Consider the following 72,089-nt stretch of genomic DNA (forward strand, 5'->3'; position numbering starts at 1 on the left):
GGGATCTCAACCTTTTGTTGAGGCTGATAAGGGAGTTTTTCCAGTCTTGGGATGTCACCTTATTCCCATCAGTTTCCTTCTTCTGTTGTAGAGTTTGTTTATGGCAGGGGGACCACCAGATTGGCTTCCTTTTTTTGAGAAGAGTGTTTTGGTTCTATTGGGTATGGTGAGATCCATGCATTTGTGTACGTGTTTGTACAGTGCATTGGTGTATGATTCGGCAGTCATGCAACTATTCTCCATTTGCATGGGTGCTGTGAAGTTAGCCACCTCTGTTTTTAGGAGCCCAAAGTTAGCTTTGGAGAAGTTTTTCATGGTTGTCACCTTTGTGGGGTGTGGGGGGTGGGAGGGATACGGATTTCCAAGGTGATTAGTTCGTGGTCTGATCTAACCAGGGAGGAGTTGACTATTGGTGTAGAGCAACAGTTGCCCATGTTAGTAATGACCAGGTCAAGGATGTTGCTACCTCTAGTGGGGATAAGAATGATATGGTCCAGGGCATTGGAATTGATGAATTCCAGGAAGCGTTGGGCAGGTGTATTGGTACATGAGTAGTTTTCCCAGTTAATGGAGGGGTAGTTGAAGTTGCCCAGTATGAGAGTGTTAGGTTGACCCCTAATATTCTCCAGGTAGTTTAGGAACGTGAAGTGTGAGTCTTGGGACATGGTTGGGGATCTATAGCAGGCTACGACTTGAATCGCTGTCTTACCCAATGTTAGCTGCACCTGAAGTATCTCAGATATGTTATGTTGGGCTACCAGTTTGGAGGTGTGTGCATCCTTTCTGAATATGGAAACACCACCGCTTTTGGAGCTTCGGTCCAAGTTCTGGGGCAGAAAGTTGTGGAATGAGTTATAGCCTGGCAGTGCAGGGGTGCTTTCTGCTGCCTTGAACCAGGTCTCTGTTACAGCACAAATGTCGATGTTCTCCATTTTAAGGAGTGCTTCGAATGAGTGCATTTTGAGATTTAGGCTTCTACCGTTGAGCAGCATGCCCCTCAGATTGCATTTGTTTGTAGCTGTTATGGTGGTAATTTGGTCTTTGGAACACTGCCTAAACAAGGCACTATAGGGGGTGGCAAGAGCCTTGGCCAGTATCTGGATGCCCAGGAGTGACAGATGCAGGCCATCTCTGGCAAAGCATCGAGGTCTATCAATCCTGTCATCCCAGGCAGACAGATACTGGATCCCCTTAGAATGACACCAGAAACTTAGACAGTTGTTGAAATCAATCATTTTTTGCTTGTACTGTGGTATCATTCTGGGTGATGCTAGGATGCTGCTCAGGACTAGGGTCATGCCCGCCTGGGCTACATAATCCAAGAGCTCCTCCATGTCTCTTTTCATGTAGTCCAGTGAGGTACATCTCAGGTCATTCACACCCACATGCACAATGACAGAGTCATATTCGTACCTGTTGTTGGGGGACCTGAGCGCATGCATTATGTGGCAGATCCTGGCACCTGACAGGCAGCTGACTGTTACTTTCTCCTTATTCAGCCTAGTGAGTGGGACATCAGTGTGCCTCACTATCGAGTCACCTCTGACTAGTGTGTTGGGCATGCTGTTTTACCTTAGGGGCTTTGTTTGAGTGGCACATTCTTTAGGAGTGTTATGTGTCTTGTTATTAGTGTTGTGTTGTGGTGGTTGAGTGTGTTTCTGCCTTGGAGGTCTCTGCTGTTTGGGTAGATTTTTATTGAGAACCTCTGCAAACATGGGTGTGAGGTTTGTGTTTTTATGTGAAGGCAGTGCTGGTGTGTGTTCTGGAGGGCTATGTGTTCCATGTGGTGTGGTGAAAATGTTGACCTTCTCCTCTTAACCAGCTATTCCAGTCTTGGCTGGAGAGTGCATGGCTTCCAATTTGGATATACAGGTGCATCTCTCGTAAGTCTGAGTTTTGGGAGGTAAGAGGAGAGGGTTGTCAGTGTACATGATGTAGGTGCTACATTGCCTCAGGATGCCTAGGTTCACCAGGTTAATAGGAGAAAGCACAGGGAACTGACCTTTTGACATGCCTGGAGGGGTGGGCATTAATAATAAGTATTGGAGCTGTTTCCTTGTAGAACGTTTAGTACTGGTAGCACTTTAGTGTGCTACAATAATTTCTACAAGAAGTCTGGTAAAGTGCTAAACTAATAAGCTAGTAAAAGTGAAGGAGAGGAGAGAACTGGCAGATCTAAGGGAAAAATTGAAGAGCAGACTTTGGCACCACTCAGAAGCTTACCAACAGTCCTGGATACAGCAAATCTGTATCTGGACTAGACTAGATACAGGAAAGGCGGGAAAAGTGCAAATGCGGGCTTTTAAACCAGAAAGTTGAAAGAGATGGAAAAACTGCCCAAACAACTAATAAACTACAAATTCTGGGCCAGAAACTACTCCTTTTGTGGTAGATAGGCTACCTAGTGCTTACCACTCCCATTGATAAGCTAGAAGGCTTCCCTCCAACACAGAAAGGCTTGGGGGGCTCAGAAGGTTGCCAACAGTCCTGGATACAGCAAATCTGTATCTTGACTAGGCTAGTTACAGGAAAGGTGGGAAATGACCGCAAAAGTGGGCTTTTAAAACTGAAAGTTGAAAGAGATAGAAAAACTGCCCAAATGGCCAATAAACAACAATTATTGCTTTTCTGATATAGATGTATAGCTGGTTTGATATTAATATTAATGTCTGCTTGATTTACAAGTATAACTGGTTTGATATTATTATTAATGCTTGCCTGATATAGAAGTGTAAGAGTGTATTGTCTAATAAAGCTTTGTTTATTATAGTGAAAAGTCTTTGTCTTAATCATTTCTGTCCTGCTAAAAAATGTGTTTAGGCAATACACTCTGTAAGATGTAAACATTTTCAGCACAGATTTTCAAAATGTCATCTGTGAACTACAACCACTAGAACAATGGCACCAAATCTGTGCAATTCTGATCCAAAATGTGATTTATGAAAATAAATGTGAGACAGTTTTTATAAATAGAATTGTGCAAAGGCATACAGCAGTCTGACAGCAGGTTCACTAAAATGACTACCCTGAAATTCTTATACCAAAATTCCACATAATTAAGAGGTTATAACCCTGTATTTGAACAGCTTCTTTTGATCAGGGTCCTCTAAAAGTCTCCAGTCTTGGCCTCAAAATCCCTCTGTATGTGATGCTAACATCCCTAATATTGTTATCTTCCAGCCCTTATCAGCATTTCTCCAGGTAATTCATATCATACTATGCATTTTTAGATTTTTAATACTGTAACATGTTGTCTATACAGCACCACAATCAGCTTTTATCATAATATATGGTGTACATGCAGCACATCAAAATGGCATTTCTGATATCTTGCTATGCTATGCGATGACCCCCTCCGGCATAGAAACCTCACTTCTATACTGAATGGGATGGGCTATTGGACCAGAATAACCCATCTGCATTATTCTGGCTGTTGCCAGGCATTTATAAGATGGTGAAATGAAAGGGCTGTAGTGAGAAAGCCCACATACACAGAATGGTGTTTACAGCCTATTGATTGTCGATCCACTACAGGGGTGCATTACCATTTATGAAAGTGAAGTTATGTCTGAGTACATAACACCACTGAGAAGTTAGCCCACACTTAAAAGCAAGACCTTCCCATTCTGTAGCACAATATCTTTAGTACTTTATATCAGCCTTACTTGACCTCCTACTTAGGTAGCAGATTGGACATTTGTCACCACCTGTTTCCTGAGATAACAAGGCTTCTAACCATTCTCAAATGCATTGATGTATACAACAAAGGGTTTGGTAAAGTTAGGAGCAACTACGACTGCTTCTGAACATAGGACAGTTTTCAGCTGGTTAGAAGCCTCATCTTCTACTACGACCCACATTGTCTAGATGGGAATGTTACCTTTTGTAATGTTTGCCAGAGGCAGAAACTATGGCAACAAAGGTGGAAAAAGATTTTCTATACTAGTCTACTAGTCCTCTGAATGCTTTCTCTTGTTGTTTGGCATTGGACACAGGCAAATTTTTCTCAACATCTATTTTCTGTTTGGGGTCTATTTACCCCTCTCCCAATTTCATGCATTAAATATCTGGCTTTTGTCATACAAAGCTAATGTTGGCAGAAATAACTATAACTCTTGTCTGTCTCAAAGAGTCCAGCAGAGCCTGCACCTTGGATAAATGTGACTCTCAATCTTCTGAACAAAATTGTTATGTCATCAAAGTACACAGCTGAGTATTAAGCATGAGGTTTCAGGACTTTATCCTGGAACACTGAAAAGTGACACAAGTTCTATAAAATGTAAAGGGTAAGTAAGTATTGTGTGAGAAAGATCTCCAGGGGAAGAGAATGATGGCCTTTCTGTGGCTTCAGTGATGAGGGGAATCTACCAGTACCTTCAGGTTAACTCTAGGATGGCCAAAAACGTTCCTCTGCCAGGCTTCTCTGTGAGCTCATGTACTGTGAGGACTAAATATAAATGGCATTCAGTTTTTGGAAATCAAAACAAAATCTTATAGGCTGTTTTGGCTTTGGGACCAACACTATTCGACTGCTACCTTCTGTCTGGGACTCATCAATAATTCTTTATTTAAGTATTTTGTCACTTCTTCACATGTTGCTTTTCTTTGGAACTGTGTATCCTGTATAGTTTTATGTTTACTTTCTCCCTTGGCATAGTTTCATTATGATGGTGAATTTAATCTATTTTACTGGGTAGTTCAGGAAACAAAGTGCTGGATTCAATATTCTCTACACAATTTGGTCACGCTGTGTTTGCGTTGCGGCACAAGAAGCACATGGTAGCACACTCATTTGTATTCAGTAAATGGCCCTTCATGTAGCGAACCAGGTAAACATCATGGCATTCTGATCAGTGCATATGCAGCTGAATTATCTGCTGATCAACCAATCCAAGATGGTGGAGCTATTCAGCAAGCCATAAAGGAATTATATACATTCCATGTAGCCACCTGTTCTGTCATCCAAAATCTTTTGGAATACAGCCACAGAAACTACACTGAAAAAAAATGAATTTTAGGGTCTGCTGCTTCTCTTCTGCATGTGTATGTTCAACAGGCTCAACTGTATGCTGCTGCTGCTGGTAGGCCACAGGCAAGGAGGAGGAGGAGGGTATTTAGACCCCATTTAACTTTTCATGGTCTGCATGAATTGAAAATAGCAGAGTACTACAGGGTTAATGGAGACAGTACAAGAAATCTGCAACCTCTGTCATCCTCACCTGAGATCAAGGGTAAACTGGGGGAACCCATACTGGTGGTGACCAAGGTATGTGTACACTTAGAATTTTAGCTACAGGGACCTTTCAGAGATCCACTGGGGCATTATGCGGGTGTCACAAACATCAGCATCCAGGATTGCACACCATTTCCTGAATGTGTGCTACAGCATGCCAGCAACTACATGTATTTTCCCCATACCCCCGAGGACAGAGCTAGAACTATGCAGGAGCTCTACCCTGTGGCATACTTCCTTGAAGTCTTGGGAGCAGTAGACTGTATCCACATTGAGATCAAATTGCCACCTGGGGAAACAAAAAGGGGTTCCATTCCCTTAACTGCCGGGTCATGTTTAATACTGAAGGAATCATCATGAATGGGTGCACTAGCAACCCTGGGAGTTATCACGACTCCCATATCTGGCACACCTCACAGCTCTACCAGAGGTTTTCCAGGGGTGATGTCCCACAAGGCCATTTACAGGTTATACAGGGTATGCATTGGAACTATTCTGAATGATGCTCATCAGAAATGCACAGACACAGACAGAGGAATACTATAATGAGGCACACTCTCAAACAAGAAACATCATAGAGTGTGTGTTTGGGCTGCTGGAGTCATGGTTTCAGTGCCTAGATACATGGGGGGGGGCCCTACAGTAAGATTCCAGCACTTGTGCCAAAATTATTACATTCTCTGCTATCCTACACAGTATCGTCTTGCAAAAACAGCTACAGAAAGAACACCAAGAAGTAGAAGGGCACATTTTACCACCATGGGCAGGGTCACCAGATCCACATGCAGGTGAGGAATCAGATGGGGAACCCCAAGTTGCTGTGGGTGTAGGTACACATAGGCATGCACAATATGCTCTCACCCTGGCCAACAGACTATGGATAATGCAACTGCTGATCACCTAAGGTGTGTACACCTTCATTCACATAAATAGAATACAACTGATGCCAGGCAATGGTCACAACCTTTACTTTCCCATGTAATGACTGTGTACTGCTAGGATCAGGCAGAATCAGCCCTAGATGACTACAGTTGTAACTGCAGGACTGTCAAGGTAAATGTGGAACCTGTAATAGAAAAATAAGTGTGTAAGAACATAAATGAATGGAAGATAGCTGCATAACTGGTACATGAAATGGATATAAGTAGAATGTGTGAGTTGTCCAGCAATGCTATCAATAGCTGACATAACTGACATCTGAAATATATACTTAGGCAGTTTACCAAATAACCTGACCTATGTAACTGAAATACCCACTATAGAAAACATTCTCACATGTGGAGCAATAAGCATGATTGAAAACAGTTTCCTCACCTTCATGTTCCCTAGCTACACAGTTACCTTTCAATGTTGATTCAGCCCTCTGAGTACTCTGAATATGCAAATGAGGTATGAACTCATTAGAATTGCTGAATGCCAAACTTTTGACTTCACGTGGCAGTGTAGCCTCTGCACCATTGTTAGGTGCTAATGGCTTGCAACTGTGAATGATTACTTGACTAAAGCAAAATACAATAATGCACAGACACAATTCCCTGAAGTGGGAGTGTCAGTGAGGATGCACTTACAAAGTGTGGAACTAACTGCAGTGAGCTTTTAAACAAAACTAAGCACCCCGTGCTTATATTTCCTTGGCATATTAGCACAGTTTCCTGCCTTTATTGAATGCTTTTGTTCACCATCATTTATTTGTATCACACCTTGAAAGAAAAATGAGACAATATGCACTAGAGTTTGCATGTGTGATAGCAAAGATAGATAAGGGAAGGATTTCTAGAATAGAAAGAGAAGGCAGAGCTGCAGTTTTGCAAACATATTCATAAATATTGTGTGATCACTCATTCCACTAAATATATTATCTACACATTTACAATCATCTCAGATTGTCCAACTGTATGAAGTGTTTAATACTGGATATGATATGTGAATTATTTGTATGTGCATGATTTGATTGGTAGTGCAAAGCTGTGTCTGTGGAAAAGACAGATAACCCACAACTGTGTTGTGTAAGTGCAATAGTCTCATGGTTCAAATCTAGAGCTTAATTGTTTTACCTTTGTTTCCTTTTTTTTTGCCTTTACCATGTGTGCAGTGAGTGGCATAGCATGCAAACATGGTACACCGCTTAAGGAAAAAGTGGAAAATTTAATTTCAGTCACCTGATAAAGCGCAAACTTGCTTAGCGACAGTATGTGGTAGTCAGCACTACTGGTGATAATAAGTGCAGAAATTATGTCTGCTAGCTGACTGTATCTGTGGCACAAGGTATAAATACTGTGAACTGCAAAACTGAGAATGCAGGTAAGGCAGGGTTTGAGTCCCACAGCAGATTTTTTTTTACTGAGGAGGCATCATAATGAGTATTTACACAAGTAATATATGTTTCCTGTTTCCTTTTACATTTGTATGTTATTCAACTAGGTGTAAACAGAGTTGAGTACTTAAGGAAAAAAGTGAAAAGTTTAATTTGGTTAGCCTTCCTTTGCACAAACAGGCTCATTGGTGATGCTTGGCCAACAGCACTCTGGATGGTACTGTTTGTGGAAAATATACCTGCTGCCTAGCTTTCTCTGTTGGATCAGGTGCAAGTGCAGTGAATTCATGTTCAAAACACAGGTGAGCCAGAGTTAAAATCCAGCACATTCTACTTTTTATTAAGGGTGTTCCACTGCCATTTTGTACAAAACTTTGATTATAAAGGTAATACTACATACCAATAGCTATGTATAGCAGATTGACAGAAAGGTATCAATACTGCTTGCATACACTTACTTTTGAAGGTATCATATCTCATTAATATCTGACATATGAACCCCAGTTGAATATTTGTCCAAATGGTTTAGCATGACAATGATGATTATGTAATAAAAATGCAGTTGCATACCTCTGATGGACACAATAGTTTACTGTCAATCATCTACACCCCTCCCATAACCCAAATATAACTATAAAACAGAATGTATTGTGAGGTATATATTATAACTCCAAACTCCATTACTAAAGTCATGCAAGTCCATCCATTTCTAGTATATTGTCAGACATTAGTCCTGCATCACATCTGAGAATGCACGAGGCAGGACATTTTAATGTCACACGCATACAGGTCTGATTTAAGTAAAGCACCAGTCAGTCTTTAAGCTGTATATCTGTAATGACCATGGTTAACAAACACTTTTTCTGTGGCAATGAGGAATAATCACTTGTATAGAAATATATGCTTTCTCTTTTACATAGGTTTGAACCCCTCCTTGTACAAATTACTTTTAACAGTGTGCAAGTCCTCACAAAATATGTGCCAAGCCATCCCATTGATCTCTCCAAAGAAATGGCTTAAAAGCCAAGTCATTTGGCATTTCAGTGTTGACCATTGGACAAAGTGAGACCAGGTATAGCATCACACTTTCCAAAAATCTCTGCCAAGTTTCACATCATCATGCTATCTCATAAACATCCTTCCTCTTTGTTTGGCATTGTTTCTCTTTGCTTACCATTGCTCAAATGCAGTTGGCATGGTTGTGTGTGTTTGTGCTCTGGTTGTAAAAAGCAATATCACAATTTGGCAGGAAACCATTGCTGCTGTTGTTGGAGGACCTTTGTAGACACTGCAAGAGATGGGAAGGATGGTGATAACTTCCGTGCACAGAGGTGGAGTGTGGAGGAGTCAAAAATCTTTGTTGCACTCCTTGTGACGTGCTACAGCTGGAGGCTGCTGCAGGGGACTATACTAGGTCTCAGTACAAGGCTGAGGCATGGAACAGCTTAGCCAAGGATGTCTATAGTGCGACTGGCATGCCACTCACTGGGGAGCAGCATAGGCCCCACTACAGTGACCTTAACAGTTGCAAGCTAGCACAACTTGACTAGTGGCTGGATGAGTTTCAAACTGCTAACAGCTCCCAATCATGTAAGTATACAGACCAAGTAACTTGAAATGATATGCAATGGTGTAGATAGCCAAGACTGGTATGCAGAATGCTTTCAGGTCTCTTTTTCTCTCATTATTTATTTTACAGCTGCAGAGGAGATTACAGCAAACAGGGAGGTACATGCTGAGAGATTGGCTCGACTCAGAGAGGCAAGGGATATTTCTGCAGCACAACTGACCCTGATTGTAATAAATATTTTGATTCCACATTACAAAGACATGCATCTAGAGCATTTCTCCCCAGGCCTCTGCTGAACATTGGCTTTGTTCCAAGTCAGACTTTCCTGGTAAACAAATGTTAAATAAATGAATAAATAATAGCCTGGACTTCTGAGAAGTAGATGCCAAACAGGAGAGGACCCAGGACCGATCCCTGTGGGACTCCACTCATGACTGGTTGGCAGTCTGACTTGAAGTCTGCTACTTTCACACTGTGGATTCTATCTGAGAGCTAGTTTGCAACCCACCTAGTGATATAGGGGTTGATGCCTAGTTTGGTGAGTTTATCAATAATTCCCGAGTGGGGAATGGTATCAAAGACCTTGGCCAGATCGAGGTAGGCTGTATGAACTGCCTTGCCCTCATCCACAACTCTGGTGACTGACTCAAAGAAGTCAACCAGGTTGAGCAGGCATGATTTACCTTTCACAAAACCAAATTGCGTGGGGTCTAGAGTTTGGAGATTCCCTATATCCTTGTTAATTAGGTCCATGATGATGCACTCCATCAACTTACATATCAGACTCATCAGGTTGTTCTTCTTTTGGCTTTTCCCAGTTAGGGGTCGCCTCAGTGGAACTCCGGTCCGCTGATGATTGGCAGTAGATTTTTACAGTGCCGAGGTGCCAGCCCGATGCCCAACCTTCAACAAAAGCACGCCCATTCACGCATGTCTTTCGAATGTCACTCGACCGCGGGGAGGACATGCAGACTCCACACAGAAGGTGCTCCAGCTGAGAATCGAATGGGAGAACCTCTTGCTGTGAGGCGACAATGCTACCGCTGCATCACCATGGCTTAGCCTTACATATCAGACTCATCAGGCTAATGGGACGATAATTCCCAGGATCTGTAGTTACTCCCCCTTTATGGAGAGGGATGACTGTAGCAGTGCGCCATTCAGTAGGGACAAAGCCAGAGGTGAGGCTGTGATTGAACACAGCACACAGATGTGGTGCCAGTTCACTTTATCCAAACACATGTGATACATAATGCAGTCATCCCTGTGATAGGAGAATGGCAATCATGCACAATGTGCAGAAAATCACGGATTTGGAAACATGCCTTATTAAGGTAACAGCATATAGCACATTGTCCCATTTCATCATAACACAGGAAAAGCCTTACTATTTCTCCTAGGAAAACCACATTTCATCCAGTGGCATCATTTATTATTTTGATTATTTTATTTGCCATTTGTTAACCAGGTTAGTCTGGCTGGGCAGGTGCCCTTTTTCAGCAGACACTCGAGGAGAAAAGCTCCAGAAAACAATGTTTACAGTAAGTTATAAAAGTGATTAACAGGTGTATACAAGAGAGAGAATACAGATATAAACAGAGACATTAACAAAAATCATGAAACAAAAATCAATAAAAATATAATATATATTGTGATAAAACATTTGTACAAGCTGCCTTTAGTAACCTTAAAATAACACTATGTGCAAATCTAGTTATATGGTAGGAGAAAGAGGGAAAGGGGAAAGGGAGGACTAGAAGATAGGCAGGTCCCACTTTTAGTATGGAGTCAAGTCCTGGAAAAATAGTGGGGTGGCACGGTAAGAGCAGGAGAGACATAAGTGGCAGTTGTAGGATGCAATAAAAAGTCTTACGAAAGTCATCATTATCCAATTAAGCATTTCTGTGTGAAAAAAATTTGCAGCTATTCTTCAGATAGGAATCCCTAGTTATACATGTGCACAGCAGATAGCTGGGTGACAGCATTGTTACCTACATGCACATTCTCAGTCATACTGACACAAGTGAATCTAAGGAATAGTGGCTGGATTTGAACTGACTACCTAAGATCACAAGGTACAGAACACTGGCTGAATTTCACATGCCACACTAGATTTTGGTTACCATTGTGTCACTGCATGTTTGAATGGTGATGTTTTTCTAAAAAGGAAAGATGGTGGTTGAAGAATACAGTAGCAATAGACATCCCATATACATTAGAAGCCTTCTCCATACAACACGATGGATGAAAATACAGCCACAGTAGTTAGTCATTGCCTGGATTCAAACTACCTACCTTTTTAGGTCACACTATTTGGAGAGCACAGTATCAACAAACAGTGCCTTGGGATAAGTCATACTACATGTGTGATGCAGTTCATTTTTGAAAGCATGATGTAACCATTTTTTGGATACATTATTATGTTTTAAACACAATTATTTAATTATCACTTGTGACATAGGCAAACTTACATTTATATAAAAGCAATCAAATCATATTATGAAATTTAAATGTACAAATATTGTAGGATATATAACAATATATGTGATGTATAATCTAACCAACATTGCATAAATTATTCAATTCATACCTTGTCTTAAGCCTTATTCCTCTTCCAAAACATTTTTCTACGTGTATTTTTCTCACAATTTCCATTTTTCTATGTAATTTACTCCTACCCCATAATGTAACCATTGTATTTCCAAAACTGGATCTTGCTTGGGGGTAATAGAAATTTATAGTGTAGCTGCCTGCCAGTGAAAATATATCTCTTAAGTGAATGTTTACATAAGTGGTGTCAGAGAATCAGTTGTACATGACATTACACACAGTCACATTATTTAAGCCATGTTGTATTTGAACCCCCTACCTATCTAGTTACAGAACATAGAGAACATAGCATTAACTACAAGCACTATAGGAGAAGTCTGACTTTTGTAGTGAGAGAGTGCACTTATGAAAGGATGACCTCAGCAGTATGTTGCAGAGAAGATGTTTGCTGCAAAAGTGGGATAAGGGGATGGGGAGTCGTCTCCCAGGTTAAATTCTTCCTCTGAGTGGTAGTAGACACAGCACATCTGTTCAGAAAGCTATATGTACCTGACATTGAAGCCACACAGACAAGTTCACCACTGTGAGATTTGAACTTCCTACCTATCTAGTTACACACTTTAAAGAGCACAGGATTTGCCACATGTTCCAGAAGAGAGGTCTGACTTTTATAGTGAGAGATTGCACTTTTGGCAGGATGGCCTCATCAGTATGTTGCAGAGAAGATGTTTGTGGTAAAAGTGGGATAAAATGCAGAGGGACCTGTGTCTAAAGTTAAAGTTCACTACTGAGTGGAAGAGGACACAACACTTCTGTTGTTGAGTCTTTACTTCCCTGATTGTAGCACCACACTCACACAGAAGTTCACCACTGTCAGATTCAAACTAGCTTCCTAACTAGTTATGTCATCTACAGTACACAGTGAGAATTGCAAGTGCCACAGTAGAAGCCTGATTCTTAAGGGGAAAGAGTGCACTTTTGACAGGATGACCTCATCAATGTAGTGCAGAGAGATGTTTGCATTAAAAGTATGATAAAGTGCAGAGGGAACTTTATCTGAAGTTAAAGTTTTTTCCTGAGTGGAAGAGGACACAGCACATCTGTTGTTGAGTCTTTACTTACCTAACATTGGCAACACACACACACACGCACACACACACACACACACACACACACACACACACACACACACACACACACACACACACACACACACACACACACGCACACACACACACACACACACACACACACACACACACACACACACACACACACACACACACACACACACACACAATTTCACCCCTGTCAGATTTCAATGACCTATCTAACTTGCTACATAATCTAGTAAACTCAGTATGAATTGCTAGTTCCATAGGAGAAGTTTGACTTTAATGATGGGAAAATGAACATTTGTAAGTATTAAAACTTCACTGTTTGGAACATCAGCTACCTTGCATCACATATTTTGGGACAAATGCATGCTAATGGACAGGCCAATGTAACATCTATAAACTGTCATTCATGTACATTACATTACTGTCAGTAACATGTATCTGTTTCACAGTATGGCATGTCAATGACAATCACAGTTGTAAAACAGTAGATTGTCAAGCAAGCATTCATGACAGTTCATACCAGGATGATTTCATGCAAATAGTAAAAATGTATTATATCACTGTCAGTTGTCCTGGCTCATGCATGCATAATGAGTACTGACTGTACAAACTGACACTTTTTTAATATGAAAGACAGTGTACGTCTGACTAATAGTGACAGATTATGCATGAAGAGGTTACACACCATTGTAACAAAGTTGCAAGTGTAATGGTGGGGTGCAGCCATACATTAACAGACTGAACTAATTGAGACACCATTACTCATAAATCCAGATACCTTGGTTTCAACATTCCATTGACACACACAGAAGTTGTACAGCCTACTCACATAATTCTTTGTTGTAACTTTTTTTAACTCACTCAATGAACAATTTACCTAACAATTTCTGAAACTGGAACATCCAGCATGATGTATATTCAACTCTTCAGCCTGTTCAAGAGAAGATTAGCCTTACTGTACATAGCTAAGCACAGTAGTGCAAAGGGCAACAGAGTAATGTGGCCAAAGGCAAAACTTCACAAGATTTTACCAAGAGCTGTATACTTCAAATTCCTCTAAGGTAGTATAGGTGTGGCTCAGGGCCAGGCATTCTGTACAGAGTGATGACACAGTGGGTAGAGAGACAGAGAGGGGGAAGTGGGGGCAGGGACCAAGGAGATTATGATAGAAGCAGGATAACAGAGGCTCGAAGCAATATGTAGACAACAGCTACACATGAAACACTGTAATAAAAAACAGTCCATAACATATGTCTAGATTAGAACCCATTAAATTATGCAAAAAGCAGTCTATATATCTGAGCATTGTCTCCACACATCACCAATGGACTCATAATTCACAACTTTAAACAACACAAATGAAGGGACAGTAACAACTTACTGCAGCAGAAGAGGTGAACATAAAGAGAGAGCTAGGCAGAGAAACAGCAACAGTTTTGTTTATGGTACATTTAGGACCATTTTATGGTGTGTTACTCTCAGGTGTTTCCTCATTATTACTCTGTCATGCTCTGTACAGTAAAATTCTTACTATAGGGAGTAAGAAAGGGTAGGAGAGTAACACGTAAGCAGGATGGGGGTGTTTACTAAGTCTCCCTGATGGGGATGGAATATTTTTGTAAATGCTTTCTTGTTGCACTATTCAAGCGATATGTTAATGAAATCTTGTAAGTGGAGATCCATACAGATGTCTGCACTTAAACATCTGACAAGAATCTAAAGTGTTATGAAATAATAATTTGACATACAGCTGTAATCGAACCCATTATAATATGCAAAAGAATCATCCTACAGTCAGGGGAATTATCTCAACACAACACATAGGAACTTCTACTTCATTACATCAAGCAGCCTAAGAACTGCTAAGAGTAACTGTTTCAAAGCATGGCCTTTACTCAGCCTTTACCCTGGATTCATATTGCACAGCAGATTTATGCACATTTGGGCAAAGTGAATGTTGCTAGTATGGCTGAAATTAATATCTTCAGCTTTTGCCATAGGAAATTAAGCACCATTCACCATAACTCAGCAATGGTGCAGGATGCCAACCTCCGCAAATCCTGACGACAAAAAGTGAAGGGTTTTGATGGGCCATTTCTGGCCATGTGTGTTGTGTATGATTCTATTTTTTGACCAGGTTAAACATGTAAAAAAAAGGTTGATAGGATAATGGTGAAAATGGGAAGCAAGCAGAGGGTAGGACACAGGGGGAAAAAAACTTTGCCGAATGGTGGTGGGAAACCACCATAGCTATCCACTTTTTTACAACATTAAAGTAGAACATCACGGATGGGTGACAACAACAGACTAATGTTGTATAGCCAATTGGACCAAAACAAATTTGCCAAGATGATACAAGGGCAAAGTGGAGAGCTATGTGGGGCATAATTTGTTTGTGGTAGAGGTGGCCAGTTTTTTTTTTTTTTGGACAAAGGAATGGTGGGGAAGGTGATTAGGAATGAGGGTGTCAGGTAGATAGGGTAGGTTAGGTAGCAGGTGCAGACATAAAGGACATACAAGATAGACAAGGATGGTGATGGACACAAAAGATTGGGGAACACCATAACTGGGGATGGGTAGGGTACCTTGGAAGTGCATCCATGTTCAAGTAAGAATTTAATCCTCACCTTCATAATTGTCAGCACTGTCTCCTTGGTCAGTTCCAGATGTGGTCTCGTTTTAGCAATGCAGTGCAGGATCTTTTCAATCCTGCTGATTCAGCAACTGTATGCCCTCCACTAGTCCTGTCAGCTCCTGATGGGTGACAAAATCATCCTATCCACTGCTACCATCCCTGGAAGGTACTACTGCACCAGCAGTTGAGGCAGAGCTACCTGATGCTGGTAAAGCAGGTAGGGCAGGAATTGTGGAGGCAACATTGATAGATTCTGACCCAGATATTCTGGGTGTTTGTTTTTCCTATGGTGGTGATACAGCATCCAGCTGTGGAGGTATGGAGGGCCAAACTGCAGTGGTCAGTCTAGCTCCCTGTGTTGATGGTCATTCATTCTGTTTTCAGCAGAAATGTATTTAAAAAAAAAAAAAATATATATATATATATATATATATATATATATATAACAAGACAGAGAGAGAGAAAGAAGGTAGGGGAGACAAAAAAGAATGCATTAGATCAATGGGCTGTGACATTATTTTATTATTTAAATACATAAACCAACATGAGAAAATAATAAGTAACCTTGGCCACATCCAGATATGATGGGAAGGCATTAATGTGTCATACAGTCAATCAATCACAAACATGATATGACAAATAGAATAATATATTTGACTATGCCATATCAGAAATACGCTTTCAAAGTTAATAAATGCATTTGCAAAAACTGAATTGCTAATGTTATGCAGTACTGCAATTAACATCTCATAAATACTATCCTATAAAAATATCTAATATCTGTGTCTGGGTATTGAACCCACACACAATTCAGCCGATTTACTCATTGTCAAATGAAATCACCAAGAGCTATGCATCAGGAATGTATGTTTGATATAAAAGTTAAGGTATGCCTCATCAAGATGATCTAGAATGATGGACTGAAAATACCTCTCTGCCTTGCATTCAGGCCTGATGCATACTTGCTCCATGCCTCTCTGAGGTGAGTTATCCCCCCCATGCACATCTTAGTTTTCTGCTATTTCTGCTGTAGCTGTGCAGTAGAGAAAAGAAAAAAATATATGAAAGCATAATAAATAACTGTGTCAGCTAGCTAATTAATTCCATATCATAGACAGGTGATGAGCCAGTATACTTACACAAGTGAGAGGTGTTTGCAGTTTTAAATTCATCCTCCCATTAGCTCAGGAGGTCCCACTTGCACCTCTTCATGTCAGTGTAATGATGACAACATCACTGCTAAGTGATTGGATGCAAATTACACTGGAGACAGCTTTGTTCAAGCTATTCCAAGCCTCAGCCTTATACTGAGACCCGGTATAATCCCCTTGCAGCAACCTCCAGCTGTAGCACTTCATGAGGAGTTCCACAAAAATCCTGGATTTCTCAGCACCCCACATTTGTGCTTTAAAGGAAACACAATAGCTACTTTTGACAGTCATGTCTGCAGAGAAGTTAAACTAGAAATATATGTCTGAATTGGTGCCCAGTTCATACCTCAGATGTACCAACTTGTGTATAAAGACTCACAGCCTTGCCATCTGCATTTTTACAAGTGAAAGCACAGCAATGGCTTGGCAGACACACTGGCACTGATTACATCAAAAACACAGAGGGTGTGAAATATGGCAGTGAGGTTTGGCTACTTGCGGTGCTGAAACTAATGGCATATGTTCCAGTGTTAAACAATAAAATGCTTTACAATATTTGCTATGATCATGGTTGGTTGGAGGGGAAAATGGCATGACTTGTAACATATTGATCTTTTGGGAGTTACATGCTGGTAAGCCTGAGTAGTGCCACCTAGGAATTGAACCTATGAGAGAATTAAAAAAAAAGAATAAAATGCTAAACTTTCCTTATTAACTGTCAGCACTACAGGAGAACTTACTTCTTAACATGGTAATTGGAGATATAGTAATGTAAGAATGACTGAAGGTATACTCCAGAGATGCTTGTATGTCTGTGACTTTAGTTAGTTATGAGACTGCATTTCTATATAAAGGGCAGTATTTGTGTTTGTAAATAGACTTCAGATGCATGCAGTTACATAACCTGAATAATACATGGTGGGTTAGGTTACATACATACTTCACAAGAGATACTGTCATAAACACACATGTGATAACTCATAGCAATTATAACAAAAATATTGTGCACATCATAGCTATGCATATGCATTCTACATTAAATGTCATCATTGTCATGTTTAATATAATTTACACACATTATATTGGTTTTCTATAGCAAACTTTAATAATACATCTGTTGCTATAAATATATTTTGATACTTGGATGTATTGTTACATTCTTAATCAAAATATTGTGACAAAAGGCATTCTAAACCCCTCTGTAGAGGTACCTGTAAACTGGATTTGAACCTTGCATGAGCTGTCCTTTTTTAAACTCACTCCTCTTACATCTTGTGTCACAGCGAAAATTACCTGACAGGTACATTTTCTTCATTTGAATATTATCCAGAGTGCTGACTGATGCACACCAGTTCCAGGCTCATTTGCACTACAGAAGGCATTCCCAAATTAAATTTTCCTTTTTCCCTTAGGAAGTGAAACATGTTTGCACAGCTCAGCAGTGTGCAAATGCAAAAGCCATCATAAAAATTAAAAAAAAATTGTCAAGAGAAATAAAGCTGAAAGGAAATTTAATTCAAAGAAAGGGCATATCTAGCAATGACCAGAGCAAGAAGTGCATTACAGTGACACATTTATCTTCTGTCACATCTCCTTGTCACATCAGAACTTTAGTTGCTAGAAAACATTATCAGGCCTTTAGGTGATGCAACTGCATTTAGTTATTTATTTATTGACATTTGTTTATTGGGAAAGTCAAGCCCGGCCAAAAATGTATACATTTTCGGTGGAGGCCCTCAGAGAACAGTTCCAATACTATACAAAAAAAATACAATGACCATTATTTCAGAATATTACATAAGATATACAATTACAAATAACATAATATGATTGAAAACAATATAAAAGAAAAATATAATGTAAAAGAAAACTGACTGAGATACATGCTTATTGCTGCAGATTTACATTAAAATAATTCAAATAAGTATTAATGACAGGTCACATGGTCTTAATGAGAGACCTAGATTTGTACAGTACGTGGAATGGACAAGGACAGGCATTTATATTGAAGAGATAGATCTCTATCATACAGGGCTATGCCACTCAAGACATCTGCACTTCATAAACTGCCATAAAGTGAAATTGAGAATGATGTGATCATTCAGGGACTATGTCACCATGGATTATTCCTGTTAGAGACAGGCAGAGGTGACAAGTCCTCCCATGACCATATCTGGGAGCAGATGGACAATGATGTGAATGCTGGTTTAAGGTCATGGGCATACATATTCCAATATAAGACACAGGGCCAGTGGTATGATCACATAGTCCAGATGTCAGGCAGCTGCAGTTGCTCGGAAACATATGGCTATGGGGTGTGGTCCTGCTACCCAACTACCACTGACTTAAACAGAGGAGTTCCTTTCCTCTGTTAGAGATCCAGACAGCTCAGCACAGGGTTCACACAGATGCTGATGTTGGGGCTGATATCAAAGACAATCCAAGTGTGTCTACTATATGACATACTTTATATGTTGTATGTATATGTAGAAAAGCCAGAGGGAAGGGTGGGGCAGAAGAGACACTTAGGGAGATAGAGAAGGTGGGAAGAAGTGGAGGTGAGGTGGGGATTAAGTCAACTGAACAGTGAAGTTATGTATGAGATGTGTCTTATTCTACAGCTGTAAAAGGAATTGCTCTCCGTTTCTTTTGTCATTTGCTTTCTCATGCTTATCATCTGTGTTTCAGCTTCCTTTCTTATATGTAGGCACATCAGGTTCTCTTTTTGCTCAGCCACCTGCACATAGTAAGCACACCTTCCATTTTTTTATTAATGTATGAAAGGTATATGTATGTTTTCATTGCATTAGTATCTCTTAATTTGTTTCACATAACATTGGTTTAACATTGTTTATTCTGTTTCTCTCTTTGTTGTGTTGATTACGTCTCATCACTGGTGATCTTACCAGTGGCACTGTGGAACTCCTACCTTCTGATGTCACAGTATCGGGAGCCTCTGATGATGACAGTGGTTATGACCGCATACAGTCTGTGGGTGCAGAGGGTCAGTCTGACATTGTAGTTGTGTCTCTAACATCTTCTGCCCCTGTTTCCAACACAGAAAGTATACCTATGCATACCCATGACACAGAGACTTCAGACATAGAACAGGTTGAGGGGGACACAGTTGATCAGGGTAGTGTGGTTACTCCAGCTGCAGAACTGATTGATTCTTCCCATAACCATTATGATGGTGAGGTGCAGTTGCTCAGAGGTGACCTGTTGTCCATGTTTCTCCTGATGCTGGTGTGTCGTATGTATCATACAACATATGTTTAGGGCATCACAGAGGAACAGGCATACTCCACCAGGGCCTCAGAAGAGATAGTGTGAGTGTGAAGAATGGATGGAGATAGGCGAAGGCTGCCAGCCTAGTCAAATAGAATTTAATACATAATTCTGTCATTTGTATAAATAAATGTAAAATACAGGCGTGTGTTTTTAAATGAAAGAAAAACACTAAAATGTGAACTTCAAGATTGTTACAACATTGCCCCCTTGCTGTAAACAAAAATTAAGTCAAGCCTTTCAAATGTGTCTTTTGAAATTGAAATGATTTTATGACATTCTTTGATCTTTAAAGTTGGTTCCGGTCAGGCTGACTGAAGACATTCTGTCTATTGTGTTAACTAAGGACTAATTGCTAGAGTGTATATGTGAAATGCCTTTTAGTGCTGTATTCTCCTGTGCAGGTGTTAGCTTGCTAAATAATGTAAATGGAGTTTCTATTAGCCTGGGAACTCAGAGCAGGTGTCAAGATGATGCAATATGAATACTGGGAAAACCTAAGTGTCAAAAATGATGTAATCTGGGGAGGACCCAGAGACATGTTTGTTAGTGATGTTTTATAAACTGTGTCTCACAAGAGACAAAGAGCATTTTGATCTTGATATCCAACTTACCAGCACTCTGCTTATGCTCACATGTAAATTTTTAGCACTGTGATTTCTTGTAGGAATAGTTAAAGCTAGTAAAGATGAATTAGGTATTTTGCTTTGAAATCAGACCTGTCCTACTGTATCATTTTAAGTTTCTGTGTGATCTGTGAACTCTTAGATATCTCTGTGGTGTAGTAGTTTTGTCTTGTGTTTTAATTATTTATTATTATTTATTTATTTATTTTACATTTGTTGACCGGGCTAGTCTAGCTGGATATATGTCCATTTTCAGTAGAGGCCCGGGGAGAAAAGCTTCACATAGAAGACATACACAAACAGTACATTAAACATTAATTACAATAATCTTGTTAGACAATAACATGTATTCCATGGTAACAAAAACTTTTTTTTTTTTTTTTTACTATGAGAAGAGAGACAAGGATTTAGAAGTATGTGGTAGACACCCAAAGCAAAGTGATGAGCAGGAATAAGAGAACAAAGTACTTAAAAATGGGATTGGAAGAATTAGCTGTAGGGTAGTAACTTGTTGATAAGACAGTAAGATGGCCAATTCAGTTGTTCTTAGTTACAGTAAGTCAGCTTAAATGGTTGTGGCCTTAAAGTTGAAGAAAGAGAGATGTAAAAAAGATGTTGGGCAAGACTAACAGTGAGAGATACTCTAGTCAGGGTTAGTACAGGGACATAGCCAGTGGGTTGTAAGGTATGATTTAAGTTTATTTTTAAATAGTGAAGTTGAAGAAAGAGATGTAAGTTCACCAGGAAGTAGGTTCCAGCTTTTGCCTACAGTGTTAGCGAAGAGGGATTCTCCTGCTTTATTGTTAGATTTTTGAGTAGTGACAAGTAGTTTGTTTGCAGAGCGTAGGTTTGTAAGATTTTTATATGGGCAGATTAGACTTCCGAGAATTGGTGTGTTACTTGGATGATACAGGGTTTTATGGGTAATAGTTAGTTGGTGAAGTAGAATTTGGTTCTGCAGTTCCAGCCAACTCAGTTGTTTCAGATTTTGGCAGTGGTGGGATCTAACAGGGGAGCCAGTAGCAAATCTGGCAATGTTGTTATAGGAGATTGCCAGCTTGTTGAGGTTGCTTTTTGATAGATTTGTGTATATAGGGGATGCATAAAAGAGTGTTGAGATGAGGTGGGTGTGGGCAATAGAAGTTCTGGCTATGGGAGTAAGGAAAGGTTTAATTCTATAGAGGGAGCCTAGTTTTTGGTTAACTGATTTTATTGTGGTGTTAATATGAGTATCAAAGTTAAGGCTGTGGTCAATTGTCACTCCTAAGAGTTTTGTGGTAGTGTCAGGGGATATAACTGTACTATTTTTAGATTTAATAGTGAAGTAAAGTGGGGGGGGGACTTGAGTGTGGGAGTAAACAGTAGAAGTTTAGTATTTTTGGGGTTAAGGATGAGGCAATGCTGTAAAAAACAATCCTCAACAAGTTCAAAGACATTTTAGGTGAGTGACTGCAGTTCAGATGGTTCAGTAGCTGAGGAGATTAAGGTAGAGTCATCTCCGTATTGAATGGATACAGCATGTGGGATACTAGTAGACAGATTGTTTATAAAGATAGAGAATAGAAGAGGGCCCAGAATAGAACCTTGGGGTACACCAAGAGAGACAGGAAGGTGGGAAGTTAGGCTGTTGTCCCAGAGTACTGCCTGTTGCCTGTTGTCTAAGTAGGACTTGAACCAATATTTTTAATACCTTCTACCTGTGGCTGGTTTGTGTAGAGATAAATTATGCTTTAGAGTACATTATATATTTATAGAGTTTACTGTCTAAGCCCTTCCCATAAGCCTTAGACAGAATAGTCACATTACCATTGGATATTAATATTGCGCAGTAATAACTGGACACCCTTTTAAGAGCCTTTTAGTGGCTGATATTATTAACTGGGTGGTGGCAGTAATTATTACCATATAGTCTGGGTAAAGGGGCACAGCTGGAGAATCTGTGTCAGCCTTTCCCAGGAGTGTCTGTAAAGTGTATAAATACTTATCTCAAAGTGTGTGTGTGTTCTGTCAGCTACTAGGCAGGAACACAAAGCACTGGTTGGACAGAGAGGGTACTGGAGGTTTTAGCTTGCCCAGTTAGGCTGAGACCTGGACCCTATAGCTGTGCCAGTGGGGAGTCTTATTGGGGATCTGGTGAGCAAGGGAGCAGCCAGCCCCAGACTGACTGTGATCTTTGCGTGCACTTAAGGGAAATTGTACTTTACTGTGTGTATTAGTTATCCTTTCCGTTTCTAGGAGACAACCTCCCTGGTGTTAGTGGTGAGGATTGAGGCTCCTTGATTGCTGGGCCAGGGCACGGTCATCACAGTGAGTACTAAACATTGTGCAGTCTAAGGTGTGGAACTGCCTGAACTGTGTGGGTGACTCTTTCGACAAGATGAATGAGACACACTGGATTGGGCAGTGTCTATAATAGAACATCTACAGGGGGAGGGTCAGCATCCATATGGCTGGAGAGTTGCTACATTGTCCACTGTTAGCTGACATGGCCATGCAAAATCCTACTCCCCAATGGCACTACTTCCACTACTCCATCCATGATTGCAGTGTCCAAACCCAGATGTGGTAGGTCAAGTGGTCATGGTCCAAGATGTAGTTTTGACCAGAGTTCATTCAGCCAACATCACTCACATTCAGCTAGCACCCTAAATTCTAGCCAGAGCCATGGAACTAGCAGTGCAGCCCCTGGCAGAGGTAGGTATCGTGGTCGGAGGTTAACAATGCTGAACTGACTAGTCTACTATGCAGGGCTCATACCTGTCTGAGATACTAGAATGAAGTGCTAGCACAGTGTTTGATTGTGCTCATGTAGACGAACACACATTCAACAAATACTTGACCAAACCACTTCAAACACACACACACACACACACACACACACACACACACACACACACACACACACACACACACACACACACACACACAAACACACACAAACACGCATACACAGTCACTACTTATCCAGGCAGTACTGTTGATTGCTATAAATATCTTGCTACTGGCTATGAAAACTGGATACTTAAGGAATAATCTGTTGTTTTATTTGCATACACTCACTTTTTTGGTGTCAGGTTTGAACTCCTATACCCCCACCATACCTCTGAACCTCTTCGAGCAAAAAATCTGGAGAAAGCCTAAAATGATGGGCCCAAAAATAGGGATAAATTTTAAATATTGCACTTATAAACTTAGAAAGTTGATAGAATAAAAGGTTTTGCATTAGCATGAATTTTCTGAAGGATGTGGAATCTTAAAGTCAAATGTCTGTCATTGTTAATGATTTCAATCCTCAGCTATTTGCCAGGAAAGTACAGATTTTAGGAGGAACAAACCAAACATATGAGTTAAAAATCTGGGCATTCTGCGAAAATCTGTAAAGTTGGGAGGTATGACCCCCCCCCCCCCCCACACTCTGTGCATGTGATGATACCTGTGCCCTTCCCTTTGCATATTTCTTTGTGAGTTTGGTTTGCATATACGTTTGATGCGTAGAGTAGATAGTTAATGTTTGCTTACTCAGAAAATTCCTTTAATATAAATATATTTCAGAAGAAATGTTTTTATTCATCATTCATAATTAGTTGTGATTGTTTATGTAATTGTTGACCCTCACTGTATTTTTGTTAGTATTCTTAGTAATGCAGTCAAAGTTCTTATTTAAGTATTAGTTATTGATGTACTTGTGCAAATGATGTTACCATTCTGCTGTTCACTACTTTATGCACAGCGTTCAACTGAAATGCTTGATGCACATTATTATGCCAACATCATAGCTATAAATATTGCCAACATCAGTCATAAGCTATTACTGATATTACTGTACACCTGAGACATATTCCACCTTAGGGGCATATAATAATTTGCATATGACAGTAATCAGTTTTATAACTCTTGTCTTTTTCATATAGGTTTCAGACTTACCTTGTTAGTACTGCATCTAAAAGATGTTTCCTTGAGGGTACTGCATCTAAAAGATGTTTCCTTGAGCGATGTCTCTGTGTGATGCTAACAGAACACAACCATTACATGGTTAAGTAAAGGCTGTGCAGTTTTGCAGGCATCGATTTTAATATTTGTATGTGCTTAGGCTTATAGGTTTTCACTTAGGTAGTCAGTGTGTGTGTGTGCTATCATTTGCCTCTTAACCAGAGCCATTGCATATTGTGCATGCCTATGTCTGCTGGCAACATCTGAGGTTGATGGTTCTCCCTTAGACACCTCGTCTGTATCTACTGGAACTGCTGGCCTTGCCTGTGGTCCTGGTAAATGAGGGGTTTGACCCTAGTTGCCCTTGTTGCAGCTGTTTCCTAAGAATGACATTGTGCAACATGGAACATTCTGTAAGTATTTCAGCAGAGGTTGCTGGGTTATACTGCAGGACATCTCCTGAAGTACAGACATTAGAACCTTGATTTGAGGAAGCCAAATGCACATTCTATGATATTCCTAGTTTGAGCATGGACATCACTGTAACCCTGCTCAGTGTGGATGTGTGGGTTTCTTATGGATGGCATGAGCCAAAGTTCCATTGCATAATCCCCCACTAGATTGTGTTTACCTCACAGGTTTGCCATTTGTGTGAGTTTTGTGAGTCATGAAAATTGTCTGTGTTACCTGCACACACACACTGTAGATGATGCATTGGGTATTGAAGACAACCTGACAGTTTAAAGAGTGATATATTTTCCTCTTAATTACCTCCTTCCCTGTTCATTGGGTGGGGCTTTTATTTCTATGTATGTGCAATCTATGCCCCCCACAACTTTGGGAAGTGTATTATTGCAAAAAAATTCTTGCATGGTTCTTGCCCCCACATCGGTGTGCATGGAAAACATATATGTTTCCTTACATGTTGCAGGATTGCATTTAGAAACTGATATAATATTCTAGAAGCTGAGGCCTGTGACACCTCTCATAGATCCCTTGTGGGTCTCTGGAAAGTACCTGTAGCTGGTATACATAAAGGTATTCATACCTTTGTTTCCAATGGGATGGGTTTTTCATAATTCTTCTGGGGCCTCAGGTGAGGGAGGCAGAGGTTATATATTTTTTCTAGTGTTTCCTTGTCCATTGCTCTACAATTTCTGTGTCAAGCAGTTCACTGAAAGTCAAACACCTTTCTTTTTCTTCTTCTTCTTGGCCAAAGCCTGGCAGCAGCAGCAGCAGTACCTTAAATTAAAGCCTATTGCACATACAGATTAATGATGACAGCAGCAACCTCTCACCTTTTTTCTAAGTGCAATCATGGATGTAGTGCAAATCATTTTAGATTTTAGGACAAATGGCTATACTGAGTATGCACAATTTCTTTACAGGTTCCGGAATAAGTCTGCCATGTTGGATTGGTTTATTATCATGTAATTCTGCTACTTATGCTTTCATTACCATATTCTTGTGTGCTGTGTACTGCACTGTGTACATGATAAGTGTACTTAGTTGTAGCTGTTCATGAATCCGGCCCAATGTTTCTAAGTAAAAAAACAATTATAATTTGAGTTCTTTAAATAATCCTAAGCAAAATAATACAGTGGAGAACAGACAGTATGATGGGGGTAAGGCTATGGTTCTGATAGGCTAATAGCCCAGCCAACTGATTGGAGGGGAGGCCAAGTCCTTAAATGGAATATGAGTCACAGACTAGCTAATAGTCTGGCCAGCTGATTGGTGGGGAGGGCAAGTCTCTAATCAGAATATGAGTCATGGATTTGTTTGGCTGCTATTTACCTCCATTTCCTTGTTAAGGAAAAAAAAAACTCATTCACAACATTATTATAAAAAGCAAACAAAAATACTTCCCATTTTAAAAGTCTTCTTACAGAAAATTTTTAGCTATTGAAATCCTTTTTGCACATTTGTTGTACCAACTTATATGTTAGAGTCATTATACACAATAAATCAAGGGTGCTTGTTTTTATGAGGTGTCCAATGTTATCTATCTGCATGATAAAGATATACAAAATTAAACTGAAGTGAATAAAAACAATAAAATAAGGGTGCTGCAAGCATGTTCTTTTGTAGGGTGCCTGCTTTTCAAATGCAGGTTGCATGAGGTGGTGTTAGATTTCACATTTTAGTGAATAAATATAAGACCATTTTCCAATATTTCTAGTTTTATCCTAATGACTGGCTTCTTGCTGTGATTCCAGATCTTAGTCCAGACTTTATTTGGTGTCCTTTTTTGTAGTATTCCAGAATGTTCTTAATGTCCATTATTCCTTGCTTGTTCCTGTCTCATTGTGGCTGGGGGGGTTGTAAGGTCTGTTTTTTTTTTTTTTTTTTTTTTTGTTATTCCCCCCATATCCCTGAGGGGGCTGCATTCTGTTGAACCACTCCAGGCAATGTTGGTTTATGAGTGATGGCATTCACTCACTACAGTTTTTTAACTTGATAGATAATTGTATTTTGATTTTATGGATTGTTATAGATTTCCTTTCTACTGTTCTAGTACGGGTATTCTGAAGAAGCTTTGGTTCAGGAGCGAACATATTTACTTTATTCTTACTTTTCCAGGAATGTCCTAAAACAGGTGAAATCTAACACCAACTCATGCCAACCCCATTTGAAAAGCAGGACCCCTACAAAGAACAACATTGGCAGCAACTCCATTATAAGCCACTTAGATGGATAATGACACGTGTACTGTATGGATCTTTCAATTAGTTAAATTCATCCTTGTAAAATAGGCACCTTTATTTTACTGTTTGTATTCACTCCACTTTAATTTCAAATATATGCATCACATAAATAGAGAAGACTAGACATCATGTAAAGGCAGGCAACCTTGATTTACTGTTTATGTTGACTCTAATGCAAACATCGATCCCACAAACTTGCAAAAATAAAGGATTTTCAATGGATAGAAATTTTCTGTAAAAAAGTCATTTAAAACTGGAAACTTTTTTTTTTTGTTTATTTTAATAACATTGTGGATGGGTCTTTTTCCTTGACAAGGAGATAGAGGTGAATAATTGCCTAACCAATCTGTGACTCTTATTCTGATTAGGAACTTGGCCTCCACTCCAATCAGCTGGCCAGATTTTAGCGATTCTGTGATTCATATTCCATTTAGAGACTTGGCATTCCCTCCAGTCAGCTGGCTGGACTATTATCCAATTAGGAATTATAGCCTTACCCCCAATCATATGGGCTGTTCTCCTCCACATCACTTTGTTTAGTGTTATTTAAACAACTTGACTTTGAATGTTATTTCCTTAAGAAACATTGTATTTGATGAAGTCTGATTGATGAAAGAGCTCATTACCTTGAAAAAACCTGACACTTTAAAGCTCAAAGGATTACTTCATGTTTTCATTTCTTGATTTTGAGAATGTGTACATTCTACTCTGGCCCGCTGTTGCCGCAAAATGCATAGAGTAATACAACAGTGGATTACTTAGAATAAAATGGCTTTTCCTTTTCTTTTTACTTTGTCCTGAGGAAAATCAGCCACTTCAACAGGTTTGGGGAGCTTATAGCAGGGTCTGTTCTACAAGAGGTAGCCTACATTTGTTTATATAGCATCTGTCAGGTACCACACACTGACTATATAACTATTTGGCTTTTTCCATTGCAGATCTAGTAAATGCTTCATCTCTCAGATGCCTAGAAAACTTCACCACCATCGGTTCATTGTTAGTAATTAAAAGTTCACCAGTCTTGTCTATCACCTCTTTATAGAACATTACCTTATGTGGTAATTAATTTTCTTTGATTTCTTTTGGCATTGGGGCAAATTATGTCTTTAAACAAGTGCCATCTTTGACAGTTTGCTCTTAGAAGAAAACCTTTGAACTATGCCATCTTTCATTACTAAACATCTTATTAGTTATTTCACGTCTCCAACAAAATTAATTTCAGAAGATACAACTAGAGAAGCTTGAATGTCTGTTGCTCTACAGCATTAAATTCAGAATGTTAGCCTTTAGCAGGTGCATGGTGTCCAACTGATCTAGTCATATTTATTTGGGTCAGTGTGTCTTCTTTTGCCTTCTTATCAACCAAACCAATTTTGAGAAACATGGTTTATCACTGTAGATTTCCCTCGGCAAATCTACTTTGGGATATATACTGTATTTCAAAATGGTGCTTTCTTGCTTGGGGTTCTTGGCATCTTGAAGCCTGCTTGTGAACCATATTGTTATTCACTATGGTGCTCTCTTGCTCTGCTTTCTTGGTTACTTAACCTTGTTTAAGAAATGCACAGATTTTCACTGTGGTGCTACTTCCCATGTTAGTAACTTGTTTTCTTAACAGACTGCAGATGTTTACAATATGTTTACCTCTGAGTTGACACTTGACCTTCAAGGCTTTTTTGTTGCATTTTCAAGTGTTTGATTTTCATAATCATACTCAAACTGTTTTATTACTAGAGATGCAAAATTAACACTTTAGTTGAGATGCCCTCAGAAGCTGTACTGTATACATCTGGTACTATGGTGTCCTGCATTGCAAAAACATCTTGCTGTGGCAAAAAATATACACATGCTCTCTTGGGACTTTTTCTCTGTTTCAAATGATGAGAAAGATCTTAAAAAGGCAAGTCTAAGTGCTTTGCTTCTCTGCACACTCTCAGTTAATGGGGGGAATTTTGGAAGGTGTGGTTTTCTGTTCCAAGAAACAATCCTATGTAGAGCTATGAAACCAGCTTCTTCTGCAGTCTTAACTTTGTCTGCATATCACCCTGTTCACTGATTACTTTCAAGGTATCATATGTATCAGTCTTCAGCTCTGGTATCTGTTTGCTCTGTTTACCTGTAGCATTACATTTCTCGTTTTCCTTTACCTTCAAGGGGATAACGTTGCCATCTGCTTAACATCATAGTTTTCAGATTCTTTAGAATTAATGCTACCGTTAACATGCTCCTCGTTTCCTGGTTCTGTAACTGCAGTAGAGTTGGAAACACTATGATCAATATCATATTGCAGGTTTTTCATTCCCCCTCTGGTCACCAGCATTGTACTGCACGTTATCCAACCACATTTGGAGTTCATTTCCTTTCTTCATAGCATCAGCTTTTTCATTCCTAGCCTTAGTATATAGAATCTTGGCAGGAAGTTTATCCTTCAAAGCAGATTCTCCTCTTCTCTTCACATTTTCTTAGCTCACCATTAATTTCTGATTTCTTTCCCTTCAGGTAAGATGCACATTTGCTCTGTAGCAGGAATTCTCCTTTTTCTTTTATTACTGACTTTCTCTGAAACTGTGAACTTTCCAGTTTTCTTATTAACCTCACCCTAAGAATTTGGCCTACCACTGTCTCTACGTTTTATGGTATTTCCTTCTTTATACCTGTCTAGTCTGTGCTGGTGTTATTTCTGTACTCAGAATACACTATGCTGGTGAAGTTCCTGGGAGCCTGAACCTGCTGCTTCATTATTCATTCTTCCTGTTTTTTAAAAGGCTTCATAATGGGTATGGGTCACGTCTTCTATACGTTTACCCAAAACTCAAATTCACCATACTAGAGAATACCAATGCAACTTTAACTCCTGTCAGAATAAGCATCATTTATGGATCCAGTCCATCATATACCTGGCTTATATGTTTAGTGCCTGCTGGACACTTACTGTGTATATATATATATATATATATATATATATATATATATATATATATATATATATATATATATATATATGTATACACACACACACACACACACACACACACACACACACACACACACACACACACACACACACACACACACACAAATGGCATGGGGAATTGACTTTGCACAATGCACAAATGCGAGTCTTATCACAGCAGAATAAAAGACTTTTACACAGTTAATCCCTCAGACCAATCAGGTAAAAACCCAATAAGGCTTCTACCAGAAGTTTCCAACTTGGATGGACTGCATTCCTTGGAAATAAGTTCAATAACCCTGAAATGTTCAACAAAATACAGACAAAAGTGCACAACACAAAATGTTTGCGTAACTACTAACATATTATAATACACTACTGTCTTCTCATACTGCATTCTTACAGAAAGGCCCCCAAATGAAGAATCAGCAAGCTGCAATTAATATCCAAAGTTATAGGATCAAGGGTTCGCAGATTTATAGAAGGTTACTATGCTAATGGCCATAGGACCTTTACCAGGCTAGCCATGTTATACCCATGTTGCCACAGGCCATTTTCCTTTTGCCTAGACTTCTGAAAAATAGACTCTAAATACTAAAGGGTCCAGCATAAATCTATAAACCCATGTAGTAGTAACATAAACACTCAAGAAGTAACTAATAAATGAAAACTATAATGTGCTGTGGGGTTAAATCCCACAAAGACTGCTTTAGTAATTTCCCATGTATGCACAACCACCAAAATGAAACAGTTCCCCTAATGACCATCCCCTCAGTAGCCTGTCCAGGTATGCACAAAAAGCAAATTGCATCAAAATGAATAATTTCCCCAAGATTCCCTTAAGCAGTTTGTCCATGTATGCAAAAACACCAAAATGAAACATTTTCCCGAATGACCTGTTCAATAGCCTGTCCATGTATGCACGAAAGGAGCAAATGGCATCAAAATGAATCAGTTCCCCATTACTTTTCCATGTATGCACATGCACAAAATTAAATCATTTCCCCCCGACAACCTTTTCAGTAGTCTGTTTGTATGCATAGTAAGCACAAAATTGCATCAAAATGAATAATTTCCCCCAAGGATCCCTTGCGTACTTTGTCCATGCATGCACAAGAACAAAAATTAAACATTTTCTCCAATGACCCTTCAGTCAGGTTTGGCCATGTATGCAGAAGCACCAAAATGAAACATTTCCCCTAACAACCTTCTCAGAAATCTGTCCATGTATGCACAAGCACCACCAAATGACATCGAAATGAATAATTTCCCTGTAGGTTCCCTTAATTAATTTTCCATATATGCACAAGCACAAAAATAAAACATTTTCCCCAACGACTTCTTCAGTAGTGTGTTTATATGCATAAGTCAGCACCTAATTACATCAAAATTAATCACTTCCTCCAAGGATCCCGTACTTTGTCCATGTATGCACACGCACAAAAATTAAACATTTTCCCCAATGACCCCTTCAGTACTTTTCTATGTATGCCCAAGCACAGAAATGAAAAAGGTTTCCCCCAACGACCTCTTCACTGCCTTAGACCCAAAACCCTCACCCAGTACCATTCCTGCCCAGTTACCAAAGTCCAAACAAAAAAATAGAACTTAAAGTTGATAAAATACTGGCTGCAGATGCTCAACTGCCTGCAAGAAGACAGTAATATATTTAGCATACCACCACCATGGCACTGACAGCAATGGACTTCAATTCTTATAAGTTGTAACTTCAGTTCAAACTCTTTTACTCTTCTTCAACAAGAAAGAAAGAAACAACAAACTTCAATCACTCTTAGTTGATTGAGGAGTGGAAGGAAGTCTGGCCAGCACATGATTATGTAGCAAGCAGAAGCAGAGAAAAAGTGTGGAAGCCCATAAGGTCACAGAAAGAGCGCAACAGCTTAAACTGACAATTTTTACACCTGTGACCTGCCGCTGAACCCTGACCAGACTGGACTATTAAGTTAGTCAGGCAAGGGAGAGGCAGACCAATGCACCTGCTTAGTGCAGTCAGGTGCTTGCAGTTGCAGTATAGCCCAGTCCCCAGAATTTGAAGTTGAACCCCCCCCCCACACACACACACAAGTGGAAGTTAGTGGAGCCTCGAGGAAGCCAAGGAGCAGCAGAGGCAGAGCACAACAGTGCGAGCTATCGGATCCTAATCTGAGTTTAATAAAGAATAGAAATTGCCACCGTTTTGACTTGACTAAAGTAGAAATTCTAGGACTGTGGGCACTGGGTTACACTGCTCATTTATTCATGCAGCTGCCATGGTTGTGCCTCATATTTTTCTCCTGCCCCGAGTAAGCATACCTCCCAACTCTTTTTGTCTTTTCAGCTTTTCCTGGTTAGGGGTCGCCACAGTGGAACTCTGGTCTGCTAATGATTGGCAGTAGATTTTTTTATGGTGCCGAGTTGCCAGCCCGATGCCCAACCTTCAGCGAAGGCACACCCATTCACACATGTCTTTCAGAGGCCATTTGACCATGGGGAGGACATGCAGACTCCACACAACTAACATTTAAAAATCATAGCAGAGGGTCTGAAAGAGGAGGCATTCTTATTTTTCTTAACAGAAGGCCATTATATACAAGGGCCTATATAGTTAGTGGTAGTAAATCCTTGTATAATTATTAATTTACATACCTAATAAATAAAGACACTTCCTATTGTGAAAAATACTTAAGTACACTCCTCTTTTTAACCCTCTGCTGTGATTTTTAAAGGTCAGTACCATGACTTTTGAAGCTCAGGTGTTGAGAAAGAGGTGCAGAATGTGTTCTGTTAGCTTGTTAAAGTGAATTACAATGATATTTTAAAATTGTCAATAATTTGGGGTCTTTGTCTCCTCTTATTTTTGGCTTTGCCCCTGATTCTTTAGCAAAGAGGATGAAACCTATACCAATAGCAGTTTTTTGAATATCAGTCAGTCTATCCATTTACACTATCTAGCATGTTCAGTTGCCAGCTGACTCCAAATAAAAAAAATCAATTTATTTTAGTAGAATAGCAGCACACATCTCAACTGTCCAGATATTTATAGAATGTCCAGATTTTTACCTCATATTTTGGTCTACTCTTCATAAAATGTATGAAGACTGAAGTCAATTCAGTGATAGACGCTTGAGTTTCAGACTTCATATCCTCCAGAAAATGCATGCAAACTCAAAATGTTTTATTCTAATAACTTCCTAAGTTTATAGGATCAATATTTAAAATCTGTCCCTGTTTTGGACCATTGTCACCCCCCCCCATTATTTTAGGCTTTGTCCAGATTTCTTGCTCAAATGTTGAGAGGTATGAGCAGTGTAGCAATGGAGATGTTACGGTGTAATTGAGTGAGATCGGGGAACACAAGGGTTATGGGAGTTTCTCATTTTCCTTACCCGTTGTGTGATATCAGAATACCCCCCACACAGACACACATGCACACACACGCACACACACACACACACACACACACACACACACACACACACACACACACACACACACACACACACACACACACACACACACATAAACACAGACGCAAGCACTCATGCACTTTGACAGGCATACTGTAAGGACACTATTAACTGTCTTGGGCCACCACGACTAGCAACGGTCACCTTTTGATCATTTCTTACAAACAGTGAAAATAAATTCAACAGCATTTTTACAGTCCACAAAGTCTTACCCATCATAAGGTATATAATGTTCCAAAGTGATTTTCTTTTTCATAATTTTAACGCACATAAACTTCTTTTTAGCACTTTTGATTTAAGTGTGCTATTATTGTCACTTTGTACGTAAAACACTGTTAATATACCACTGCCTATAGCAACTGATAGTGCACAGGTTTATATGTGCAAAAACAAAAAAATACAAATACATATCTGTAGTGCATTGCAAATGTTTCAGTATGTGATATCAGCCTATGGGTTTGCTTGTGTATTAGTGCGTGTCAGCTGAACGGAGATCGCACTATTGTGGGGATTGGGAAATGTATCCTTTCCTTCACTGTAGTGCGATCTTAGAATTTGTATATATAAGTTGGATGGATGCAAAAGTGTGGGGGGGGGCGCCCCATTCTCCTCACTCTATGGTTCCAGCTCCCATGGTGCTCACCTTTCCCTTGGTTTCCTTGGTAGCTTCCCCTGTATGAAGAACTTCAACCTATGCATTTGCCTTTCTTTTAGTGCCACTGTTCTTACCTTTTTTAGTTTATTGGGGATATTAAGATTATACCAGTATATCCTCTAGCGCCAACATTTATTCCATTACTCAAATGTACTGCTACAGAGCCTGCTTCTGCAAATTAGATGACTACCACAAACACTTTCGAGCCCACTTTTAAATCTATTTGTAATAGTGCTTATTTTCTGATTCAGTTTACAATCAGGACTGCTCCAAAATAGCTTTGCATCACGAGCTGCTTTCTTTAATTCCGAAGTAATGGTTTGCTAAAGTGAACTCTTTTACAGATTCTGCACTGCCTTCAAAGTTCAGTTTCATAAAGCTCTACATTTGTCTATTTACCAATCACTTTATTGAAAAAAGTTGCTCAAAGATGGGGAGGGCAAACACTAGAATTTAAGAGGCATTCATTTGCTGTTTGATAACTGGGTTAATGGACTGATCGATAGTAACCCATTTCAGATACTACCTGAAAGAGACAGTAATACAGGGATTATAACAAGTGTAGAGTAGCTGCCCACAGACAATATAAATCAAATATTTCAATGGTATATGTTAATAACTAATGTATTAGAAAACAGTAATAAATGATGTTTCCCAATGTAAACAACAAATTTGCAAAAGTAGTTAGTAGTTTAGTGCCATGATATAGCGAGCTACAGCAATGCTTAATACAAACGTATCACACCATTAGGGTGATTTTATCATTAAGTTTTAGAAATGGCCTAGATATCTGGAAAAAAACAGTTTTTATTGAATTCATTAAAATATAGCTAGTTTGTAGCAGATTAAAATGATAGGGAGATAGGGGAAGGGCTTGCAAACTCATTTTCATCTTAAAAGAGTAATGAGTTTTATTTTAAATTCTTTAATGGATTCATGTTTCCTAACATTAACATCCAGGGACAAGGTGGTCATAACATCCCTGTATTCTTCCCTTATAAGACCCATTACTGAGTACAATGCCCCTTTCGGCATATACCTCACAAAGCACATGAAGCAGCTGGAGAGACCACAGAGGTTCCTCACCAGGAGAATCCAGGGCCTCAAACATCTACCCTACACAATAGGCTAAAGGCCCTGTCTCTCTACTCAGTCTCCTACAGAATCCTCAGAGGTAACCTCTATCTGGCATACAAAGCAATCTCAAACCTTGATGAGGGTGTTGCATATCTGCAGGTCAAGCTTCACTTGAGTAACCTGCACGTGCGACCTCAACCTGGTCTGTGACATCGATAGGACTTGTTGGCAGGACAGATTTGTGTCCCAGAGACTCTCTCTTCTGTGGAATAGACTCCCACTCCAAGTCAAGCAGAGTACCTGATTAACCCTTTTTAAGTGCAACCTAGATAACTAGATGGGGAACAGAAAATACACCCATGGGAGTCTACATGTGTCTCTGCTGGATAGGGGCATTGGGTGCTGACTTGTCGGAACATGGACTAAATGCTTGGCTAGGCTTGTAAGTGCCTCAGGGCCAATAGCCTAGTAACTTCCTATGATCCTATGAACAGGAAAGACATCCTAGTTATTTTTAGGTCCAAGAATTGATAAGGCATGGTCAGTTGACGTAAGTAAGTTAGAAACTATCTGGAGTACCGCAGCCATGTCATATTTGGGCCTAAGGAACTAAGATGATATTTTAGGGTACAGCCTCAGGAAAGTGGAGGAGATAATCTTAAATATAAGTGTTACTAGAGGAAGTTAAAACATGCTTTAACAGGGAGACAGACAGTTCTATAGATGGTGTAGCAGTGATGCTTATATCTAGGGATAACAAAACAATGAATCCTGTAATAAAGGATCTAAAGATCATTCTGATTTTTGTTGCAGACATTAGCTGTAAGAGTAGGATCATATTTTGAGTTTTGTTAGTTCTGAGTTTGAACTGCTCAGTATAACCTCAGATGGTATAAAGTCTAGAAAAAGACCTAGACACCTAATATTTTAGTAAGGGACAAGTTAAATGTGCTTATCATGAAAGGAAAGAAAGTTCTTGCTGGATTGTAATGATCGTAAGTAGACTGAAGTACCAAAAACAACATTCCCTTTTTTATTTAGAACAAAATGTTTCATTATAAAGCCAGTTCAAAATGCATTTAAGGTCTTTTGTAGGTATAGATTAAAAGAAGAGAAAGATAAGAAAAATCTAAATATGACAGGATCGTCACCATACAGAATGATATTAGAAGAACTAGGAACAGAACTGAAAAAGTTATACATATCCAGAAGAGAACAGGTCTTAGGACTAAGCCCTGAGACGTACAAGATCTTATTCCTTCTGAAGAAGATATGGAATATCACTGCATGACTCTAGATGATGTTTAAATGAGACAGCTTCCAAATCCAAAAAGTACCTGTGCCAAAAATCTGCTGCCTTCAAGTAGTCACTCAAGAGCACATGGTTAACAAGTCTGAAGACCTTTGTAAGGTCTATGAAAAGGACACCAATTATCTGCAGTGTGACAATCATCTGTATATATGAGAAGAAGGAAATTTGAGATATTTTGACAGAAAGTGATATTTCTGAGATAGCCAGATCTGGTGAGTTTCTAAATGATTTGGGTGAGGACATGCTTTGCTAAACAGACAAGTAAGTTATGCCAAGCACCATCAAGGAAGTTTATGTTAAAATTACTTAGAATCAAAGCATCCATTTTCTGTGCACGACAGTAAAGGGATTCAGAAGAAGATTTTCAAAATCAAGGGACTTAGACAATAATGGATACATTTGGTAGACATATGAATTGTTAATTTTGACACAAGCCATTTATGACCATACTCTTGATGGAAGAAGTAGCATGCGGTCAACAGGAAAGGGTGTTTTTTCGAAGAGCACAATGCATTTACCCCTGATTCTTAGATCAGGATCAGGATAATAATTTCACATGGTATCGTGTTTAGGGCAGTTAAAAATTGTAGAAGCCAATTTTAGCCAGATTTCATGAAGCACTTTAATGTCAGGAGATTCAGTGTGTGGCTATCATCCATTTCGTTGTTAGTATTAATGGTGTTTAAAAAATTAAACATTATGATTGCTGTTTGATTGAGAAATACCAAGGGAGGAGAGTATTACATGTGCTATAAGTATGTAGAGACAAGGTGCTCGGATCAGTTTCAATGCCCTCGGAGAATATCAGTAGTATACATTGAAAGGTAAAGCGTGATGAAGCACAGATTGTGGGAGCTAAGGAATTCAGCTTAAAGTCTTCTATCAGAGATTAAAAGAAGAAAAGATGTGCACCAGAATAAGTATTAGAAACTACTGAAAGGAAAGTAAAATAAGAAACTGGTGGGAAGGATTAACAAGTGGAGTGAAGAGGAGGAGCCTGGCAGTTGTGATAATTTCAGAACACAGGACAATGCTCCTTTTTAAAGTTAGATGTGTCAGAACTCAGAGTTAAGATCAGCATAAGTATATTTTGGAAGACAACTAGAAAAAGTATAGTATAGTTGGATGAAGGGAATGCAGTGGTACCTAACATGAGAAAGGAAGAGGGCTGAAAAAGAAGTTATACTTGGAATAGAAAGAATGGATTAAGAAGTTAGAATCTGCTTTGGAAATAGATAAGAATTAAAGTATGGTTTTATGGAAACTGGAACACAGCTGTGAAAAGAAAGAAGATGAAGGAAAGGCTCATTGGAGCAGATAGGGTGTGAGACAGGAAGGTAGTTGCTGTATGAAACTGCACCTTGCAGAATCCTAAGATGTTAGTGTGCAATGGAGTTCTCAATATCAAAGGATTATACAGAAGAAAATGTTGAGGAGAATAAAAAAAATGGAGGGTGTTCACATCAACACAGTGTAGGCTGCCACCAATATTTATGCACAGGGCTAGAAAAATGGAAGTAAAGGAGGACTGAATTAAGGAGAAGACAAATGGAATGAAAAATAGGCAGAATGAAAAGGTCAGGGCAGAGAAACACAGAGTTTGTTGCTATAGTTATCCGAAAAGAAAGAAAAATAAAGGAAGGATGTGATGAATCTGATAAAGGTAGAATTAAAACAGAAGAGAGATAAAACAAAGTGGCCAGCAAGAATGAAGACATGATTCAGATAGATGTGAGTGGTGAACGAAGAAAGGAAACAAACATACTGGAATGCAGTGATGACTAGGAAGGAATATGTAAAAAATATGAAGGAAGGACATTTGTAAAAAGTGTGTAATGAAAACAGAAGTAGAGAATTTTGAAGAAGAGAGTGAGTAGGGGATTAGCAATGTAGCTATAGTAATAATAGAAATGTAACCAATCAAAACAAGAGTATTTTTGCAATATATAGTATTTATGGTATTGTTATATAAGAAGGTAAAACCTACAGGTGTAAGTATGGGAACAGAGTGGGTGGGAGACAGATGACAGAGCAAATGGTGGGCAGAAAAAAAGTTATACAAACAAGAGAAAAGCTTCAGAAATCATGTAAAGAAAAGACAGGGGAAAGGAGGGAGTTAGAGCACCATACTCCCATATAATACCTAAGATAACACATTTTATAGGGAATGGTTGGAGACAATCTTATAAGAGATGAATGAGACAGGTACGTTTTGGAGGAGAAACAAGAGAGAAGACTATATTAAGAATCCTTGCTTCCACCAAGTGATTACACAAAGAAGAATAATGGATACAGCAATAGTAGAGTACCATTATTTGACTGCCGCCACATGGCAAGGTGCTGTTATTATGAGAAATAATATCTTGTGACAGGGTGAGGGTAGAAGTTCCTTGCAGCAAATAGGAGCAGAAAATTTAATATGAGACTGTACATGCAGTATCCCGTTAGAGTTACAAAAGGAGAATAAAAGAGTGAAGAGAAAGTCGTAGGCTAAGAGATGGGTAAATCTATCTGAGAGATGTGATACCATTCCTTATACTGCCACCGAAGGAGACTGCTGTCACAGTTTAAGGTAGGAAAGGGCAAGAGGCGATATTAATAAGGGAAAGCAAATATCCTGTGTAATACAAAGGGCTTCAGAACCCTTTTAACAACATTAAAGTTAAAGAACTGGGATGACTTGATAATACTCTAACAGTGTGAGTAAAAAAAGTGAGGTGAGTTAAACGTTAAAAGATACACAAGGGTTAATGACATATCAAGAAGAGATTCGGTAAAAAAAGACAGTGTTAGGAAAGTAGCTAGATATCATTGGGGTCAGAAGTAGAAAGACATGAGAAGTATTTTGTAAGTTGAATGAAGAATAATGTAATGCAGAAGAAGAAAGTAACTAGATTGGTACTTTCAAGGATTTTAAAAAGGTAGGAGAAAAATGGAATGTTGAAAGTTATAATAGTATGACAAGTAATTTAACAGTTTGAAATATAAAATACTGTATAACAATGAGAAAAATATCAATAAATATATATTAACTGTAGACTAGAAGAGAGATAGAGTATGTCTTTATTTTATTGTGGAAGATGTATTACAGAAGTGGCAGTTGAAAAGGGGTGAAGCTTAGATGGTATCTGTAGCCTTAAGTGAAATGGATGGAGGGGTGTTTTATTTAAGCAATAACCCACGCCTGAGTGTGGGTAATGCTGGATTTACCCATGGTTGTTGTGGTTTGGTCACGAGGGTGAAGCCCGAGTGGCCAAACAAAGACAACCGTGGGTAAATCCAGCATTACCCACCCCCAGAAGTGGGTTATTGCTTTTATACAATGTCATTATTTAAGAAAAAAAATACTTTTCTTAAATAATGGCATTGTATAATGCCTCCATGCTGCCCAACTGCAGCTGTCTGGTATTCTGCGGCAGTTCTGATATACTCTACATGTGTATGCTTATGCAGTACATCAGAGCTGTGGATGGAAGCAACGGAGAAAGCAAGATCTCCGTTGCTTTTTACAAAGTGTCTCGCTATGTTAAAGGAGTTTAACATAGCGAGACAGATTTAAAAAAGGCAACAGAGAATCTCCATTGCTTTTTTTAAAGCTGTCTCGCTATGTTAAACCCATTTAACATAGTGAGACAGCTTTAAAAAAGCAACGGAGAAAGGAAGATCTACGTTACTTTTTTAAAGCTGCCTCACTATGTTAAACTCCTTTAACATAGCCAGACAGTCTCTAAAAAGCAACGGAGATCTTGCATTCTCCGTTGCTGTAAAAAAAGACATATACTAATGGAAAAAGACCGGGCCACCAGACCGTTTTCCATTAGTATAAGTCTGATTTTACAACGTGCATGCTGACCAATCAACGTGCACATTTTGGAATATTAATGGGGTGGTCGTTGTATAATTTGGTATAAATCACAAATATCATGGAGTAGATGGGAACAGGGAGTAGGTAAAAAACAGGGATTGACATCTATAACTTCTGCAGGTTATTCAGTTTTCAGATATGTATGGGATTTGAAGGCAAATAATTTGGTGTCAAACTTCAGGAAAAATTTAGTATTTCAGCAAAAAGAGCACATTCATTGGACAGAAACATAGAACATTTTACCTTCACAGGGATATTTCAGAGGATGGCTATTTTATAGAAAAAGTAATTAAATACAATGATTTATTATGTTTTAAAATAACAAATGTGAGCTGCACCAAGTAAATAAATAAATACAAATACATGCTTGTTTTGACTTTTACTAGGAGATTAGCTATGGGGCTTTTTTGTTTCATAATACTACCTGTATGTTATGACTGTTGGGAATGGTGATGTGTGTGAAGGGCAGTTCAAGGATAACAAACACAAGATGGCTGACTAAATATGATTCAGTAATGGCTGTGTCATAGTTATGTATGCTATAAAGCCTACTAGCACTGTCACCTACAATACTAAGCTCCCACAAGAAACAGCTGTTTTGCAAACTAGTGGTGTATGTCAGGCTGCTTAGTACGTTACCCTTCACTGTTTCATCATCATTCGTAGGGTAACCACAGTGTAACATATAACGTTAATATTGCAGTCTATAAAAATATACTTCATAGCAACTGATGAACAGGGTATATAAGGGATAATAAGTGATATGCTTGAACTAAATAACTAGCAGAAACAACAACTTATCAGAGGATGACAAATGCAGAAAGTATACAAGGAGCGGTTTGAATGATACCAAAATCCAAGGATTTAACAGTGATGTATGTGTACATCTTGAGAATTAGTGAAAATGAGAAAAATAGCTACACTGTTTCCACCTCAATTATCTGTGCAGGCTTATTAGTTTCCAGACATACACAGGATTTGAAAGAAGTTTATGTTATGTTGAGTCCAACAAAATTAAGTATTCAGTAGAACTGGCAGAAATTTAGAACATGTTGTCTTTGCCAGGTATCTCTTTTCAGAGGATGGCCACGAGAAGATACAAATATAACATTAAATGCAATAGTGAAAGTTTATTTTTAACAGTAAAACAGAAAAAAACGTAATGCTTATAAAATGGCAGTCCAAGAATAAGAAACTTGCAATTTGTCAGTGTCAATGATTCAATAAATTCCACATCACATTACTGTAGACTATAAACTATAATAGTCCTCTGAGCTATTACCACAAAGAAATAATTGTCCTCTTATATTCATCATAGATTAGTTCTATTATTGAATACAATGCCCCCTTTGGGATGTACCTCACTAGAGATATCAAACAAGCGGAGAGACCCAGACATTTCTAACTGAGAAGATTACAATTTTAAAAACCCTAAGTTACCAGAGAAGACCATAAGCACTGTCCTTTTCTTCAATTTCTTATAGACTTACGAGCGGAGATCTCTGCTTTGCCTTCCGTGCCTTTAGGGATTCTATAGTCTTGTATCTACTGTATCTCGAAAGATCAAATAGTCCCACTAATACCAGAACCAGGGATCTAAATCCTTACCAGCAGATAAATAAAACATGGTGGAGAGAAATAAATTCATCATGCAACACCTTCCCCATCTCTGGTACAGATTCCTCTAGCAAATTAAACAGTATGATATACTATATTTAAACATGACTTGGATGAATGGGTGATATTCACAAATTCTGGTCTAGCCCTCCTTGAGAGAGGGGGAAAGGTCTATGTGTGGGTCCTGGGCAATATATAAATGATTGCAAGACTGAGATGTATTGAATATTCTATAATCCTATGATCCTATGAAAGTTCCCATAAGAAATAACATGTTTGAAAAATAGCTGGGAGTAGTAAAGTGCAAAACCATGACGCTGTTTAACAAGCTGCTGTTTCAGTATGGAAAATAATACCTGGTATAGAGTAATTGTAATATATTTATAAGTATTGTTCACATGCGTAGATCTGTGCATTACTATCACTAGATTATACTAGTCACCTTATTATAGTACTACATGCATACATATTTTTCTATTACACCTGTCTGTTTCAACAGAGTTTAGATAACACTATATCTTTGGCCAAATTTCAGATTTGAACATGCTGAGTTTTCATGCAATAGTGCCCAAAAAATACAGAATAAAATTCCCTGACCTCCACACTCTGTACTTCATTTTCAGTAATAACGTTTCTGGTCGCAGTAAGAATACCCTGGAATAGAGAGGTCCTTGTGAGAATGGAACTTCGCCTGGCAGTAGGAGGCCAAGTATTTCAAATGGACTCATAAGCTATTCCTCAGACACATCCACATGCTTTCTTTCTCAGTCAACAGATCAACTGGTCTGGGCTTTTAGAAAAAAGGGTCATTGTGTACCTACCATACAAACATTATGCCACAAGCATAGATGTGGTGCATGCAAAAAAAAACAAAAAAACAAAAAAAAAAAACATGTTATTAAGCTGTTGCATCATGTGGAATAAAAAAGTAGCATTCACCAGGGAAACAACCTTAAGACAGAGGAGAAGAAAGATACAATTATGGCCATTAAATATGCCCTTGTTAAATGGTTTCAAATCCCCATCTTTACTGCTATGCACCTCATTTCAAAAACAAACTGAGATGTTCTGGCATTTGGAATGAAGTGATTTATATGCTAAGGAGAGAAAACTTGCAGATGTTAAATAACCCTTTACAACTTTTAACATAATTTTGTTATTGAAACTAATCCTTCTTGGTGCAGAAATATTCCCCTGCGACTACAGTTAGCTTTGATACAAAGAAGCTCCACTGCATAACAATGATTCTGAAAAGTTATTGAAAAGAGAGTTTCTTTCCTTCCTTTGTCAACTGACACCAGTACTGGAGACTGCTCTCTGCCTAAATATGTAGTCTTGGAGTGCTGTGTAGCCATATAAATGCCACTGAATCAGCTGAAGCACTGACAACAGATAGCTCAGATTTAATCTGTGAGGTGGGCAATCTACAGCAAATGTAAATTGATATCCTACATAATAACTTACCATCCCAAATTACTTTAACACTGATGAAGTACCCCACTGAGTCTCCATCCACTACTGAAGTTTAACATTTGGCATATGGGCCTTCCTCAACTCAGCACTTGGAGAGGGTATATAGGTTCATATATAGGTACTAGCCAATCTATGGTCAGACCATTAAAAGCCTAGTCAGAGCACCCAACATCAGGCTATCTCCTGCCTCATGGAGGGTTACACAAGGCAGGCTGAGGATGAATTTGAGAGTGTCCATAGAACTGCTTTGGTTAGTCTTGACTGTAGCTGGGGTACTACTTTGTTTAATATGCTGTGGTAATTTATTTCATATGTGGAAGACACTCTGGGATATGAACCTGTTACATCACTGTGTTCTATTAATTTGTTGATAGAAACTCAGGTCCTGCGTATGTACATTTGAGAAACCATTAGTTTCATGAAGACACAATAAGCCTTGGGGAGATGTCTTTCATGACCCAAAAAGCTAAAACTAGATCACTACAAAGGATTCAATAGGAAAGAGAATATGGGGAGAGAATGTGCTGAATTGGTCTGGATAATTATGGGATGTGAATGCAGAGAGAATATGGTAAATTAGACTGGATAACTAAGTAATCAGAGGCTTACGATTTTTCTTTGTTTGGAAAGGAGCCAATGAGGTTCCTGTAGCTAAAGACCTCACCTCCATTTCTTTTATCTCCTTTACAATATGCAGCTTATCAATTACAGCTGGTTTAGCTTTTTATTTACATTTTCCATTTGTTTTTTTGCCAGTGGATTGCATTAAATTTAGTAAGTAGATTCAGTGGCTCAACAGGTAGCGTGATTCCCTTTGGTGCTGAAAGATCAGAATGCTGTGTGTTCTATGCCTACTCTGGTACTTGGTTTAATTTTCAGTGCTTGAGTTAGTGGTAACTCAGGTGATGTAAAAGATCCCACAGAAGTTATTAAAAAAAATAGGGAAAGTACCCTGACCAAATTTCCTCTAGTCAGTATGAATACCACCTAGTTTCTCCTGAAAAAGGCCTAGTGGGACTAACCCACTCAACAACAAATAAAATAAATAATAAGGCCTTACTATGGCTATATAATTCAGATTATATGTCCCAGCTCAAAAGAATAATGTCCTTAGTTATAACCTTTTGCTCCCACAACATCTTTGACAAAGTACTCTGTGGGGGAATTTTTAAAATCTACTAACCCATTATATTTCCAGAATGTTCCCAGTTACCTGTGTCTTTCCCATCATACCTCCAGCATTGCTAGGAAAATTCTTTGAAATCTGCTTGCGTTATAAAAATTCCAAATGCAAACACTTTCAGCAAAACCCCCAAATTTTTCAGACTTTGTTATATATGTGGAAACCATACAGATGTCTTCCCATTGTTTCTTTGTAAATTGCCTTTCTAGTCTGTCTTTGCAATAATTTCTAACCTCCTCTGGTTGATTCTTAAGCTATGTGTCATCTATGTGTATGATGATGCTGCACTTATTTTACCAAAATAACTATACTATATTTTTGACATTTAAACTGAGATCATTGTCCTTGCACCAGTTGTTTGCATAGTCTAGACCATCCTGGAATAATTTCAAAGCAGTGGGTATTGTCAACAATTTTTTTAAAACAGAAAGATGGGATGTTGGCTTTCAGAGCAGAAAAATAAAAGGAGACCCATCATGGAGCCTTGAAGTGTCCCACTTTAGACATTTTTACTTAAAGATCAGGCACTAACTCTACTCTGACAACATGTGTTCTGTCTAACAATCAGTTTGCTATCTACTTTACTGCATATGAATTGATGCGTAGATTCACCAGTCTGTCAACAATGCCTGCACGTGGAATAATATAATGCCTTGGCCATTTCCAAGTATGTGCTTTGCTTTGCATAACCACTACCAAGTGCTTGTGTTACCTTTTCAAAGAAGTTTACAATGTTAAGGAAGTATGACAAAGCCGAACTGATGTGGATCCAGGGTTAAGTAATTTAAGAGTGTCAAAACTTATGAGGTCAAAGATGATATGTTCCATGGCTTTCCAAATAAGGCTGGTAAGACTATTGAATCTGTAATGACAAGTCCTGGTCGCTGGACCTCCCTTATGTAGGGGCATCACAATGGGAGTTCCCCAGACTTCAGGAATATAGCATTTTGCAAGACCCATGTTCAAGAGGTTTAACAGAGGCTGTAAGAACTCACATTTGGCATTGATTATAAAGTTTCCTGGAATATTATCAGGGGCCATGGAAGTGATATTCCTTGTTTAAGTAGGAGCTGCTATGACTTGTTGATTAGCGATAACTCTTAATCTCTTAGCACAAGAAATCTGGACAAAGTCAAAAGTACTGGGTGGGGGTGCAAAGGCCCCAAATCGGGGAAAGATTTTAAATATTGCTCTTATAAACTTAGAAAGTTGTTAGAATCATTTTTTTTGCATTAGGATGCATTTTATGAAGGATATGAAGTTTGAAACTTAAATGTCTGTGATTATGTAGTAACCGTATTCCTCAGTGATTTACCAGAACACTACACATTTTATGAGGAACATACCAAAAATATGAGGCAAATCTGGGCACTGTGTGAAAAGCTGGACAGTTGAGATGTGTTGTGGACTGAGGAGTCAGGGGGGCATTTCTTATGGTGGGTGAGGTGAAATTAACCAGGATATCACCTGTTTAGGACTGGAGTCAGTAGTATTATTGTGAATCAGTCCTAACAAAGTCACCTGTTTAGGACTGGAGTCAGTAGTATTATTGTGAATCAATCTGAACAAAGTTGTGTGTTATTTTTTTTAATCTTTCTAACACAATTGAAGAAGGATTATAATTACTTTTGGTATCAGTGGCTATTTTGAGTTATAGCTCAGTGTTTTCTGACTACTGCCTAAAGTTTTTTGATATTTGAATGCCCTCTTAAGATACAGTGTACATGTCAGCCTGCAAAAACTCAACACTTTCTTCCTCATAGAGTTTATTTATACAAGTGTTGCACCATTATGGTTCGGTTTTAGTTTCCTAGGTATTTGTTATGGATGTGTACTGATTTCTGTATACAGCTGTTTAGGTAAGTGTAGAATTCAGAGGTAAAGGCTTTAGCTCTATTTATAAGGTCAGTCTGGCTAGGGATTGTAGTGGATATTATTTAGGTCACCAAGTATCTGCAGGGGATTTGCTTTTGAGAATTCCCAAATTCCAATGTATTTTTTTGTGATATGCCTCTAGTCATACATGTGAACATCCCTAATCTGTCATTTGATTTGGCAATGGAGGATGTTACCTGTGAAGATGTACAGGAAGATGTCATATTAGTAAGGACAAGACCCAGGATATTGTGTTCTCTAGTATAAATGCATTCCTTTCTAGGTAGTTAACATGTACAAAGTGAAGGAAGCATTCACCATGCTGTCCATTTGTAGGTTGTATGGGCCGTTTTTTTTGCACTGTAATTAAAGTAATCTAGAATAAATGTGTTTATTGGGATATCAGTTATGGCATTAAGGTAGCTATCGTAATCTCTACGGGACGTGAAGGATGATCGGTACCTGAATATGTGGAAATTAATTTTGTTAATAGTGACTAGGATTTTCAAAATTGCAAAATTAGGGTCATTAGGAATCTGCCTTGACATGAAAAACTCTTCTGCAGTTCCTTAGAGTCTGAATGCATAACAGACATTAAATCTAGGAATTGAGCGAATGCTTTCACTACACTGAGAAGTCTCTGTTACTACACATATATGCATGTGTTCAAGTTGCAAGGGGGCCTCAAGCTCAGGCATCTTTTTGTAAAGGTTCTTGGCACTGAATAGAGCTACCTTAATGCGTTTCAAGATGTAATTTGCAAGGAGGGAATGTTAAGTAGGTGGGCTCTGTCTAAAAAGATACTATGGGGGTGGCAGCAAATGCTTTACCCAGCATGCAAAAGCCCTATTTAGACAGGTGCAGATTATGAAGCAGGCACCTTATATTCTATCTCTCGTATTCTTTTCTTTGTAATTTATTTTTTGTCTCTAAAACTAAGGTATTTTTTTTAAAGACATACTATGCCAAGACTCAGCAAATTAAGATATTGGAATACCATACTTCTTTCCCCAGGACTATCAAAACTCTATATATTCATGTATAGGATATTTAACCCTATTTGTACATACCAGAAATTCAGATTCTGCACAGGATGTAACTGGTTCCACGAGAATGAGTATCTCTAGAACCATTTCAACTTTACCCGATGCACGTACATTGTGCATATGCAACTTCTGGCATTTATTAGACTGTTGCTTTTTCACAGCAACTTTTTTTGATGTCTAGGCTGATTCACTTTTCAGGTGTTCTCTTTCTAACTGGGGTCTGACCTGTTCACTGAATCACATAGCAGTCCACTTTTACTGTGAGACATCCGTCAAATCCTGAAAAATGTACATATTATCCTGAAGCTATGCTGTCACTCTGGCAGAGTAAATCAGAGATGTAGAAGAAGGCCTAGGTATACCATGAAAACCACATACTTAAATGGAGCTGCACCCCAAATTAATTTGAGAAACTTCTATATTTTCTGGTAATTTGGACATATCACAACAAATGATTGTGGTTCAGCATGATGATCTAGCACTGCTGGCATTAGATCCAGATCAGATCTTTCAACCCCCATAAACTCTATGCCTGGGGCATTGAGAATTCTGCTCAGACATTTTCAAACAAAAGCAGCTGGACCCAGAATTCTGCCTTCATCAAGAGCCATAATCTCTCTCTCTCTTTCGGCTTTTCCCAGTTAGGGGTCGCCACAGCAGATCACCTTGTCTGCTCATGATTGGCAGTGGAGTTTTACGGTGTCAAGTTGCCAGCCCAGTGTCCATCCTTCCACGGAAGGCACACACATGCACGCACTCACGCTTAGGGCCAATTTTAGCGTGTCCAATCCACTTGCAGAAGATTATTAAGACAGGAACAATTCTCTAGTATAACTTCCATGGCCTCCACTTTCTCAGCTGTTAGCACCAAAGCTACACTTAAAATCATGAAATCTCACTTCTGTTGGTGGGTACCTTTCAACCTCTTAGTGCAAGAAATCTGGATAAAGTCTAAAACAAGGGGGGGACAAAGACATAAAAACAGGGACAGATGTTAAATATTGCTGTTATAGAATTAGAAAGTTGCTAGAATAATAAAATTTGTATTGGCATAATTTTCTGAAAGATATGAGATCTGAAACTGAAATGTGTCATTTTGTAGTAACGTCAATCCTCAGCAATTTGCTAGAAAACCATAAATTTTGTGAGGAACAGACCAAAAATACGAGGAAAAAATCTAGACATTCTGCAAAAATATGGACAGTTGAGAGGTATGGGCACTGTAGAGAACCAGCTACTTGTCTGAGCTCATTCAATGCAAAGAAAGTAGATAGAAATTCATTTAGGCCATATTTCCTTCTACTAATGCCTGAGGCTTTGTTTCAACTCGTGTGTGGCACATGGAGGAGTAAGCACATTTGTCATGATACCTCTGTCTGGTTTGAACACATTCTGTGGAACTGTACATCTTTTCCTTCCAGTGAGTTTCTGAAGTAAGGGTTTGCCAAGTTTCCATTTTCCTGCCATTTACAGTAAAAAATGTATCTACTAAAATGATTTTAAAATAAGTATTTTTATTTTACAGGCAAAGGTCAAGTATCTTGGCGGCAGTATGGATACTCTGCTACCAGAGCTGAGCATGCCCCGACATGCCCCAATGTCGCCTCATCATTTATTCCTTAATGCATTTAGAACAACATATTCATTGTTAAAAGTCTGTAAAAAATTACCCTCATTTTCAAGCTTTACTGCTTTACATTCTCGACTTAAAGCAGGTGGTGCAACCTCATATTTGTGATTTAAACCTTTAAATTTACAGCTTTAAATGCACGTTCCAATGCCTTTTAGCTTCAGCTAAAAACATGTTGTCCTTTTGCTTATTTCTTATATTTCATCCTATTCCAGAGACTTTGATTTTGCATTCAGAAACACAACTTTGTTTATTTAAAAAAATGTGTTGGCTTGTAGACACACTAATCTCAGAGACTTCATTAGTGTTTGGGTGGGGTACATATTGTGTTCATTTTCACTGAAACATTTCTGTCTGGAAAACTCTTCCTGCAAAACACACTTTTCATTAACAGTGTATGCACGCTCTAAGTTACCAGGTTGCTGTTTTACAAAGTGGTGAATTTCTTGCTGGATAGCAAAGTACCGTTTTGAAGTCGGCACCTGTTTTTCATTAGATTGCAATAAGACATCATTAGACTGCTTCAGGGCATTAAGCGAATGTTGCAAGTCTCCTATTTTAAATGGTTCCCAGCACATACTTCTGCTTAGAAACTTTTAATGCCTGTTTATATTATTTCTCATAAACTTTAAATATGTGCCTGGGGTCTGTTTTGCCATCTGGAAATTTGGACCACAGGATTAAAACAATGAACTGCTACCGAGCTTTCATCCTGTAATCATGGTTTTGATTCCCTTAAAGAATCCTCTGTGTGACTCCAAGCAAGTTGCTTAATCAGACAATTCTCTCGGTCACCCTTAAAAAGAGGGTCTTGAACATAATGCATTTACATCATTAGCAAACAAAAATGTGGTAAAAAAATGTCCCCTTTGCAGTGTAACAGTGCAGGTCAGGACTACCCACACAGACACGCACTAAAGGTAATAAAGTACAACACAGATTCAGGTTTCATGCACTAATGATTTTTATAGTGAAAACAATAAGAGATTCATTAGCACTTCTTATGTTTCCAGTTGTCTTTAAAGGAATAATGTTTTCTTTGCTGTTTTTTTTTTGTCCATATAATATAAAGTTTTCTAGTAACAATTTTAGTTAATTTTAATACAAAATTAAGACTCTTCTTCAAACCACCATATTTTGTTTCTGATGATTGCCTGGACAACTAAAAGCTTTTCTTCTCATTCTATGTTTTCTAAACAACTTCACTTTATTTCACAGTACTTTCTTTCAAGTACCATTCTGTGCCATTGTAAATTTTTCTTTGAACATGCAGTTTTCAGATTTATGCATGCAGGGAGTGAGACAGAGTACGTACCCAAAATAAAACTTAAATCACCTTCTGCTTCTCTGTTTTCTTCAGTGTTGAATCATATGCAACACATGATCAAAAAACTAGAGCCAAACAATATCTGACTGAAAGCAGCCAGTTAACATTAGCGTCAACCTACCTACTCCTTACACACACACACACACACACACACACACACACACACACACACACACACACACTTGTAAGTATTGTTTACCAGGAAAGTCCAACTGGGCATACAAGCCCCTTTTCAGTGGAGGCCCAGGGAGAAAAGCTCCACAACAAATAATAACTTTAATAAATATACAATAAACAGAATACTCGGATTAACATTTAGCAGCATTTACAAAGTTTCATGAGAACTATTTACTGTAGTACTTTACAATATACAGAATGCTCAGCTAACATTAGCAGTATTGCATATAAAGTGAGGATAAATAAAGCATATAATTTTGAATTAAACCCCCCCTTCATCCCCTCAGCTTCCCAACATAAATCCCCAGTAGACATTGCTAATAACTTCAACAGCTTCTTCACAGAGACTATCCAATCTCTAGCCAGCCAACTCTCCCCAATGGCTCTAATTCTAATGCAGCCACACCCAGTACCCAAACATACTTTACCTTCCAACCTGTTCCTATTCAACTTATTCATGCCCTACTTAAGAAACTAAGACCCACCACCCCGGCTGCCGACCTCCTCCCAGCAGACTATCTGCAAAAGGCTGCTGACACCATAGCAATACCTCATCTCAATCTTGATCAACAGAGCTATATCTGAAGCTACTGTACCCACTATATGGAAAATCTCCCATGTCATACCTCTCCATAAAGGAGGCAGTTCCACTGAACTGTCAAACTTTAGACCCATAGCTATTCTGTCACCTCTAGCTAAAATTATGGAGAACTGTGTACACATACAGCTCATGCACTACCTCACACAGAACAAGCTGTTGTCCATCTTTCAGCATGGCTTTAAGCCACACCACAGTACTACTTCTGTCCTTCTCTCTTTCTCTAATGTCATTAACCACAACTGCAATAATAACAAACTATCCTCAGCACTCTTTCTAAATCTATACAGGGCTTTTGACATGGTTGATCACAAAATGTTTATAAATACCTTGAAGGCCTTCTTAAACAACCATGCACTCCAGTGGTTTTAATCCTACCTGCAGTGCAGGCAACAGGCAGTCCTATGGCAGGACAAGCTATCATCTCACCTACCCATCCCATTAGGAGTCCCCAGGGCTCGATACTAGGCCCCCTTCTTTTCTCCATCTTTATCAATGACCTTCATTCAGTCATCCCAGATGCTACCTGCATTCAATATGCAGATGACTCCACATTGATTTGTTCTGACACCTCACCAGCTACTTTATTCCCATTAACCCAAAATACCTTCAATACAGTAGAAAAATGGCTCTCCAATCAACATCTAATCCTAAACCCCAACAAAACTAAGGTGCTCCTCTTCTCTGCCAAATGCAGGACTCCCCTGCCATCCTTCAACATAACCACTAACAATGGCACTATCATATCCCCAGAAGCCCAAACTAAACTACTGGGTGTCATAGTTGATAACCTGAAGTTTGCTGCACATATCAATCAAACTATCAAAACTATTAATACAAAACTTGGCTCTCTTTACAGAATCAAACCTTTCCTTACCCCACTAGCTAGAACTGCAATTGCCCGTTCCCATCTACTATCAACTCTTCTCTACACCTCATCTATATTCTCCAACTTAACAAAACAAATCTTAATAAACTATCATCCTGCTATAACCACATTGCCAGATTTGCTACTGGCACAGCCTACCAGACACACCACTATCACAACCTAAATCGCCTAGGATGGCTTGAACTGCCTAGCCTACTGCAGCTCAACCAGCTAATAGTGGCACATAAAGTCCTTTACCAACTAGAAAATACACCTGCACTAAAAAATATTATCAGTCCCTATACCAGTACCCACCCACTGCAATCATCCACTAGTCTCCTAGTTCAAACATACAAATCCAACTACTTAGCTGGGGACTCTGTGTTTGCCAGCTCTGTAGAAAAACATGGAACAGACTCCCAGCTGACTTGACCCTAGAACCCTCACTAGCTCGATTTAAAAACAAACTCAAGAAATACTTCAAAACTCATTGGTTATGTTGTTGCACTAACCCCGACTAGTGACCTCTCTATTACTAGGTGCCTTACCTTCAACTACTTCTAACTTTTTCTACCACACCATTTCAGGAAGGGTCAATTGTATAACTGCTGCTCAATGTGTCTTAAACCTGAATGTAGTGGTATGTATATATAACTTTGAAAATAATGTTATGTTTTGTAAAGTGTTATTATCTTGGAGCTTTTCTCCCCGGGCCTCTGCTGAAAATAGACATACATCCAGTTGGACTATCCCTGTCAACAAATGTAAAATAAATAAATAAAATAAACAAGTATTTTTTTTTCAGCAAAATAGTCAGCACTGGGTGCAGTAAGTTGTCAGATATATTTATATGGGTTTTGTCATAAGAAGAGAGGAAGATGAAAAAATAAGAGAAAAGAAAGAAGCAATGGTCACTAATATGCATGTATACATAGGAGAGATAATTTAAAAATGATTTAGCCAAGGGAATAGCAGGGACATAGCCAGCAGTCAAGCAGGAACAGTTTTAATTTATCCTTGCAGATATATGTGTTGCTGAGGAATCTGACTGGAGTGGGAACTGAGTTCCAGGATTTTGAGATGCAGTTGGAGTAAACAGAATTTCGTGCTTTGTTGTGAGCTTTGTGAATTGAGATGAGATGCTTGCCAGTAGAGCAGAGAGCTCCATTGATGGGGTGGAGTTGTAGTATACCACTTAGGGCAGGGCATTTTTGGGGTGAAAAAATAATCTGTGTGCAAACTGAAGTTGCGAGAAGGCTAGGAGGCAAGGTAGATGAAACCAATTTAGGTGCCTGAGGGCAATACAGGGATGTGCGGAGTATGGCTTCATGGAAGCAAATCTGGCTATGTCATTTTTGCATTCCTCCAATTTAGCTGTCAAGGTGAACTGGATGTTGGTGAAAATAGGGCAAGCATACAGAAGTATAGGCAGCAGGTAGGTTGATGGTAATTTTATCTGACTGCTTTCAGTTAGATATTGTTTGGCTCTCTACAGCAGATCAAACTTCTGATGTGTGTTTGTTTTTTTTATTGCTTGTTGGATGTGGAGATTGAATGTCATGGTGTTGTCTGCTATAACTCCTAGTAATTTGGTATTGGAGACCACTTCGATATTTGTGTTATTCACAGAGGTGATTTAAAAGTTAGATTTGCATTTGGTATTAGACAGGAAAAGGAGAAGTTTTGTCTGTTTTGGGTTTAGTATCAGGTCTGATTTTGCTAGACAGTTTTTTATGGAGGAGAGTGGATCATGTGTAAGCTGTTGAAGAACAGTCAGATTTGGGGGAGAGCAGATATGGGATCCATCATCAAAGTATTAGGCTAGTTTGTAATGTTTTGATGCAATGAGGAAGCTACTAATAAATATAATAAGCAGGAGTAGCCCTAGTATGGAACCATGGGAAATGCCGGCAGACACTGGTAAAAATATTGAGATGTTAAATTGCCATTTAACAGCTTGGGATCTGTCAGACAGGTAGCTGAGGAACCAGGAGACAATAGAGGAGGCTAGCTGGTAGAGCAGTTTATTATGAGAGTCAGTGTCAAAGGCTTCTGATAGGTCCAAGAAAAGGGCAGATACAATATCTTCTGTGTTGTGGCTATGATTAATACTGTTAGAGAAGTCTGTTACTGCAGTTTTGGTACTGTGGTTTAGTCTAAAGTCATGCTGAATGGAGGAGAGGAGGTTATTGGTAAGAATGTAAATAAGAAGTTGAGAATATAAGGGAAAATTATGGCTATGGGTCTATAGTTGGAAAGATCAGTTGTGTTTCCCTCTTTAAGCAGGGGTAAGGTGAATGCTTTCTTTCATACAGAGGGGATGTAAGACTGTTGGATGGATCTGTTAATATATACTGAGATGAGGTAGGCAATGACATCTGCTGAGATATTCAGGCATTCAGTGAGTAGTTTATCAGCAATTAGGGTCGTAGGTTCTAATTTTTGGAAGTGCTTTTTAATGACAGAGGTTGAGACAGTGTTGAAGGAGAAAGTGTCATAGTTGCCATTGACTTGGATATTAAACTGAGGTGAATGGTTAGTGTCTGTGTTATGTAGTGATTTTATTGTGCTGCTGAAGTGGGAGTAATGAACTGATGTTGTCTAAGTAAATGTTTGGTTAGGGAGTGGGCTGCTTTGTTCTACTTAGGGATACAACTTTTTTGATAGAACTTCAGAAAGTAACAGGATTTTTTTGATTGTTTTGTAGGTTAAAATAATGATTTATTTTATTCTGGCAGCTTGCCATGTTTTCCATGGCTTATTCCTATCCTGCATTTACTTTTTTGGTTGTTGCAGATAGCTGGGGGCAGTGTTTTGCTTGATCCTATTTATGCATATGGGTGCCAGTTTGTTTTGAACATTGAGGATGGTGGTAATAATAGGTAAACTGCATCATCTAAGGTTTTGAGAGTACTCCAGTTTATAGAAGTAAGAATGGTTAAGAACGTATCTTCATTAAAGTTTGTTTTCTACTTCTTTAAAATGGCATTTCTTGGGTTGAGAAGTTGTGTTTTTATTCATTAGAATCCAGTCTAGTGTTGATTTTTTCCTTATTTGACTTTTTGAGCTGGGCGGCGGTTTGTGAGTAACCATATCAGTTTAGTGACACTGAGACAGAGTCAGAAGTGAAGGAGATCCAATCTATATTTAAGTCACCCAGGATTGTTGTTTTATAGTGAATATTTTATATAGTTCAGTAGAGGAAATTTTCTAATGTGTTTGTGTTGTCACAGGATGGGATATATACAGCTATGTTACAGAGACTTTTGCTATCATTTAGTCTGAGGGGGGAGATAGGTATCTCTGCATTCTCGAAGGTGGGAGAGCATTTGGGTAGAAAGAGAGAGAGAGAGAGTTCTAGAGTGTTAGGATACATTATAGCTACAACACCACCTTTATTTGCCTTTCTGTTGAGTCTGTATATGTTGTAACCTGAAAGGGTGATTTCCTCATCTTTGATGCTTGAATTCAGCCAAGTTTCTGAGATGGCTAGGATGTCTAGAGGGTGGGTATTTAACCATGCGTGAAGGTCAGTTATTTTGTTAATGATGTTTCTGATGCTGATATGATAAGAATTTTAGTATAGGCTGAGCTGTAGACTGAGTATATATATAATATACATATAGATGTAGCAATATATAGATATAGATATAGATATATACTGATATATTTGTGTGTGTGTGTGTGTGTGTGTGTGTGTGTGTGTGTGTGTGTGTGTGTGTGTGTGTGTGTGTGTGTGTGTGAGAAGGTGAAGAATACCCAGGCATATGTATACTAGGCTCAGGGTTAGGGTGACTATCACCCAAGAGTTGTATTTTTATGGTTGAGGGCGTAGAGAAATAGTGGTTTATGTTTGATACTGGTTCAGAGGTACATTTTAGCATGAATTGATAATGCAAGAAATGGGTATTTAATAAAGTGTATGCAGGAGTTATTATAGAGATTTGTTTGGTGATATATAGAGAATGCTGACAATAAGATTGTTGGCGGGTACTAGAATATCACTGGAGGGGAGTTGGATATGGTATGAGTAAGTGTGTGTGAGCATGATGAATATGAAAGCTAGCGGGAAATGTTGTAAGGGTAGATAATATGTCTTATATTGTATGGGTAGGTAATATGTCTTATGTTATATGGGTAGATAATATGTCAATAGTTAATCAATGTGGTGGCGACAGCAGACACATTTTGTCTAGGCTTATGAATGGCCTCGGGCAGTTAGCCAAGTACCTATCTATGTACCTATGAACCTATACATACAGTATCAGCACATGCTGATAGCTTAATTTACTGTTCAGGTATTGACTTACCTTGTGCCAATGGTAGTTGTGTGTACAATAGTTGAGGGCTGCCTATGTAGGATGTACACAGTAGACTGCCTATACATGACAATTTACAGGTAGTCGTGTGTGTGTGTGCCATCCATGTTTACTTTGTGTGCAGGTGGAAAAGGGTGTCAGTGTGTGTGCTATATGTTCCCTCTTTGCCAAGGCATGGGCATACTGGGCATGCCTCCAACTGCCTGCTTTGGCTGGCACAGGGTGTTCGTGGTCTGAGTCCCTCTGTACCTGTGGGGCCCTTGGCAATGGTGGTGGGCTGTGAGGGCCTTCACCAGTCTATCTCTGCTGCAGCTGTTTCCGCAGGATCATATTGTGTAGCATGGCACATACTATGAAGATGTGGGCACACATGCCTGGAGAGTACTGCAAGGCTCCACCAGACATGTCCAAGCAACAGAACCGTGATTTCAACATCCAAAAACATGCACTATGATGATTCTGGTTTGTGTGTGTGCCTCATTATGGCGTTCTTGCATGGGTATGTGTGCATTTCTGATGGGAAACATCATCCACGGTTCCAGTGCATAGCCAACATCCCCCATCAGGTGGTCATATGGGATGTCCCCCCCTGGCAAATACCTGATACAGCTGTGAGGCATGCCAGATGTGGGAGTTGTGATAGCTTCCAGGGCTGCCAGCACACACATCCATGATAATGCCCTGGGCATTGCACACAACCTGGCAGTTGATGGAGGGGTATCCCTTGCGGTTTATGTATCACCTACCCTGCTCACTGGGTGGTGACTTGATGTGTATGTGTGTGCAGTCTATTGCACCCAGTACCTCTGGGTAGTCTGCCACATGGTGGAAGAGATGCATATTGCTGGCCAACTCCTCCTGCGTTCGGGGGAAGTATATGTGCTCATTGGCATGTGGTAACATGGCATCCAGGAACTGGTGGAGTTTCCTGGATGCTGATGCCTGTGGAGATCCCCATGATATCCCCAGTTGGCCTTTGAAAGGTACCTGTGGCTAGTATTCTCAAGCTTACACATACCTTTGTGTCCACTGGGATGGGTTAACCTCTGTTATTTCTGGCTCTGAGGCATGGCTGGCACAGCTCAACAAGTTGCTGTATGGTGTCCCTGTCCACCCTGTAATGCTCTACTATCTCCAGATCATGTAGCCCCTGGCAGGTTACCCTGGGTCTGAACACTCTTCTCCTCCTCCAGTGCCTGAGATGGTTGTCAGCATCATCCTTCACACCGCCTTTAGTCTCCAACACATGCTGGTGAATCAAAGCTATGGCAGCCCCTAACATGTACATATTAAAAGTTCCCCTTCTGTATACACCAATGGTGCAGAGTGTCTGGGAATACACAAGTGTGTGTGAGGTTCATTCACACTTTGTACTATTGTGCTATGAATGCAGCTGGTGTAATTGGGTATGTATGTGCAACTCCAGCTGCATGGTATCTTAATTATGGGTTTTACAGCAGGTACTGTTATTGTAGGGACTTTGGTGCTTGGCTGCCATGATTCATCTACTGCCCTTTACTTCACTTTTCAACCCGATTCCCCTCCCATTGTCAGACATGCATCTGGCTGCCAGCTTTCTTGTTTTGTACTTTCCCAACTCAGGATTGTGTTGCGAAATGTGCTATGTAGCTGATCTACTGCAAATTTGCTTTGTTCTACTTTGTTCTGATGTGACAGTTTTCTTTTCTTTGCAGTACAGCACCTCCCCTTTCCTGTTCTGCAGGTAGCTGCTAGCAGCCTTGTTAACTGTCATTGGTCCACTGTGGGTTCCTAGGTGTTAATTACTAATTTACCATGCTGCAGCATTTCCTTATTTTTTCCCATATCCTTCCTGTTTCAGCTCTGGTGCATGCCATGCACAGCCGTTTACCAGGTTTTGAGTGCGTTTTCATCCACGTTCACATGCACATTTGGTTACCTTGTGTGCTCTCAGCTAAGCAAAGCTATGGCTACTTCAACACACCCCTATCCTGCAGCTTTGCTTAGCAGCAGGCAAACCGGATTAGCAATGCTCCAATGTGCTTACAGCTAAGGTGGCGCACTCCTCTCTTGATGCCATCTTTATCTCCAGGCCACACCTCGGTGTTGTACTGCTACACTGTGAGGTACATCCTTACACCGGCGGTTATTTTGTGATTCAGTATTACTCCTCTCATTTGCATGGCATTGCCTACTACTTCCTAGTTACCGTGCAGAACACTGTCACAGCCCCTTAGCAACCCTTGCTCCATGGTGTGGTGTAGCATGCATGCCAATGACTATTATGGGGAATTCATGAAATGTGTTACATTGCAGTTTTATTCCATATACTTATATTTTCATTGTGATCCTGTTTGCGCACAGATGCCCTGCGATTTAACTTCGCGTTAGTGTGGGAATGAGATTAAATGTTCTTTTTTATATGTTGTGCATGTTTTTTTATGCCAATGGCTATATATTTAGCCATTGGCATATATTAAAAGTAATATGTGAGTTTGGTCCGCTGTCATGGCTCCGATTTTATGTTTGAAAAATGTAAACTGTTTTTTTTGGTTTACATTTCTGGATGCTTACACCATGCCTGCACCACTTCCTGAATCACAAAAGACCTTAATTTGCATGCTATGCTGCTGCTGCACATGGGGTAATTAGCATACATGCACCGGGAGCTGTGCGAGCGTGGCATATGCAGGTAGTGCACGTGGAAACAGCTCGTACCTGAATCGCTCGGTGGACATATTTGGTGTTAGATCACCAACACTACGCCTGCACCTGGCGCAAGCTTCATGAATCCTGGGGAATGTCTTTGTATAACAGCACATTAATGTTCTTATGCCGGTGTGGTATACTGCTTCCTTGTGTTGATGTACTTCGCATGCATATGAGACTTCCATTCCTACACATACCCAGTATATCAATGCTTTGAAACGGAAACAACCGAGAAAAGAAAGTCTGCATTGCTTCGTTTTTTTTCTTTCTTTTTTTTTATTTATTAAAAAAAAAGTTTTGAACACTTTATACCACTGGAAAAAAATCCGGGTGACCGGACCTTTTTCCATTGGTATATTGTGGGATTTACAACGGGCATGCTGGCCAATCAGCATGCACATTTTGGAATATTAATGGGGGGGTTCATTGTATAATGTACCCTATATTATTTGATTGGTTTGACTTATTCTCAGGTTGGAGAGAGAGGGAATTTATTCCAATCTTACTTTCTAAAACTCTAAAACTCGAAAAACATAAGGTATGTTTCTGTAGGGGGGAATCAGAAAGTGTAACTCATGAAAATTATACTGTATTTCTTTAATATATTTTTTGCTGGTTGCTTAAGAGTGCTGGTTGCTTGAGGTCCGGTTAACTGAGAATTTACTGTATTATTTGGATGAACACACACACACACACAATTTGACTGCTGTGAGATTAGATTCCCCAAGTATCTTGTTACAGAAGCTTGAGAACGCAGTACATAACATCAGCACCACAGCACACGTTTGCCTTACAGAGCATCAGACTGCACTTTATAGCACATGATATCATTACTGTGTTTTAAGAAGACGATGTTAGGAGGAGTGTCTCACACCCTGCTCTAAAATGGTCTCCACAATGACAGCTATCTGAGCACAAACATATATAAGTTGACTGCAGAGAGTTTCGAACTCCTATCTGACAATCTACAGAACACAGTACTTAATGCAAGCAACATAGCAGAAGTTTGACTTTTGCACTGTTGCAGAACACTTTATAGCAGTTGACATCATCAATGCATGTTTGAGAGACAATGTTGGGAGGCCTGTATGAAATGGCTGTGTAGGCATGTAGGACTGTAAACATTTTGTTCTCCTTGAGACTTGATATAGTAGGATACAGGTTCATGCTCTTTTGAATATGCACACGCATGCACACACACACACACACACACACACACACACACACACACACACACACACACACACACACACACACATATTATGATCAGCGTGTATGCAAGTGTTGATATACATGTGCTCATATTGTGATGAATTGATGTCCACAGTAAGACATGTATAAGACAACCTCAATGTCTAATATCAGTATAAAACTTGAAATAATGTACTAATGCAGTTGTGCTATTTTTTTTTTGTAGTGTACTTGACAGTTGACCTATCATTGCATATCTATTTTCAAGTGCATGGGTGCAGAACCCACATGAGTCTGGGTAAATATGTGTTCAGTCACTAACAAGTCTCCTCCCTTTGGCTGTGTTTTTGAATGGGTTTTGATGGGAAGAAGAAAACTGCACAATAACCACAGTAGTATATGCCAAACACCTCTTTACATAGTACACTGAGGAGCAACTGGTTTGAGCAAACAATGGAAAATAATTTGCACTTGTGAGATTCACATTTAATGAATACAATTTGAACTTGAGAAGCAGTTAGGCACATATGGAAGAAACAGCTGACAGATACTATGGTGTACATACTGTAGTTTATATTGAAAACATTTTGTCATAACTTTTATGAGATTAAGAACTATTGCTATTGCCATCCCTGTTTGTGTGGATTTAGGTGATGAGCAAATATGTTTCTCTGCTTAAATGGGAAAATAGTGATATGTATATTGGTTCACCTTCCTCCACGCAAACATGCAAAGTGGCGAGGTGCAGCTCTCAGCACTTTATGCAGTACTGAGTGTGAGAAATACACCTGCAGCTTAGCTTTCCCTATGGCAGCAGGTATAAAAGCAGTGAATTTTTATTTACAGCCCAGATAGCACAGGGTTTGAATATAGGCCAATGTAATTTTTCTACATATAGTTTCAGGATGGTATTATATAAGTAAATAAGATAATTCCTGCAAATGTGAGAAACAATGATTACAGTGCAGTACTGTATAACAATAAACAGCAGTCAAGTGACTTATGTCAACAGTACTCATATGGATTTGCTTTTTATACATTCAACAATCTAAATAACTGCTTTAGTAAATGTTTCAAAGTACTGCCTTTATTCTGATTTAAATCTGTGTTCTTTGGCGCAGCGAGGTTAAGTAGCATTGCGCAGAGTTAAACATAGGACATGAAGAACCATTCACCATCACTCAGCATTGGTGTGCAATGCCAAACTCCACACAAATGCAGACGACAAAAAGTGAAGGACTTTATTAGTAGTTTATTATTTAAGTGTGTGGTGTATGATTCTATTTTTGACCAAATCAAAGGTGTGAAAATGGTGTAGATAGCAAATTGGTGAAATGGGGGAAAGCAGGGGGAAGAAGAAAGGAGAAGCAATATAGGAATGCACAGGTGGGAATTAGAAAAGAACCATAGCTATCAACTTTTTCACCAATGTAATATGAATATGAATAGAAAATTAGATGAATTTGGACTGTCACCAAAACACAGATGGATGACAATACATTTATGTTGTATAGCCATCAAGTATGTTGAGAACACACATGTGCTAAGTGGAGAGCTATGCATGGGACAATTTTTTTTTTGTGGGACAGGTGCCCAGTTTTTTTATTTTATTTTAAAAAGAGAAGAATGTTGGGGAAAGGATGTAGGAATGCCAGGGTTGGATAAGTAGGGTAGGTGAGGCAGCAGGTACAGACAAACAGGATAAAAAAACAGAGACAAGGATCGTGAGGAACACAATAGTTTGGGGGATAGGGAGGGGACATCAGAGGCACATGCCCATCAAACATTGGGACACTGAGAATCTAGTCCTCACCCTCAGAACTGTCATCACTATTCCCTTCCTCACCTTCCTGTTAAATTACTTGATATTTGGCTTTCTTTGCATTGCCACAAGCAACTTCTTCAGATGGCTGAGGCATGCAACAATAGTACATTCAACCTCACGTACCATGCCTGGCAGTTTCGAGTGGGTGACAAAATCTCCACCTCCACCAATACTCATTGGAAGGTATCACTGCACCAGGTGCCAGGGTAATGCTACCTGATTTTGAGGGGTCAGGTAGTGCAGGGGCTGCAGAGGCAATACTACTAGGTTGCATCTGTTGGAGGGGTGGCAGGCTGAACCACAGTGGATGGCCTACCTCCCTGTGCTGAAAATAATGTTGTTTGTTGTCAGAAAATTATGACATCAGAACAATGTGATCGCACATATAAAAATAAAAAAGAGTGATAAGGGGCAAGATAAGAGAAAAAAAAAAGAAAAAAGATAATTAGAACCATTATATGTTACATACAATAATTTAGCACAATACAAATATATATTTAACTTTTATTTTAACTATGCCTTTTAAAATCAAACATAGGACTGAGAATTTTTCCAAATAATCCTTGCAATATGCTTATATTGCACATATGCTTTTAAAAATAATACAGATTAAGTTAACAACATGGCATTTATGCCAATGTTGTTGAAATTAATATTAAATATTTTTTTAATATGTGCTTCTTACATGTGGGATTTGAACCCACAACATCTTAATACAGTATTATACTTGACTCCTACAATTATCTTGAGCTACAGAATAAAACATGCATGTTTGTTGTTTTTACAGTTAAGATATGCCTTCTTAATTTGTTAGTAATATATGGAAGATAAATAATTTTAATAATATAATGTTAATTTAAGCTGTATACATACCCCTTACTTCTCTCAGTCTTTCTAAGTGCTCAGCATGGACCTCCCTGTTTGCTGAAATCTCCTGAGCAGTTGAAAAATAAATAAGGAGAGAAAAAGAGAGAAACATTATACATACCAGTCTTGGTTATCTTCAGCTTTCTATATCAGTTAAAGTACCTCTATCTGTATACTTATACAAGTGTGGGATGCCAGCAGTCCTAAACTCATCAAGTCGCTGGATGATTTGTTCCTGCTTGCTCTGTTTCAGGCCATTGTAATAATGCCTGCATTGCTACCCAGTCGCACTGGAGACAGCCTTGGCTAGACTGTTCCATGCCTCTGATTTATATTGAGACTCCAGTATGGTCTCCATGTAAAAACCTATGGCTGTGGCACTTCACAAGGAGAGCAATGAATATTCTTGACTCCTCTACACCCCATCTTTGAGTCATGAGCACCACCCTTGACATTGTCTGCCATGTCTGCACAGATCATCCAACAACAGTTGAAGTGTTTTTCTGTCAATATGTGATTTTGTTTTTAATGGTCAGTGCTCAAACCCACACAACCATGCTGACTACATTTGTGCAATGCTGCACACAGAGCAACACTGTCAAAGAGAGAGGAAGGCAGATTGTGAAATGGGAAGGGTAATGTGACAGTTGGCATTACTTTATGACTTGTCTGCTGCTATACCTGTTAAATGACTTGACCTTTGAGACATGAATTGGGGGGTATAAATTGTATGCCTTGACATATTTTGTGGAGCCTTACACACTGCTAAAAGTAATTTGTACAATGTGGGATTCAAACCTATGTAAAATAGAGAATAAATATTCTTCCACATATATGTTTTTCCTCATTGCCACAGAAGGACTGTTTGTCAGACATGGTCATTACTTATATAGGCACATCAAAGAGAGAGTGGTGCTACACTTTAATTAACCATGTATGTGTGTAACCTGACAAGGTTCTGTTTATGCATTCTCATGTGTGATACAGGATTAATGTGTGACAATATACTGTAAAAGCACATATTTGCATTACTTTCAGGAAAGATTTCTGAGTTCTGGGACAGACCACACAATACATTATTTTTTTCAGCTATACCTGTGTTATGTGAGTTATGAAGATGACCATCAATAAAGTATGAAGGCCATCCCAGGCCAGAAAATAAACTTTTAATTACAGAAACATAATTCTCAGCATACCTCCAGTCCTACATATAATTCATATGATATCAAATTCTATACATAGTTATTGTTATGTATAATTATCTTTATATTGTTATTTTTATCTAAAATTAAGTGGAACGGCACTAATAAAATTTGGAGAGTGCTGTTTTAGAACCCTGCTTCACCTGTATTGTGGCCATGACTTACACCAGTTGCCACAGTGAAAACTGGAAAGCATGTGTATTTTTACACTAATTACTGTCCATAGTGCTACTGTGGTGGTGGTGCTGTGGTAGCGTTGTCACCTCACAGTAAGACGTTGTCCTGTTCGGTTCTCAGCTAGAGCATCTTCTGTGTGGAGACATGCGTGAATGGGCGTACCTTCGTTGAAGGTTGTGTGTCAGGGCTGGCAACTCGGCATGTAAAAATCTACTGCCAATCATTAGCGGACCGGAGTTCTGCTGTGGTGACCCCTAACCGGGAAAAGCTGAAAGACACAACAACTGTCCATAGTGCTCATTGCCACAGAAGAAGCATTTGTCAGACATTCTCATTAGTTATACAGACACATTAAAGAGTGAGCTGTGCCAGTTAACCATGGATGTGTGTGACCTGACAAGGTTCTGGTTTATGCATTCACATGTGTGATGCAGGAGTAATGTGTGACAATATACTAGAAAACATGCCTATACTTGTATTAATTTCAGGGAAGATTTCTGAGTTCTGGGTCAGACCACACAATACATTTTGTTTTTCAGCTATGCCTGTGTTATGTGAGGGGTGAAGATGACTATCAGTAAAGTATGAAGTCCTTCCCAGGGTGAAAAGAAACTTTTAATTACAGAAACATAATTGTCAGGATACCCCAAGTCATAAATTTAATTCATATATCTAATGTTATACATATTTATTGTTATCTATAATTATCTTTATATTGCTAATTTTTATCTAAAATTAATTGGAACAACATTAATACAATTTGGAGAGTGCTGTTTTAGAACCCTGCCTCACCTGTATTGTGGCTATGAACTTACATCTGTTGCCACAGGGGAAGCTAGATAACAGAAGTATTTTTTGGACTCATTACTGTTTAGAGTGCTGACCTTGACTCTACTTACTATGTTCGCATGGAGGAAGGCAAAAGAAGTAACAATGTATCTTGTATTTTTTATCAAGTTACAATGTATCTTGTTTGTCTGCAGGTGGTGTTGATCTGCAGGCATTGTGTATGAGTGCAGACTGCCGTGTCACACCACTTAGTGTGTTTGCTCCTAGGAAGGCAAAAGAAGTAACAATGTATCTTTTTGGAAAGTTACAGTGTACCTTTTTTGTCTGCAGCCATAAAGTATGTTAAAGTGTGTTTTCCCACAGCTGAGCAATGTGCAAATAAGACAGGCAAAGACAAAAATACATTTTCTTTGTAAAAAAATTCTTAATATCATTTATGATTAAAAATACTGCGGGACTTGAACAGAAGTCTATCTTCTGCCTTGTGCGCCTCAATGTATTACAAGGTGTGCTACACACACAGTTAATTCACACCTGCTGTCCATATCATCCAAGCTGATATTAAATTTTAAATAGTTATGATATTCACTGTGTGTGCACTAAGACATGTCCCATGGAAATATTTCTATTAAAAAAAAAACACTTCAACACATGTGAAATATTTTTACACAGCTCTGGATTTGAACTATCATACTATTGAAACTGTAAAACACGGTAGAAGTATATTATCTCTTCTTGCCACAGATGCAGCTTTGCAGCAGGAAAGCAAATCATATGCATACAAGCAGCAGTTCCCATTTCTTCTACAGTATTAACATGACATACACTTGCACATTCTCAGTTGGTTGTACATGTGTTACTTAGATATTCAGGGCAATGAGTGACCACGCAGCCATTTATAACTCTCTTTGCACAAATGTATCTCTGTCCTCTCTTTGTATTGTGTTCATTCTTCCCTTATCACTGCTGTAAGCGCAAACATGACATTCTATTGTGCATTTTGTATTATTCTCATTTAATTTTATGATAAGTACATGACAGTGAAAAATATTTAAAAGCACAGGCAGGAGAGTTTGTCTACTGTTGAACATAAATGAGAAACGTGTGCTATTTACTTCAATTTAAAAACTTTCTAGAGATACTTCTACTCTATGTAAGTGTATTCTCAGTGACACTCCCACTGCAGGGAAGGTGGTCTGAATTGCTGTTGTGTCTTTCTTCTCTTTCCCACTAATCATTCACAGTTCAACCTATTAGCAACTAACAGTGGTGTAGAGCCTACACTATGTTACATCTGCAACATATACCTTTCGACCTCTTAGAACAGACAATCTGAACAAAGCCATAAATAATGGGGGACAAAGGACCAAAAATAAGGACACTTTTTAAAAAATTGCTCTTACAAACTTAGAAAGTTGATAGAATAACAGATTTTGCATTAGTATAAATTCCCTGAAAGGTATGAACCCTGAAACCTAAATGTCTACCATTATTTTCTGATGTCAACCCTCAGTGATTTACCAACAATTTGCCAGAAAAACACAATTTTGTGAGAAACAGACCAAAAATATTTGGCACAAATCTGGACATTCTGTGAAAATCTGTACAGTTGAATGATATGCTGCTACACAAAGTCAAAAGCTTAGTATTCAGCAATTGTAATGAGTTCACACCTCAATTGCATCTTCACCATGCTCAGAGGCCTGAATCTACACCATAAAAAGGTAACCGGGTAGCTGGAGATCTTGAAGGTGAGGAGACTTGTGTATTTATACCAAACAGTAGACTGCTATTCCTTTGAATGTGATTTATCTGCAGAGAAGGCTTCTAATTTTGCTAAGGTATACTTGTCTTAGTCAAGTACATTTTAGATTTTGTAACATCTTACAAAACAATTTATATATCCAGTAGAAAATGTAACTTTTATCCTTATGTACTTCTTATAGTTCACATTGGCATAGGCATTTTCATTTCTCAGATAGACAGGTTATTAACTTTCATCACAAGTGTTATTGTTAAAATTGTGTTTTACAGTTTTTTATGTTATTGTGGTGAAATGTAATGTACATGTCAGTGAAACAGGTGTTATGCTTCTGAGGTGGCCTAGGGCCACCTCAGGTAGAGTGGTGGGCACAGTGAGAAGTGACTAGCAATCATAAATTTACTTTTCTGTTGTCAATGTGCGCACATTCTGATAATTGTGTGGAAAGTATATACAACAATTTAATTATGTGGTATTCATTGGTTTGTACAAGCCTTCGTTTGTTTGTTGTTTTGAGTGGGTGAGCCACCTACCATTTGTGTGCTGCCACAACAAAGTGTGTTTTGTTAGCTTTTCTCTTGAAAATGTGTAGGCATCCTGGTATTTCAGTGGGAAACACAACACATTAGGAAAGTGGCATTCCTTGGTTTGGAAAAACATTGGTTTGTATATGAGGGTGAGGTGGGACAACTGCATAACCTTCAGTTTTAATAACTGAAATTTTTATTTCCATTGCTTAATGTTGACAAATGTGTATATAAACAAGACTTTAATTAGGTGATATTTATATATTGCATCCTTCTCCGTTTTATGTCACATAGGATTATGGCACCCAAGCATAACAATCCATGTAAACCCCCTTTCAGTGACCCTGAAAATGATGTAATAGTGCAGGCATTCTGCTTGAAGGAGGACATGTGGATATGGCTACCAGAGATTTGGGACCAGTTAGTGAATGATGTCAATGCAGTTGGGGGTTGCACCAGGTCCTATGATCAGGTGTGCCATCAGGCCACTAATATGATTTCATCAACCCAAAGGAAAGCCGCTGCAGTTGCCCATGAACAGTTAGCTACAAGGGGGCCTGCTACCAAGCCACCATTGACACCAAATGAAGAGTTCCTGCCTACTATCAGAGATCTAGACAGCTAATTGGAAACTACACACAAACATGTGCTTGATTTTGTTTTGATTTGACTGGGAGGACAACTGTGCCCAAGATCTGCTTCCAGGGAAGCTTGCATATGACAAGTTCTAGATTTGCTTGTATAGTAAATTATGTTAATTTCAGTAATACTTCATGGCAGGATTTTGTTTTATTGTATCTATTGATAATAAATGTATATACCACGGATGTTGATTACCCATGGGCTGTGGATGGACATGTCAGACAAGTTTCAGTTAAATGTATTCTTACCAGACATATAGACAATTGTGTATTTACTGTCCCCCTGTGTTATTCTCATTGTGATGTTTAATTTGCATCCTTCCCTTGCTTCATTTCTTCTAGGATCATCCTCCCTAAATAGTGTAGAGTCATCTGCACATGGTAAGCAAAAAATGTTTTTGGCTTATTGGTGACCATTCATCAGATATATGCATTTATCTATGTGTGCGAGGTGGGTGTAATGAGTTTCTGTACTGCTGTACCATCTAAGATAGGGAGACTAGTGCTAGTTTGTTATCATATAAATTGAAGCTGCGGTGGTGCAATTGTCACCTCATAGCAAGAGGTTCTCCAGTTCGATTCTCGGCTGGAGCTCCTTCTGTGTGGAGTCTGCATGTCCTCCCTGTGGTCGAGTGGTGTTTGAAAGACATGCGTGAATGGGCATGCTTTCATTGAAGTTTGGGTGTTGGGCTGGCACCTCGGCACCATAAAAATCCACAGCCAATCATTAGTGGACCGGAGTTCCACTGTGGCAACCCCTAACTGGGAAAAGCCAAAAGAAGAGCAAACAACATTAATTTCACATTTGTGTTTGTTGCTTATTATCCCAGGTGATGCTGTCAATGGAAGTGTAGGACTTTTACCACCTGATGTTGGAGTATCAGTAGACTCTGATGATGATGGTGACCAAGCAGAGGCACAGTCAGGGGGTGCACAGTTTGAATCTGACACTGAGGTTGATATTCAGCCATCCCCTGCATTTCTATCAGACACAGTCAGCATGCCTATGCATACCTATTCCACTGAGCCCTCAGATATTGGATATGTGGAGGATAAGACACTTGATCAGTGTAGTGTGGTTATTGTGGCTTCAGTGCCAATTGACTCTGGCTGTAGCCAAAATGTGGGTGAGCAGCCACGCAAGAGGATTGGTAGGAGTGCTTGGAGGAGGCCTGCTGTCCACCATCCAACTGATCCTGGTGTGTCATTACCTGCCATTTGACATATGTTTAGGGCCATCATAGAAGCACAGGCACATTCCACTAGAGCCTCTGAAGACATGCTTATGTTTACAGATGTGGCAAAGGCTAACGCGCGTGACTGCTTCTGCAGTGTGGCCAATTCAATGAATCTGATGAATGACACAATGGAACTTGCAGTTTCTGTGATGTAACATCTGCTGGGAGGGGGACAGCATCCACATAAATGTAGGTCAGCAACATCATCTGCTGTTAGCCAATGCGTATTGTGCAGTCTATGGTACCCATGTCTTCAGGGAAGTGTGCTACAGGGTTTAAATCCTACATAGTTGTAGCTCTGACCTCAGGGTTATGGGGAAACCTATGTAGTCACTGGCATGCTGTAACATACCATTCAGGAACTGATGTAGGAGCCTGGATGCTGATGCTTGTAACACCCCTGGCGTGTTCACTGTTAGTCTCTGGAAGGCTCCTGTAGCTAAAAGTCTAAATGTTACACATACCTTAGTCTCCACGAGTACTGGTTCCCCTCAGTTTGTCCTTGCTGTCAGTTGAGGACAACAGAGGTTGTAGAGTTCCTGTAGACCATGAAAAGTTAAATGGTGTCTAAACACCCTTCTTTTTCTTGGCTGAGGTCTCTTAGCAGCAGCACAGAGTTGAGCCTGTTGCACATACACATGCAGACGAGCAGCAACAGCCCCTAACATTCTTTCTCTGTAGAGAAGTTTCCTTGGCTGTATTCTAATAGGTTTTTGGAATTCGAGGCCAAAGCCTGCATTGAGTGTACACAATTGCTTCATAGTTTGTTGAATAGCTCCTCCACCTTAGAGTGGTTAATTAGCATACAATTCAGCTGCTTATGCTGTAATTACCATGCCACAATGTTTCCAGTGTTTGAGCGGCTCTACAAACTGTGTAGAATCATTTACTGAATATAAATTGGTGCACTACTGTGTGTCCATCACGGCATGACAAGCATACCGTTTAATGAGCCGTTTAGGGTTTACTGAATCCAGTCCAATATGTAAACACTTTTAATCTATCAAGAATAAACATAATAATGTTCTCTTTAAGCATTTATTTAAATATTGTAATTTTAATAAGTTTGTCTTATTTATGTGACTAGTATTCAGAATGACCAAAGGGGTGGAGAGTTAGACAATCAGCAGGAAGTATTGGAAGTACATTTGCAAATCAAACTTAATGCCATTAAAATACTCAGTTTAAACGATTTTAGGAATATGAAATCCATGCTCAAGTCAAAACCAGTTAATAGCGATAAATTGTGTTAATTTATACACACTTCAATGTATATTCATAGCATAGTTATAACATATATATTTTGCAGTTTTTATGGTGTGTGTTTATTTTTACATATGAAATATTTATATCATGTGCCATGATTGTTGGCTTATTATTTTTCTTTTTCAGTCTGCTTTCTCAGTTCTGATGAAGTCTGGTTAAAAGATGAAAGAGTAAAACTGAATGATTATTAAAGTGTCTTTCATTTAAACTACACCCTGTGGTCCTAACAAATGTTTAGTTTTCAGTATTTTTTTTTCTTTAGCTGTAGGTTTGCTCATTTTTTTCTATTTATAAGTATTGTGTGGTGTTGTAGAAGAAGGAGTTGTATCAATGTCTGTTAGGTTTATATACTTAGTTTTGTGTTATTTAGTGTAACTTTGCTACTTCAATTTGTGGTTTGTTTTACTGTTTATTTTACCAAGTTCTCATTCTAATTTTGATGGCTTTCGTTAAGGGTCTTTGATTTATTTGGGTGTACTTGTTTCTGTGAATGTATTTTTTGTGCATTTTTGCTGTGTTCAGTGTGTAAAGTGTATGTAATGTATGAATATTTTTTCCTTTTTTCCTTTATAGTATGACTATTTTCTTATGGTGGTTGATAGTCTGCACATAGTGGCAATTTTATCTATTTGTTTATTTGGTATTTTTTAGGCTTGACTTGGGCTATATGGCAGACAACAGCTATGACTGCATTCACTTAACCATAATAAGCTTAAGTGCAAAAGCAATTGTATTATGAAGGACATAAAAACACACAAAATAATAACAAGAGCAATGAGCACCAGCTATAGTAAAGTTTTGCAAAGCTAACTAGACAACAAGGAATATGTTCTTATGGCCAAGGTAATGACCTTGAGTACAGTGCTGAATATAATGTTAAAGAGCAATCTTTTTTGTACTTTATTTCTCCCCATGTAGCTGACCATCAGCACATCCCAGTGCCTCCGCCTATTGTTGTGTCTACCTATCTCTCCTTGACACCCCTGGACTCACTTTGACAGGATGGGAGGCTGACATAGAAAATAGGGCATCTTGGGACTACATGTCACATTGCTGTCATGAGGGGGATTGACTTTATGCCTAACTGGATTACTAACCCTGGCATGAGAACATAACATCCTGAAAGAGATGTGCAATGGACAAACAACGCTGATCTACTCCACACTTCCACATGCAGCTGATTTTGGCACATGATCCCATCCACTCCATGGAGAGCACACAGCATGTGGCTTCTCTGCCTTCCGAGGAAGCTCCAGTCAATTTGTGCACTCATGTTTGTTTGTCTTTTCGACTTTTCCCGGTTAGGAGTCGCCACAGCGAAACTCCAGTCCTCTAATGATTGGCAGTC

Source organism: Protopterus annectens, chromosome 3.part0, assembly GCF_019279795.1.
Source record: "Protopterus annectens isolate FY-2018-M chromosome 3.part0, PAN1.0, whole genome shotgun sequence".
Taxonomy (NCBI): domain Eukaryota; kingdom Metazoa; phylum Chordata; order Ceratodontiformes; family Protopteridae; genus Protopterus; species Protopterus annectens.